At 45.5% G+C, this 61,900-nt stretch overlaps 2 protein-coding genes and 2 pseudogenes across 3 annotated transcripts; all 4 read right to left on the bottom strand.

The window, feature by feature from the left end:
* Positions 1-10,641: 10,641 nt before the first annotated feature.
* Positions 10,642-15,431, bottom strand: LOC123138943 (uncharacterized; annotated as a pseudogene). Its single transcript, XR_006469417.1, has 3 exons — positions 14,576-15,431; positions 12,293-12,302; positions 10,642-11,739 (listed from the first exon to the last, which is right to left on the bottom strand). The product of XR_006469417.1 is annotated as an uncharacterized protein (transcript).
* A 10,143-nt stretch (positions 15,432-25,574) lies between these two features.
* Positions 25,575-26,502, bottom strand: LOC123136080 (chlorophyll a-b binding protein of LHCII type 1-like). The gene has a single exon (XM_044555366.1). The coding sequence runs from the start codon at positions 26,463-26,465 to the stop codon at positions 25,665-25,667; it is 801 nt and encodes a 266-aa protein (XP_044411301.1). The 5' UTR covers positions 26,466-26,502; the 3' UTR covers positions 25,575-25,664.
* An 8,061-nt stretch (positions 26,503-34,563) lies between these two features.
* Positions 34,564-35,539, bottom strand: LOC123136079 (chlorophyll a-b binding protein of LHCII type 1). The gene has a single exon (XM_044555365.1). It carries the CDS (start codon positions 35,479-35,481, stop codon positions 34,681-34,683), a length of 801 nt encoding a protein of 266 aa, XP_044411300.1. The 5' UTR covers positions 35,482-35,539; the 3' UTR covers positions 34,564-34,680.
* Positions 35,540-44,350: 8,811 nt separating this feature from the next.
* On the bottom strand, positions 44,351-45,269 carry LOC123136081 (chlorophyll a-b binding protein of LHCII type 1-like; annotated as a pseudogene).
* Between the last annotated feature and the right edge of the window lie 16,631 nt (positions 45,270-61,900).

Below are 61,900 nucleotides of genomic sequence, written 5' to 3'. Positions count from 1 at the left end.
GCTTTGTGACTTAGAGTCATCCAGATATGTGTTGAAGCTAGCGTCGACATAACCCTTTACGACGAGCTCTTCGTCACCTCCATAAACGAGAAACATATCCTTAGTCCTTTTCAGGTACTTCAAGATATTCTTGACCGCTGTCCAGTGTTGCATGCCGGGATTACTTTGGTACCTTCCTACCAAACTTACGGCAAGGTTTACATAAGGTCTGGTACACAGCATGGCATAGATAATAGACCCTATAGCCGAAGCATAGGGGATGACACTCATCTTTTCTCTATCTTCTGCCATGGTCGGGCATTGAGCCGAGCTCAATTTCACACCTTGCAATACAGGCAAGAACCCCTTCTTAGACTAATCCATATTGAACTTCTTCAATATCTTATCAAGGTATGTGCTTTGTGAAAGACCTATGAGGCGTCTCAATCTATCCCTATAGATCTTGATGCCTAATATGTAAGCAGCTTCTCCAAGGTCCTTCATTGAAAAACACTTATTCAAGTAGGCCTTAATGCTGTCCAAAAGTTCAATATCATTTCCCATCAAAAGTATGTCATCTACATATAATATGAGAAATGCTACAGAGCTCCCACTCACTTTCTTGTAAACGCAGGCTTCTCCATAAGTCTGCATAAACCCAAACGCTTTGATCATCTCATCAAAGCGAATGTTCCAACTCCGAGATGCTTGCACCAACCCATAAATGGATCGCTGGAGCTTGCATACCTTGTTAGCATTCTCAGGATCGACAAAACCTTCCGGCTGCATCATATATAGTTCTTCCTTAAGATAGCCGTTAAGGAATGCGTTTTGACGTCCATTTGCCATATCTCATAATCATAGTATGCGGCAATTGCTAACATGATTCAGACGGACTTCAGCTTCGCTACGGGAGAGAAAGTCTCATTGTAGTCAACCCCTTAAACTTGCCGATAACCCTTAGCGACAAGTCGAGCTTTATAGATGGTAACATTACCATCTGCGTCCGTCTTCTTCTTAAAGATCCATTTGTTTTCTATCGCTTGCTGATCATCGGGCAAGTCTGTCAAAGTCCACATTTGTTTTCATACATGGATCCTATCTCGGATTGCATGGCTTCAAGCCATTTGTTGGAATCTGGGCCCACCATTGCTTCTTCATAGTTCGAAGGTTCACCGTTGTCTAACAACATGATTTACAGGACAGGGTTTCCATACCACTCTGGTGTGGAACGTGTCCTTGTGGACGTACGAAGTTCAGTAGTAACTTGATCCGAAGTACCTTGATCATCATCATTAACTTCCTCTTCAGTCGGTGCTTGGCACCACAAGAACATCTTCCTGAGCTGCGCTACTTACCGGTTCAAGAGGTAGTACTTCATCAAGTTCCACTTTCCTCCCACTTACTTCTTTCGAGAGAAACTCTTTCTCCAGAAAGGACCCGTTCTTGGCAACAAAGATCTTGCCTTCGGATCTAAGGTAGAAGGTATACCCAATGGTTTCCTTAGGGTATCCTATGAAGACGCATTTTTCCGACTTGGGTTCGAGCTTTTCAGGTTGAAGTTTCTTGACATAAGCATCGCATCCCCAAACTTTTAGAAACGACAGCTTAGGTTTCTTCCCAAGCCATAATTCATACGGTGTCGTCTCAACGGATTTAGATGGTGCCCTATTTAAAGTGAATGTAGCTGTCTCTAAAGCGTATCCCCAAAATGATAGCGGTAAATTAGTAAGAGACATCATAGACCGTACCATATCCAATAAAGTGCGATTACGATGTTCGGACACACCGTTACGCTGAGGTGTTCCAGGCGGCGTGAGTTGTGAAACGATTCCACATTTCCTTAAGTGCGTACCAAATTCGTGACTTAAATATTCTCCTCCACGATCTGATCGTAAGAACTTTATTTTTCGGTCACGTTGATTCTCTACCTCATTCTGAAATTCTTTGAACTTTTCAAAGGTCTCATACTTGTGTTTCATCAAGTAAACATACCCATATCTACTTAAGTCATCAGTGAGGGTGAGAACATAACGATAGCCACCGCGAGCCTCAACGCTCATTGGACCGCACACATCAGTATGTATAATTTCCAATAAGTTGGTTGCTCGCTCCATTGTTCCGGAGAACGGAGTCTTGATCATTTTACCCATGAGGCATGGTTCGCACGTGTCAAATGATTCGAAATCAAGAGACTCCAAAAGTCCATTTGTATGGAGCTTCTTCATGCGTTTGACACCAATGTGACCAAGGCGGCAGTGCCACGGATATGTGGGACTATCATTATCAATCTTACATCTTTTGGTATTCACACTATGAATATGTGTAACATCACGTTCGAGATTCATTAAGAATAAACCATTGACCAGCGGGGCATGACCATAAAACATATCTCTCATATAAATAGAATAGCCATTATTCTCAGATTTAAATGAGTACCCATCTCGTATTAAACGAGATCCAGATACAATGTTCATGCTCAAAGCTGGCACTAAATAACAATTATTGAGGTTTAAAACTAATCCCATAGGTAAATGTAGAGGTAGCGTGCCGATGGCGATCACATCGACCTTGGAACCATTCCCGACGCGCATCGTCACCTCGTCCTTCGCCAGTCTCCGCTTATTCCACAGCTCCTGTTTTGAGTTACAAATATGAGCAACCGCACCGGTATCAAATACCAAGGAGCTACTACGAGTACTGGTAAGGTACACATCAATTACATGTATATCACATATACCTTTGGTGTTGCCGGCCTTCTTGTCCGCTAAGTACTTGGGGCAGTTCCGCTTCGAGTGACCCTTCCCTTTGCAATAAAAGCACTCAGTCTTAGGCTTGGGTCCATTCTCTGGCTTCTTCCCGGCAACTGGCTTACCGGGCGCGGCAACTCCCTTGCCGTCTTACTTGAAGTTCTTTTTACCCTTGCCTTTCTTGAAACTAGTGGTTTTATTGACCATCAACACTTGATGTTCCTTTTTGATTTCCACCTCCACTGATTTCAACATTAAAAATACTTCAGGAATGGTTTTCACCATCCCCTGCATATTATAGTTCATCACAAAGCTCTTGTAGCTAGGTGGGAGCGACTGAAGGATTCTGTCAATGACCGGCTCGTCCAGGAGGTTAATGTCCAGCTGGGACAAGCGGTTGTGCAACCCAGACATTTTGAATATGTGCTCAGTGACAGAACTATTTTCCTCCATCTTACAACTGTAGAACTTGTCGGAGACTTCATATCTCTCGACCTAGGCATGAGCTTGGAAAACCATTTTCAGCTCTTCGAACATCTCATATGCTCCGTGTTGCTCAAAACACTTTGGAGCCCCAGTTCTAAGCTGTAAAGCATGCCACACTGAACGAGGGAGTAATCATCAGCACGTGACTGCCAAGTGTTCATAACGTCTTGGTTCTCTGGGATGGGTGCTTCACCTAGCGGTGCTTCTAGGAATATGCTTTCTTGGCAGTTATGAGGACGATCCTCAGGTTCCGGACCCAGTCCGTATAGTTGCTGCCATCATCTTTCAGCTTGGTTTTCTCTAGGAACGCGTTGAAGTTGAGGTTGACATGAGCGTTGGCCATTTGATCTACAAGACATTTTGCAAAGGTTTTTAGACTAAGTTCATAATAATTAAGTTCATATAATCAAATTATTTAATGAACTCCCACTCAGATTAGACATCCCTCTAGTCATCTAAGTGATACATGATCCGACTCAACTAGACCGTGTCCGATCATCACGTGAGACGGACTAGTCATCATCGGTGAACATCTCCATGTTGATCGTATCTTCCATACGACTCATGTTTGACCTTTCGGTCTCTTGTGTTCTGAGGCCATGTCTGTACATGCTAGGCTCGTCAAGTCAATCTAAGTGTTTTGCATGTGTAAATCTGTCTTACACCCGTTGTATGTGGACGTTGGAATCTATCACACCCGATCATCACGTGGTGCTTCAAAACAACGAACTTTCGCAACGGCGCACAGTTAGGGGGAACACTTTCTTGAAATTATTACGAGGGATCATCTTATTTACTACCGTCGTTCTAAGCAAATAAGATGCAAAAACATGATAAACATCACATGCAATCAAATAGTGACATGATATGGCCAATATCATATTGCTCCTTTGATCTCCATCTTCGGGGCGCCATGATCATCTTCGTCGCCGGCATGACACCATGATCTCCATCATCATGATCTCCATCATCATGTCTCCATGAAGTTGTTCGCGAACTATTACTTCTACTACTATGGCTAACGGTTTAGCAATAAAGTAAAGTAATTACATGTCATTTATTCATTGACACGCAGGTCATACAATAATTAAGACAACTCCTATGGCTCCTGCCGGTTGTCATACTCATCGACATGCAAGTCGTGATTCCTATTACAAGAACGTGATCTCATACATCACATATATATCATTCATCACAACCTTTTGGCCATATCACATCACAAGGCATATGCTGCAAAAACAAGTTAGACGTCCTCTAATTGTTGTTGCATGTTTTTACATGGCTGCAATAGGGTTCTAGCAAGAAAGTTTCTTACCTACATAAAAAGCCACAACGTGATATGCCAATTTCTATTTACCCTTCATAAGGACCCTTTTCATCGAATCCGATCCAACTAAAATGGGAGAGACAGACACCCGCTAGCCACCTTATGCAACTAGTGCATGTCAGTCGGTGGAACCTGTCTCACGTAAGCGTACATGTAAGGTCGGTCCGGGCCGCTTCATCCCACAATGCCGCCGAAACAAGATAAGACTAGTAGTGGCAAGAAAATTGACAACATCTACGCCCACAACAAATTTGTGTTCTACTTGTGCAAAGAAACTATGCATAGACCTAGCTCATGATGCCACTGTTGGGGAACGTTGCAGAAAATCAAAATTTTCTACGCTTCACCAAGATCAATCTATGGAGCCATCTAGCAACAAGAGAGAGGAGTGCATCTACATACCCTTGTAGATCGTGAGCGAAAGCATTCAAGAGAACGGGTTTGAGGGAGTCGTACTCGTCGTGATCCAAATTACCGAAGATCCTAGTGCTGAACGGACATCACCTCCGCGTTCAACACACGTACGGTTGGGGAAGACGTCTCCTCCTTCTTGATCCAGCAAGGGGGAAGGAGAGGTTGATGGAGATCCAGTAGCACGACAGCGTGGTGGTGGAAGCAGCAGTGATCTCGGCAGGGCTTCGCCAAGCTCAGCGAGAGGGAGAGGTGGTATAGGGGGAGAGGGAGGCGCCATGGACTAGGGTGCGGCTGCCCTCCCTCCCCCCTATTTATATAGGGGGCCTAGGGGGTGCGCCGGCCCCTAGAGATCCCATCTCAAGGGGGGGGGCTAGGGGAGGGGCACTTGCCCCCCAAGTCAAGTGGAGCGCCCCCCACCCCTAGGGTTTCCAACCCTAGGCGTAGGGGAGGCCCAAGGGGGGCGCACCAGCCCACCAGGGGCTGGTTCCCTTCCCTCTTCAGCCCACGGGGCCCTCCGGGATAGGTGGGCCTACCCCTTGGACCCCCGAGACCCTTACGCTGGTCCCGGTACAATACCGGTGACCCTCGAAACTTTCCCGATGGCCGAAACTGGACTTCCTATATACAATTCTTCACCTCTGGACCATTCCTGAACTCCTCGTGACATCCGGGATCTCATCCGGGACTCCGAACAGCTTTCAAGTTACCGCATACTAATATCTCTACAACCCTAGTGTCACCGAACCTTAAGTGTGTAGACCCTACGAGTTCGGGAATCACGTAGACATGACCGAGACAGCTCTCCGGCCAATAACCAACAGCGGGATCTGGATACCCATGTTGGCTCCCACATGTTCCACGATGATCTCATCGGATGAACCACGATGTCGAGGATTCAAGTAATCCCGTATACAATTCCCTTTGTCAATCGGTACGTTACTTGCCCGAGATTCGATCGTCGGTATCCCAATACCTCATTCAATCTCGTTACCGGCAAGTCACTTTACTCGTACCGTAATGCATGATCCTGTGACCAAACACTTGGTCACATTGAGCTCATTATGATGATGCATTACCGAGTGGGCCCAGAGATACCTCTCCGTCATACGGAGTGACAAATCCTAGTCTCGATCCGTGTCAACCCAACAGATACTTCCGGGGATACCCGTAGTATACCTTTATAGTCACCCAGTTACGTTGTGACGTTTGGTACACCCAAAGCACTCCTACGGTATCCGGGAGTTACACGATCTCATGGTCTAAGGAAAAGATACTTGACATTGGAAAAGCTCTAGCAAACAAACTACACGATCTTGTGCTATGCTTACGATTGGGTCTTGTCCATCACATCATTCTCCCAATGATGTGATCCCGTTATCAATGACATCCAATGTCCATAGTCAGGAAACCATGACTATCAATTGATCAAAGAGCTAGTCAACTAGAGGCTTACTAGGGACATGTTGTGGTCTATGTATTCACACATGTATTACGATTTTCGGATAACACAATTATAGCATGAATAATAGACAATTATCATGAACAAGGAAATATAATAATAATCCTTTTATTATTGCCTCTAGGGCATATTTCCAACATATGTGTCCTTTCCCCTCTCGGTGGCTGCATCAAAGCGGACACCGCTGTTTTTGTTGGTGCTCTTTTGATCTTGGGCGATCGTGTAAAATGTATTCCCATTTATCTCGTATCCTTTCCAAATCATAACAGTCGAAGATGGTCCCCTGGACAACGAGTACAGCTCATCACAAACAGTGTTTTCATCTCTGAGACGTATTTCGAACCAACTGCTGAAAGTCCTGATGTGTTCACATGTAATCCAGTTGTCGCACTGCTCCGGGTGTTTGGAGCGCAGACTGTTCTTGTGTTCATCGACATAAGGGGTCACTAAGGTAGAGTTCTGTAGAACTGTGCAGTGTGCTTGAGACCAAGAATATCCGTCCCTGCATATTATTGTCTCCCCTCCAAGCGTGCCTTTTCCAGTCAGTCTCCCCTCATACCGCGATTTAGAGAGACCTATCTTCTTAAGGTCAGGAATGAAGTCAACACAAAACCCAATGACATCCTCTGTTTGATGGCCCATGGAGATGCTTCCTTCTGGCCTAGTGTGGTTACGGACGTATTTCTTTAGGACTCCCATGAACCTCTCAAAGGGGTACATATTGTGTAGAAATATGGGGCCCAAAATGACAATCTCGTCAACTAGATGAACTAGGACGTGCGTCATGATATTGAAGAAGGATGGTGGGAACACCAGCTCGAAACTGACAAGACATTGCACCACATCACTCCTTAGCGTTGGTATGATTTCTGGATCGATCACCTTCTAAGAGATTGCATTGAGGAATGCACATAGCTTCACAATGGCTAATCGGACGTTTTCCGGTAGAAGCCCCCTCAATGCAACCGGAAGCAGTTGTGTCATAATCACGTGGCAGTCATGAGACTTTAGGTTCTGAAACTTTTTCTCTGCCATATTTATTATTCCCTTTATATTCGACGAGAAGCCAGTCGGGACCTTCATACTAAGCAGGCATTCAAAGAAGATTTTCTTCTCTTCTTTGGTAAGAGCGTAGCTGGCAGGACCTTCATACTGCTTTGGAGGCATGCCATCTTTTTCGTGCAAACATTGCAGGTCCTCCCATGCCTCAGCTGTATCTTTTGTCTTCTCATACACACCCAAGAAGCCTAGCAGGTTGACGCAAAGGTTCTTCGTCACGTGCATCACGTCGATCAAAGAGCGGAACTCTAGGTCTTTCCAGTAGGGTAGGTCCCAAAATATAGATTTCTTCTTCCACATGGGTGCGTGTCCCCCAGCGTCACTCGGAACAGCTAGTCCGTCGGGACTCTTTCCAAAGATTACGTGTAAATCATTGACCATAGCAAGTACGTGATCACCGGTACGCATGGTGGGCTTCTTCCGGTGATCTGCCTCGCCTTTGAAATGCTTGCCTTTCTTTTGACATTGATGGTTGGTCGGAAGAAATCAACGATGGCCCAGGTACACATTCTTCCTGCAGCTTCCCAGGTATATACTTTCGGTGTCAGCTAAACAGTGCGTGTATGCGTGGTATCCCTTGTTTGTCTGTCCTGAAAGGTTACCGAGAGCGGGCCAATCGTTGATGGTTACAAACAGCAATGCGTGCAGGTTAAATTCCTCCTATTTGTGCTCATCCCATGCATGTACACCGTTTCCATTCCACAGCTGTAAAAGTTCTTCAACTAATGGCCTTAGGTAAACATCAATGTCGTTGCCGGGTTGCTTAGGGCCTTGGATGAGAACTGGCATCATAATGAACTTCCGCTTCATGCACATCCAAGGAGGAAGGTTATACATACAGAGTCACGGGCCAGGTGCTGTGATTGATGCTGTGCTCCCCGAAAGGATTAATGGCTTCCGCGCTTAAACCAAACCATACGTTCCTTGGGTCACGTGCAAACTCATCCCAGTACTCTCTCTCGATTTTTCTCCACTGCAACCCGTCAGCGGGTGGTCTTAACTTCCCGTCTTTCTTACGGTCCTCACTGTGCCATCGCATCAACTTGGCATGCTCTTTGTTTCTGAACAGTCGCTTCAACCGTGGTATTATAGGAGCATACCACATCACCTTCGCAGGAACTCTCTTCCTGCGGGGCTCGCTGTCAACATCACCAGGGTCATCTCGTCTGATCTTATACTGCAATGCACCGCATACCGGGCATGCGTTCAAATCCTCGTATGCATCGCGGTAGAGGATACAGTCATTAGGGCATGCATGTATCCTCTGCACCTCCAATCCTAGAGGGCATACTACCTTCTTTGCTGCGTACGTACTGTCGGGCAATTCATTATCCTTTGGAAGCTTCTTCTTCAATATTTTCAGTAGCTTCTCAAATCCTTTGTCAGGCACAACATTATCTGCCTTCCACTGCAGCAATTCTAGTACGGTACCCAACTTTGTGTTGCCATCTTCACAATTGGGGTACAACTTTTTTTTGTGATCCTCTAACATGCGATCGAACTTCAGCTTCTCCTTTTGACTTTCACATTGCGTCCTTGCATCGACAATGACCGGCGGAGATCATCATCAGGCACATCATCTGGTTTCTCTTGATCTTCAGCAGCTTCCCCCGTTGCAGCATCATCGGGCACATCGTCTGGTTCCTCTTGATCTTCAGCAGCTCCCCCCGTTGCAGCATCACCGTATTCAGGGGGCACATAGTTGTCATCGTCCTCTTCTTCTTCGCCGTCTTCCATCATAACCCCTATTTCTTTGTGCCTCGTCCAAACATTATAGTGTGGCATGAAACCCTTGTAAAGCAGGTGGGTGTGAAGGATTTTCCGGTCAGAGTAAGACTTCGTATTCCCACATTTACTGCATGGACAACACATAAAACCATTTTGCTTGTTTGCCTCAGCCACTTCGAGAAAAATATGCACACCCTTAATGTACTTGGAGGTGTGTCTCTCACCATACATCCATTGCCGGTTCATCTGCATGCATTACATACAATTATGTGTGTCAAAACTAAGAAAATCAGACAAATATCTATCTAAAGTAAGAAAATCAGACAAGTATCATAAAGAAGATAAGAACAAGAGGCTCACCACGGTGGTGCCGCCGACGAGATCGGCGCGGGCGATCAACGACGGTGAAAACGGGGATGGGGCGTGACGGAACCCTAAATCTAGACAAATCTCGAAAAAAATGGAGCTCCTAGGTCGAGCTTCGAGAGGAGAAAGCTTAACTAGTGTGGCTCGGGCATTTCATCGAACACCTCATGTGCATAGGAGGTGAACTAGAGCACCCAAATGCCCTCTCCTCGCCGGATTGAAAAAACAGAGCACTGTGGAGTGCTCTGCCACGGCGGTGGGTATATATAGGCAAGTTATTTGTCCCGGTTCGTGGCATGAACCGGGACTAAAGCCACCCCTTCTGTTCCGATTCATGCCATGAACCGGGACCAATGGTTGTGGGCCAGCAGCGAGGACCATTGGTCTCGGTTCGTGGCTCGAACCGAGACAAATGGTTCTATACGAACCGGGACCAATGCCCACGAGGCCCCGGCCGGCCCCCCTGGGCTCATGAACCGGGTCTAATACCCCCCATTGGTCCTGGTTCTTGAAGAACCGGGACTAATGGGCTGGCCAGCAGCGAACGGTAGCCCTGTTTTCTACTAGTGTATGTGGACGCCCACCCATCTCCGCCTCCAATTCTTTGCCATCCACCACAATATCAGCATCGGTGACACCGCCTCTCGCACCCCAATCCTCGACTAAATCGACAATTTCCGACCGTTACACAGTGCCTTCTCACTTTAGACCACACCGGTAAGCTGAATCACTTGGTTGGGCTGGAAGCGAGATATGAAAAATCACTAATGCGGTATAATTGGCCACACTGCTTTTGTCGAAAATTAATAAATGAAAGAAAACCATGCCCCTTGCAATTGAATTGAGATCCTTCCTCATTGTTGTATTGATGGAAGCTTCTATGAAAATGTATATTAGCGTTTCCTTTGCTCCGACCCCGCAAATGCACCAGCGTGACCAGCCTACACAATCATATGAGGCGTCGCTGATCTGCACACATAATGATAATGGATAACTAATTAAGCGCGAGCAGAAATATTTATCTGTTCTCGTGGATTGTGGTCACAACGATCAGATCGATGCAAGTCACAACATTCAAGCTGGACAAACCTTGCATTGCTTTTGCACAAATTCTCATAATTTACATCATGGTAGTACAACTCAGACTGCACAACAACACACTTTATGGCGTGCACAATCTCCAAGACATCTTACTTGCCGGGGACAAAGTTGGTGGCGAACGCCCAGGCGTTGTTGTTGACGGGGTCAGAGATGTGGTCAGTGAGGTTCTCTAGTGGTCCCTTGCCCGTGACGATAGCTTGGACAAAGAAGCCGAACATTGAGAACATGGCGAGGCGACCATTCTTAATCTCCTTCACCTTGAGCTCGACGAATGCCTCGGGATCGTCGGCTAGGCCGAGAGGGTCGAAGCTGCCTCCTGGGTATAGTGGGTCGACGATCTCGCCAAGTGGGCCGCCGGCAACGCGGTACCCCTCGACCGCACCCATGAGCACGACTTGGCATGCCCAAATAGCTAGGATGCTTTGCGCGTGCACAAGGCTGGGATTGCCGAGGTAGTCAAGACCACCCTCACTAAAGATCTGGGAGCCGGCCTTGAACCAAACGGCCTCGCCAAACTTGACGCCATTGCGGGCGAGCAACTCAGGGAAGACACAACCAAGTGCCCCAAGCATGGCCCAACGACAGTGGATCTCCTCCAGCTCCCGGTTCTTGGAGAAGGTCTCCGGGTCAGCCGAAAGTCCAGCAGTATCCCAACCATAATCGCCAGGGAACTCACCGGTGAGGTAGCTTGGGGGCTCACCAGAGAGTGGGCCGAGGTACAACACACGGTCGGCACCGTACCATGGGCTGCCAGAGGAAACCTGCTTCGCCTTCGCTGCAGTCTTGCGCATGGTGACGCGGGCCTCGCGGAAGAGAGCCGATGACGACACGTTCTTCACCGCCTTGCCGGCAAAGGTTGAGGAGGAGAGGGACATGGTGGTGGTCGCCATTGGAAGGCTGATAAAAGTGTCTGCTGTATTGATTCTCCAAGAGATGAGTGAGTGTGGAGATGCCTTGATATGAGAGGGGGAGAGGCTACTTAAGGCATCGATTTTTGTGTGTAAGCTGACAAGATAAAGATGGATAGGGAGAAAAATCTGGAGCTTCGATACCATTGGTGCTGCAGAAATCTGTTGTTCTCAGAACACTTGGCACGTCCTGAGCCAGGAAATGTTATCGCCGTGAGCTTGTGGCTAGAAATAGCTGTGACTAGGATCTCCTTGGAGACAGCTAATTTGATCAAGTGTGCGAGTGAGATCTGCAGGGTTCGCATGCACTAGGATGCATCCCGCATCGTTATACCGCGCGCACTCTGGTGAGATGTTGTCCTCACGTATCTTTTAGCGTTCAGAAAATTCAAAATAGGATGCACCATCTCATCCTAGTAAACGGTCACATTATTGGGCAAATTCCATACATCAAGCTAGATATACCCATTTTTACTCTAATGAAGATTGTAGTTCCATCTTCTTTTTTTGCCCTATGAACGCACACACGCACGCCCTATCCATATGAGCACTTCCGAGAGACTGAGGGCATATTATATTGAGATTTTACAAAGTCACCGTAGGCGCCTCATAGTCAACGGGAATGTCTCCTCCCACTGAACGCGCATCACCGAAAATCCTAAAATAAATCCAGGATAAATACAAGCACCAGGACTTGAACCCTGGTGATGGATACCATTGTCCACCTAACCATCCAACCACAAGTTGGTTCGCTTAATTGTCATTCTACTGATAAGTAAATTAATTTCTTCCCAAATTAAATTTGCATGATCTATATGTTTAGATTAAAGTAGAGACTCATCATACGGCCATAGAAAAAAATTTATGTTTGATAAAAAAACAAGACTACTAATTTTAACCCTCAAAGAAAATGCTTCCCTTTTCGTTGTAAATCTTGAAAACAAATGAAGTGCCTTACATTACCACATAGATTGGGAAAATGAATCGATGGAGACGATTACTCATGAAACTAATGTTAGTTTAAGGTTTCATTTCCCAAATTTATGGGACAACACACATATTTACAACTTCGTTTTTAATCTGAGCCTAGATGACTCCAAATAAATTGCATGCATGTGATTACACGTAATATTATTGTTTCACTATATTGCAAATATATATTCAGATACCTCGAAATCTCAGTGCTTATTAAATTTCATCAACATGCTTATAATTTTCACATATAATTATGTATGTTTGATTTTTATATGTTTAGAACTTCAAGTTCGGCAGGAATCTGATAAACAAGCACAAGTTGTAGTTCTCTATAGGGCAAATCTTAGCGTTTGCGCCCCCCCCCCCCCCCCCCCCCCCCCCCCCCCAAACAAATGGCGTTCATTGTAATGCCACCATATCTTTCTGTTTTGATGATGATCATGCAACAACAGTTATATTGTGCAAAATTTATTTATTTACAATATTTTGGTAGATACCTTTTGTAAAAGTACATTTTAATGTCTATGTACTCCTGTATGCTTTCCGAAGAATAACAATAGTTTTTGATTTGTTTATAATAAAATTACTTCACCACAGTGATGTTGTCTTTTCACTTCAGACAACAACATCCCGGTGGCGAGTCGAACCACATGGCTCTGGGCCATGGTGCGCTTTGGGGAGTTTTTCCTATGAAACTACTACATGGATGACACTGGCTGCCCGAACTCCACATGATGCAAGAATGAACTGTGCTATCTACTTTTGCTCTAATGCATGGACGACTTGATGTGTAGCGTCGTGCGGTGATCGTCCAATATCTGTTGTGTGTGTGTAGCATCGCTTTTTTTTTATGATAGCAAGGAGCGGGTGCTTGAAATATATACTGGAGACAAAGGAGGTTGAAGGCTTTGCTACGGGTGGTTGGGTTTGGGGGAGGGCAATTAGTTGGGGTAGATACCATATTGGACTCTCTCTTATTGATGTTACATGCTATGATTGAGGCAATGTATCGGGTGAAAACGATCAACATTAGTTGTGTGGTGAAATTGGGTATGATAATAACATGATTGGTTCAAGCACTGCATCAACATAAAAACATCTAGGAGTTTGGTAGTTGATTTGCATTTGCTGAAAGAATAGTATGGTAGGTTTAGGGGCAGCAAAACATCAGGCAAAAGTGGTGATCATGACATGTGACATGGGGATGATCATATATGATGCAATGATGTTCTAGCTGTCAGGTTTGGACCGGGCTTAATTTGGCTTCATATACTATAGACCTACTTGCATTCATCTTTGGATTAACTAAGAAAGTAACAATGGGTGCTTTTATGACAGGTTTGATAAATTTGAAGTAATAAAATGAAAACGTGGCGAGACAACCATTATTGATTACTAGATCAATGTGTATGTGTCTTTAAATTGTCCAAATCATAAAGTAAAAAATGCAGACAGTTCCACAAAATCATTGATGCAGTATAATTGGACACACTCTGTTTTGTTGTAAATTATGAAAAGAAAATAAATCATGGCCCTTGCAACTGAGCGAGATGAATAGAGATCACTTCAGATGGTTGCCTTGATCAAAGGCATGGAGAGTAAACACGAAACCGAAATCTTCAATGAAAAATATATATACTAGTGTTTCCCTCGTTCAGGCTCCACAAATTTAAGGACACACACGATCCTATAAGTTGTCACTCATCTGAGCATAATATGATACTTCCTCTATCAGAAATTTACTTGTGGCTCAAACGGATGTATTTTAGTGCCAGACACATCCGTCTGTCCGCCCTTTGAGTGACAAGTAATTCCGAACCCAGGAAGTAATAGTTAATTAAGCACGTGACAAAGTATTTATTTGTTTCAGCGAGGCCGACAAATCTTGCAAGTCACAACAATGAAGGCGGACAAATCTTGCACTGTTTTCGCACAAAATTCTCATAATATACATCGTGGGTAGTACAACTCAAACCACACAACAACATGCTCCGTGGTATGCACAATCTTTAAGACATCTTACTTGCCGGGGACAAAGTTGGTGGCAAACGCCCATGCGTTGTTGTTGACTGGGTCAGCGATGTGGTCAGCGAGGTTCTCAAGTGGGCCCTTGCCCGTGACGATAGCTTGGACAAAGAAGCCGGACATTGAGAACATGGCGAGGCGCCCGTTCTTGATCTCCTTCACCTTGAGCTCGGCGAACGCCTCGGGGTCGTCGGCTAGAACGAGAGGGTCGAAGCTGCCTGCTGGGTATAGTGGGTCGACGATCTCACCGAGTGGGCCGCTGACAATGCAGTACCCCTCGACGGCACCCATGAGCACGACCTGGCATGCCCAAATAGTTAGGATGCTTTGCGCGTGCACAAGGCTGGGGTTGCCGAGGTAGTCGAGACCACCCTCACTAAAGATCTGGGAGCCGGCCTTGAACCAAACGGCCTCGCCAAACTTGACGCCATTGCGGGCCAGGGAAAACGCAACCAAGTGCCCCAAGCATGGCCCAACAACAGTGGATCACCTCTAGCTCCCGGTTCTTGGAGAAGGTCTCCGGGTCAGCTGAAAGTCCGGCAGTGTCCTAACCATAATCACCAGTGAACTCACCCGTGAGGTAGCTCGGGGGCTCACCGGAGAGTGGGCCGAGGTACAACACATGGTCGGCGCCGTACCATGGGCTGCCAGAGGAAATCTGTTTCGCCTTCGCCGCAGTCTTGCTCATGGTGACGCGGGCTTCACCGAAGAGAGCCGATGACGACACGTTCTTCGCCGCCTTGCCGGCAAAGGTCGAGGAGGAGAGGGACATGGTGGTGGTCGCCATTGGAAGGCTGAGCAAAGTGTCGGCTGTATGGGTTCTACAAGAGATGAGTGAGTGTGGAGATGCCTTGATATGAGAGGGAAGGTGGCTACTTATGGCAACGGACGTGGCATAGCGCATCGATTTGGTGTGTAAGCTGACAACACAAAGATGGATAGGGAGAAAAATCTGCAGCTTCGATGCCATTGGTGCTGCACCAATCTCTTGTTCTCAGAACACTTGGCGCAATGGGAGCCAGGAAATGTTATCGCCGTGAGCTTGTGGCTATAAGTAGCTGTGACTAGGATCTCCTTGGAGACAGCTGATTGGATCAAGTGTATGAGTGAGATCTGCAGGTTGGCATGCACGAGAAAGCATCGCGCAACGTTATACCGCGCGCACTCTGGTGAGCTGTTGTCCTCACGAATCTTTTAGCTTTCTGAAAATCAAAATAGGATGTACCATCTCATCCTAGTAAAAGATCACATTATTGGGCAAAGTCCATACATAAAGCTAGGTATACCCATTTTTACTCTAATGAAGATTGTAGGTCCATTTAATTGACATTCTACTGATAAGTAAATTAGTTTATTCCCGAATTAAATTAAAGTAGAGACTCATTATGCTGCCATAGAAACAAAAATATCACGTTTGGTAAAAAAACAAGACTACTAATTTTAACCTTGAAAGAAAATGCTTCTCCTTTCATTGTAATCTCGAAAAGAAAAAATGGAGTGCCTGACATTACCACATAAATTGGGAAAAATGAAATGACGGAGACTATTACTTCTAGGTGAAACTAATGTTAGTTTAAGATTTCATTTTCCCAAATTTATGGGATAACACACACATCTATAACTTCGTTTTTAATCTGAGCCTAGATGACTCCAAATAAATTGCATGCATCTAATTATGCATACTATTATTGTTTCACTATATTGCAATATATATTCACATACTTCGAAATCTGAATGCTTATTCAATTTCATCAACATGCTTATAATTTTGGGTTAATTATCCTTTTGCCCTCAGTCGTGTCCATTTGCTCAGTTTTGCCCTCAATTGCGAATTGTGTTCAGTTTTGCCCCTAGTGTGCCCACACCAACTCGTTCCGTGAAAACTGGCGTCTCCGTCAGGTCAACCTTTTGACTCAGCCCTTACAGGTGGGACCAGGCGGCAGAGACGCGCTAGACGATTAGACCGGTGCACGCGCAGCTTGTGGGACCCAGCAAAGAGCCGTTGAGCAGAGAGCCGTTGCGGGTGTGCTATATAAGCAGGCGACAGAGAGCGGCACGCGGTGACCACGGCGATAGGGAGAGCGGGCGACACACAACACGGTGGTGACCATAGCGATAGAGAGAGAGGCGGTTGGAAGATAGCTGTGGAGGGCGCGGCGGCGTTGAGATCCCCTTCGGCTCCGAGCTCCATGTCTTCTTCAAGCTCCCGCACCACCTCATGGATGCAGAACCCGGCGCGCGTGGAGATGCCTATCTTCGTCTGTCCACGGTGTCGGTGGGCCGTTGATCGGAGGATTTCTCACACACCGAGGAACAAGAATCGTCCGTTCTACGTGTGCAGGGAGAATGGGGTAAGAATCGGGGCATTTGCACCATTTTCTTGATCGGGATCTTTGAGCAATGGGTTCATCTGTTTGGCGTTCATGCAGGTGAAATGTTTCTTCCTTTGAGTCGATGCTTTGGCCAAGACTCTGATGAATGAACTGCAAGAAGAGTATGAAGAATGGTTGCGCATGCTGCCCCGAACGACAGTGGCCGCAACACGAGCTCCGGAAGAAGAGATGGAGGGCGAAGCACACACTGACAGAGAGCTAGCTGTTGCTGTTGAGCTTAGGATGTTGAAGAAGAAGGTTAGGAAGCTTGAAGATCAAGCACAAATACCCATTTACAATTTCTTTTGGGCATTTATAGCTATGGTAATCGCACTGGGTGTAATGTTGAAATTGTATGGAAAGGCATGAATTATGGAAGAATTTATAAGCTTGAAATTGTATGAGAAATTCACCTTTTTTAAATGTTGGTCAAAGTTGTTTAAATGTTGAAAAAGAGAAGAAATGACCAACATTTAAAAATGTTAAAAAAAGGGAGAAGAAATGAGAAATTCAGAAATCAATGAAATTTAGGCAGTAAATCATTTTATTTAATGCTAAAACTTTTTGTGGAAGCTAATTGAATTATTCGAGAGCCAATTAAGTTTAGAATTCTTTTGAAGCTGTTAAATATTTAAGAGCAAAAAATTGGTGCAGCTGGGACTTGAACCCAAGACCGCGTGGGTTTGTGGCGTTTAGGGCTGCGCTGGTAACCGCTAGGGTAGATAGAAAGACTTTGACATGCCTAGGGAAGGAAGCTATAAATAGTGAGACCGTTACTTGGTTTAGGGTTTAAAAACACACGTTTGTACTGAATATTTACACACGCGTGAGAGTGGTTTTCTTTTGTTTTGAACTGAAATTTTGAAGGGTTGGAAACGTATGCTTGCACTGCCACATGATTCTGGTTAGAGTGGCACTTGGTTTAGGATTTAAAGGGAATAAATATGCACGTTACTTCATGACTTGGTTTACGGAAGAAATGCGCATGTTTGGGCACGAACATTTTTGAACATACATAATAACTTGGATAGATAAGATGCAACACACGTACCCTTACATAGATGGGTACCCTACATAGTCCAGGGACACGACACGGCACGCACGACATAGAAAAGCAACAAAATAAAAACGATAAAACTAAAACATGACGAGCTTGACGAACAAACTTCACTCCGGGCTCGCACCCCTTCTTGAACATCTTCATCTTGACCTTTCTTCCACCTTGGTCGCGCGCCCCTTCAACACCGTCTTCAACTTCATTCCTCCTCATCGTCGTAGGGAAGGGAGTGCATCTGGTTTTCAGTGGGGAAGATGCACTCGTAGTTGGTGAAGATGTTGTACATCGTGAAGATGGACTCGCAGCCGCACCAAAACACTTGGCCTAGGAGCTCGCGCGCGTCAAACGGGTTGGTGAAGGTGACTGTGAGCAGTAGGAGGATGCCGGTGTGGTCACGAACCTCGTTGATGGTGTACATCCTAGGCGAGCCCCGTGGGAGGTGGGCATAGCCGACTCCGAGGAAGGCGCGGGTGAGGTCGACGGACCCCCTCCACCTTGATGTCGCCCACACACGGAGCTCCCTCTCCACGAGCACGCCCAGTGGGTAGCGCAGCTCCGACACGACAGGTGGTCGAAGGAAGGTCGGCCCATTGTACTGCATCTTCACTTGGTCGCTTGGAGGGATCGGTCGCTTGGGTGTTTGAAGTTGGAGAGAATGGATCTGACTTTTGGATGGCGAGTGGGAGAGGAAGAGAGACACCCCATATAAATAGGCCTGTGGGAGGGAGATGAAGAAACAAGGGATTAGAACGGTACGTGTGTGAATCCGGACGCGTGTGTGTATCCTTTAAGTTATGAACCCTTAAATTTTGGCACGGAAATGATGCATGGGGCGCGTGCGTGCATCTGAATCACCACATGGAGCTCTTTGACCGGGCGCGTGCATCTGACTCACTGCCGTTATCTGAAACAATGCAATTCTGAATCAATACGTGCATGGCCACGTCGCTCGCCTCGCTCGCATGCATGCACGTCCGCCTCCCGACGTCGCCGCCCTTCCCATGCATGTAGGCTTGGAAAGGCTGAAATGGGCAATTAAATGCGCTCAGGCCCAGACAAAGAGGCAGGCCAACGGTCTATCCAGCGCCCCCGATACGTGTTGAGAAAAAAAATAGCCTAGCCAATCAGATTTCATCTCGTGGATCGCCCCCTCCTCCCCGCAGATATCTTCTAGAAGGTTTAGATCGATGGTCCTTGATCGCCGCTAGGGTTAGATGGACGGTCCCTGTTCAGCGCTAGGGTTAGCGGGGTTTGGGAGGGGTTTGGAGCAGTCAAATATAGGTTTGACCAGATTTCAAATGAGCATAATAAATTAAATGAAAATTAGAAAAATGAAAAATCTGCGCACATAGTCTTCTTATGTCATATACTAGGGATTTATGTTGATAAACAAGGTTTACATACATTTAAAGGAAAAGTTCATGTGTATTATGTGATATCTCAAGTATCTCAAACTCTAATGAAGTGAAGAGAAGTGTTTTGGGGAAATGAACATGAAAATTTCAAAAAAAAAAAACTCACCACAACTTCATTTTGGAGTGACTAAGAAGGATCCAGGCTTAGTTTTTCATTGATATTTTAGAGTTGTTTAAATCTTGGTCAAAGTTAGGTTTGACCAGAATTCAAATGAGCAAAATTTAAAAAAAAATCAAAAAATGGAAAAACCAGCGCACATAGTCTGTATATATAGAATATATGTGTAGGAAAGGTATTTGGCTGATTTAGACAAGGTCGAAAAAAACCTTTCTTAGAAATGAGGCCATTTACCCTACCTTTGGACTCCTCTTTTTTAGCACATTTTTCGTGAAAATTTCAAAAACATCACCACAGCTTCATTTTGGAGTGACTAAGAAGGATCCAGGCTTAGTTTTTCATTTTGATATTTTAGACTTGTTTAAATCTTGGTCAAAGTTAGGTTTGACCAAAATTCAAATGAGCAAAACAAAATAAACAATAAACAATAAAAAAAAGGAAAAACCAGCGCACATTGTTTGTGTATATAGAATATATGTGTAGGATAGTTATTTGGCTCATCTAGACAAGGTCAAAAAAATCTTGCTTAGAAATAAGGCCGTTTACCCAACCTTTGGAGCTCTTTTTAGCACATTTTCCATGAATGTGAGTTTACCAAAGTTTTGAAAGAATTACAACATCCATATAGCATGTCAAATTTGAAGTTCTAACATAGGTCCAACATCATTCAAACATAGTTCTAACATAGGTCCAACATCACTCAACAGAAATACAATATTATTCATAATGTTTAATAATTATTCATAAATAGTGTTGGAGCTTCTGTTTGTTCCTTGAGCTTCTTGACATCACTTTGCTCCTCGTGCATCTTGTGCACACTACTTCTTCTCTTCTCCTCTTGGTTGTCGGTACCTTGCGCGTCTTCTTCAAACCTACTGCAGAGCTGTGCAAAACATAAAGGGTAGTGATATAATGTCAAGTGATAAATGTACAATAGTATTTAAAAGATTTACATACCTAGCAGAACTCACAACAATAGAAGGTTGGTCACCATTTGGAGCCTCACTTGGATCACATTTGGAGCCTCATTTGGATCACCATTTGGAGCCTCACCTGAATCATCATTTGGAGGATATTTTGGATCATCGTCAAAATCATGCGGCTGTTGACCATCATCATTTGGAACCTTGTCAAAATCCTCATCTGATGCAACTGGCTGTTGATCTTCAATTTCATCATCTATTGAGGCAACTGGCTGCTGAGCAACATTTTCATCGAAGCCTTCATCGAAACTCTCTCCGAACGTTGGATCTACTATGTTATCACAATAATTACCGAAATGACCAGACCCACCACACCTTGTGCACTTACGCTTCCTTGCTCCAAGTCCAGCTCTTCGCTGCGAGGTCTGATTCGACTCTTCCTTGGTCTACCTGCTGCTCTCTTCAGAACTGGAGCGCAAAGCTTGAATCCAGGGTCCACAATGTCCCATTGTTGTTTTCCTTCCATAGCAGGCAAGGCATATGCATATGTGGCCTTGAACCTTGCAATAGAGTAGTAATCATGCACATACTGTTTTACGTTCCTTGCTGGACCTGGGAGAGAAGTGATGAAAAACAAGGCATGAATGCATGGCAACCCAGTTATCTGCCATTGCCTACAACTGCAAGTTCTATCTTTTAAATCCACTGGATATCCCCATTCACTCTTCTCTTTATCCAAATATGATATCTCTATTGTGGTACCCGAGCAAAGAGTCATGTTCATTTCCAAGCCTGTTGTTTTCTGCTTCAATTCATTCATCACGGCAGGGATGATAATGTGGCTCATGAATTTTGCCTTGGCTATTCCTGCACGATAATGAAATTTCTGCATGTATTCTATCATTATCCTGTCAAGCAAATCCACCACATAATGACCCTTTAGTTTCCGTATCGTTGAGTTGAAATACTCTGCTAGATTATTGTGCACATAGTCAACTTTGCTTAGTTCACTGAATTGGCTTCTGACCCATAACTTGGAGTGGTGTGTTTCCAAGTATTCTTTCACTTTGGGATTCATGTATAACTGCCTCAAGTGGTAGTTGTGCTTCTTCATACTGCAAGTCAAAGATGCTGGCCATAAATTATCGGTATACACCTTTCCTTTAAATTTCTTCACAAAATTTGCAGCAAGGTGACGCATGCATTCCCTATGCTCTAAACCTTTGCAGGCATCTGTATGAATTACCAACCCATTGGGATGTGCAATAGCCCAGCGCAGATTATGCAAAAACCAAGTCCAGCTCTCCTCAGACTCTGTCTCCAGCACACCGTACGCAACTGGAAATACAAAACTGTGTGCATCAACTGCACAAGTTTCTACTAACTATCCCTTAAACCTCACTGCGAGAAAAGTAGCATCAATAGCCAAATAAGGCCTGCAGCCTGCCAAAAAACCGTGGCGACAAGCCTCAAAGCAGACAAAAACCCTCCTAAAGCATTCCTTCGTCTTTGTCACACCCCTGAATGTGTACTCCACGGTGTGGTGGTCAATATCTAAAATACTACCTGGGCGGGTCCTCTCCACTTCACCTTTGAATGCATACAACAATTGAAAACTTTCCTGCCAGTTACCATAAATAGAATTCGTAGCATGTTGTTTACCATTGAATAACCTTATGTATGGTAAATCTATCTTGAACTTGTCTTTGATGTTCTTCTGCAATTCCTTTGGACCCACTTGCTGGTTTTCTTTCACCCACTTCTTTACTTCTTTTGCCACCCATCTTGACTTGGCTCTACTGATTGTATCCTTCCTAAGGGTTGATTCCTGGCATGTGTGCTTAAAAGGGTTCACTTTGACCTGAACATTCGTGCTATTTCGCATTTTAGATGCGAGCATCCTCCATGGACAACCCTCAGTCGGACAGTGCACTCTGTAACGTACTTGATCGCTCTTGTCAACTTTGAAAGTACGTTCTACCTTGATGCAGTATGTCACAAGTGCATTTCTACACTCAGTCATGGATGCAAAAATGGTACCTTCTTCCATATGAGGGTTCAAAGGGTCCCATTCAACAACTGCAAGGTCTTCGTCCTCACCCACCGCGTCATCATCCACACGGACTGCATTCTGAGCCTCATCTTGGTTTTCAGCCCGAGGTGCCCGTCGTAAATTCTGAATAACATCAGAATATAGCTTCTCTTCATCAACCCCAGAATTGTAGGCATCAGGCTCCACTTCAAGGGGGACCCTACTGCCGGTGCCCACGCTTGTCGAGCCACCACGTTGTCGTGCACTAACTGAACTGTTCTGGCTAGAGCTACCATTACGATGACTTGCTTCTCCCTGAGATGTTGCACCCACCATCCTAGGTCCAAATGCCTGCTCAAGCACATCAATTTGTAGCCTCACATGAAAATTCTCTTTCTCCTTATGCCTAGCAAACATGATAGCCAGCTCTTCATCATTACTAACTGTCACCCATTTCTTTTCCCATCATAGTATTTGTATTCCACTTCATCAAGCAAACCCCAAGGATATTGACTACAAATTACCTCCCCAAATTGTCTGAAACTCCAATTACAAGCCATTGGCAACCGATAATCGAAACCTCCTTGGAATTTCTTCTTAATCTTTGCATTCAACATGTACCTGTCCCTTCTAATGTGCACCAAGAACGCAAACCGCAACTCCATCCTAACCGACGAAAAACAGAGACGCAATCAGCACACTAACCGGGCAAACCAACTCAAATCGACTGCTCAAATGCACAACTAAGCTCAATCTAAATAGGAGGCGTGACTTACCCCTCGTGGACACGGCGTATCTATGGCCTGATGATGCATGCATCGCCAAATACTCCGGGGTCGCCGCTGCTCGCCATTTCGCCCTGGGGTGCACCCTCGTGCTTTAAACAGCTCCACCAGCCCCCCACCTATTAGCGCTCTGGCCGGACGCACGGAAGGAGGCCGCGGCGCGGGTCGAGCAGGTGGCGGGCGCCCCACCCGTGGCGTCGCAGGAAGGTGGCGGGCGCCGCAGGTAGTGGTGGATCAGGACGGCCGCGGCCACGACCGCGGTAGTGCAGCTGGTGGCGGCGTAGGTGCTGGCGGCGGCGCGGGACGGCCATCCGGCGGACGGGACAGAGTGGGCACGTCGAGTTGGCAGGTTATTAGAACCCTAGGATTGATTTGGGGATTTTTTTTGCACGGTCCCACATGTCAGCTCCGAACCCACGTCCACACGGTCCCACGTGTATGCTCCGGACCCACGCTACCACTAACGCCGGCGGACGGAATGGACTAAAATATGGCCGTTTGGCCTCGTCATAGTAGCTGCGCATGGACTAGGGGCAAAACTGAGCACAATTCGCAACTGAGGGCAAAACTGAGCACATGGACACCACTGAGGGCAAAAGGATAATTAACCCTATAATTTTCACTTATAATTATGTATGTTTGATTTTTGTATATTTAGATCTTAAAGTTGGACAGGAATCTGATAAATAAATACAAGTTGTAGTTCTCTAAAAGGCAAATCTTGGCGTGTGGTTGATTCTAATGCCGCCCTATCTTTCTGTTTTGATGATGATCATGCAACAACATTTATATTGTGCAAAATTTATGATAGCTATCTTTTGTAAAAGTACATTTTAATGTCTATGTACTCCTATATGATTTCCGAAGAATAACAATAGTTCTTATTTTGTTTGAAATTAAATGAGCACAAAATAGAGATTGCCGTGTTGATCTATAGGTGGATGTCCACCCATCGCCGGCTCCAATAATTTGCCACCCACCACAATTTCATAGCATCGATGCCTGCCTTCTCGCATCCCGCTCCTCAACTAAATCGATTACCTCCCCACAGTGACACTGTCTTCTCAATTTAGGCAACAACATCCGGTGGTGAGTCGAACCACATGGCTCTGGGCCATGGTGGGCTTTGGGGAGGGTTTTCCTGTGATAGCAAGGAGGGGTGCTTGAAATATATAATGGAGACAAAGGAGGGTGAAGGATTTGCTATGGGTGGTTGAGTTTGGGGGAGATCAATTAGTTGGGGTGGATACCATATTGGACTCTCTCTTATTGATGGCACATGCTATGATTGAGGCAATGTATCGGGTGAAAACGATCAATATTAGTTGTGTGGTGAAATTGGGTAAGAAAATAACATGATTGGTTTAAGAACCGCATCACACATCTAGGAGTTCGGTAGTTCTTAGTTGATTTGCATTTGCTGAAAGAATAGCCTAGTAGGTTTAGGGGCAGCGAAACAACAGCCGAAAGTGGTGATTATGACATGGGACATGGGGATGATCGTATAGGATGCAGTGATGTTGTAGCTGTCAGGTTTGGACCGGGCTTAATTTGGCTTCATATACAATAGACCAACTTGCATTCATCTTTGGATTAACTAAGAAAGAAACAATGGGTGCTTTTATGACAGGTTTGATAAATTTGAAGTAATAGCACGGAGGTACTTCTTCGATGGAGAAATCTAACAATGCTTTCCCGTGTGACGATGGCATGTGCGCATAGAAGCCAAACGTGGCGAGACAACCATTATTGTTTACTACATCAATGTGTATGTGTCTCTAAATTGTCCAAATCATAAAGTAAAAAATGCAGATAGATCCAAAAAATCATTGATGCAATATAATTGGACACACTCTGTTTTGTTGCAAATTATGAAATGAAAATAAATCATGGCCCTTGCAACTGAGCGAGATGAATAGAGATCACTTCAGATGGTTGCCTTGATCAAAGGCGTGGAGAGTAAACACGAAACCGAAATCTTCAATGAAAAATATATATACTAGTGTTTTCCTCGTTCAGGCTCCACAAATTTAACGACACACACGATCCTATAAGTTGTCAATCATCTGAGAACAATATGATACTTCCTCTATCAAAAATTACTTGGGGCTTAAACGGATGTATTTTAGTGTCAGACACATCCGTCCGTCCGGAATTATCCATTTGAGTGACAAGTAATTCCGAAGCCAGGAAGTAATAGTTAATTAAGCGCATGACAAAGTACTTATTTGTTTCAGCGAGGCCGACAAATCTTGCAAGTCACAACATTGAAAGCGGACAAATTTTGCATTGTTTTCGCACAAAATTCTCGTAATATACATCATGGTAGTACAACTTAAACCGCACAACAACATGCTTTGTGGTGTGCACAATCTCTAAGACATCTTACTTGCCAGGGACAAAGTTGGTGGCAAACGCCCATGCGTTGTTGTTGACTGGGTCAGCGATGTGGTCAGCGAGGTTCTCAAGTGGGCCCTTGCCCGTGACGATAGCTTGGACAAAGAAGCCGAACATTGAGAACATGGCGAGGCGACCGTTCTTGATCTCCTTCACCTTGAGCTCGGCGAATGCCTCGGGGTCGTCGGCTAGGCCGAGAGGGTCGAAGCTGCCTCCTGGGTATATTGGGTCGACGATCTCATCGAGTGGGCCATCGGCAACGCGGTACCCCTCGACGGCACCCATGAGCACGACCTGGCATGCCCAAATAGCTAGGATGTTTTGCGTGTGCACAAGGCTAGGGTTGCCGAGGTAGTCGAGACCACCCTCACTAAAGATCTGGGAGCCGGCCTTGAACCAAAGGGCCTCACCAAACTTGATGCCATTGCGGGCGAGCAACTCAGGGAAGACGCAACCAAGTGCCCCAAGCATGGCCCAACGATAGTGGATCACTTCTAGCTCCTGATTCTTGGAGAAGGTCTCGGGGTCAGCCGAAAGTCCGGCTGTGTCCCAACCATAATCGCCTGGGAACTCACCGGTGAGGTAGCTGGGGGGCTCACCAGAGAGTTGGCCGAGGTAGAGCACGCGGTCGGCACCGTAGCATGGGCTGCCAGAGGAAACCTGTTTCGCCTTCGCTGCAGTCTTGCTCATGGTGACGCGGGCCTCACCGAAGAGAGCTGGCGATGGTATGTTCTTCACCATCTTACCGGCAAAGGACGAGGAGGAAAGGGACATGGTGGTCGTCCCCATTGGGGAGCTATGTCTGGAGTCTGCTGTATGGGTTCTCCAAGAGAGGCGTGAGTGTGAATATGACTTGATAGGAGGGGATGTGTAAGCTTTACAATATAAACATGGATAGGGAGAAAAATCTTGAGCTTTGATGCAATTGGTGCTGCAGAGATCTCTTCTTGTCAGAACACTTGGAGCAGCGAGAACCAGGAAATGATGTTGCTGTGAGCTTGTGGCTAGAAGTGGCTGTGACTAGTATCTCCTTGGAGACTGCTGATTGGATCAAGTGTGAGTGAGACCTACACTACGAAGCATCGCGTAGCGTCACACCGCTAGCTGTTGTCCTCATGTATCCTTTCGGCCCTGTTTGGTTCAGCTTTTATCGATGGATTCCGTTGCCGTGCAGCAGAATCTGAACCAAAGGGTGAACCCAGCAGAATCCGATTCCAGAAATCCGCTGCCAAAATCTGAACCAAAAGCGAAAGCAGCCCAGGACATGCTTTCCAAAATCCGATTCCGCTACGGGCCAAAATCTAAAAAAGCTGTATCAGCTGGTTTGCCAAATGATCTACATCTTTTTCACGTCAGATTTTCCATAGTTGTTTTTCCACAAGAGATTTTTCACAGCTGCTTTTCGAAATCAACAGCCGAACCAAACAGGGCCTCAGCGTTCAGAAAATCAGAATAGGATGTACCATTAGGCCGTGGTAAAAGATCACATTTTTTAGCCAAATTCCATACATAAAACTAGATATATTCATTTTTTCTTGAAAAATGTAGGTACACCTTAATTTGCCATTCAACTAACAAGTAAATTTATTTATTTAATTTATATCTGCACATTTTAGATTAAAGTAAATGACTCACAGATGCGGATCTTTAGAACCTGGATCTAGGCGCTATGACTCACGGTGCTTCTAGGACATATGCTTTCTTGGCAGCTATGAGGATGATCCTCAGGTTCCGGACCCAGTCCATATAGTTGCTGCCACATCTTTCAGCTTGGTTTTCTCTAGGAACGCGTTGAAGTTGAGGTTGACATAAGCGTTGGCCATTTGATCTACAAGACATTTTGCAAAAGTTTTTAGACTAAGTTCATGATAATTAAGTTCATCTAATCAAATTATTTAATGAACTCCCACTCAGATTAGACATCCCTCTAGTCATCTAAGTGATACATGATCCGACTCAACTAGACCGTGTCCGATCATCACGTGAGACGGACTAGTCATCATCGGTGAACATCTCCATGTTGATCGTATCTTCCATACGACTCATGTTCGACCTTTCGGTCTCTTATGTTCCGAGGCCATGTCTGTACATGCTAGGCTCGTCAAGTCAACCTAAGTATTTTGCATGTGTAAATCTGTCTTACACCCGTTGTATGTGGACGTTGAAATCTATCACACCCGATCATCACGTGGTGCTTCGAAACAACGAACTTTCGCAACGGCGCACAGTTAGGGGGAACACTTTCTTGAAATTATTACGAGGGATCATCTTATTTACTACCGTCGTTCTAAGCAAATAAGATGCAAAAACATGATAAACATCACATGCAATCAAATAGTGACATGATATGGCCAATATCATATTACTCCTTTGATCTCCATCTTCGGGGCGCCATGAGCATCTTCGTCGCCGGCATGACACCATGATCTCCATCATCGTGTCTCCATGAAGTTGTTTGCCAACTATTACTTCTACTACCATGGCTAACGGTTTAGCAATAAAGTAAAGTAATTACATGGCGTTTATTCATTGACACGCAGGTCATACAATAATTAAGACAACTCCTATGGCTCCTGCCGGTTGTCATACTCATCAACATGCAAGTCGTGATTCCTATTACAAGAACGTGATCTCATACATCACATATATATCATTCATCACAACCTTTTGGCCATATCACATCACAAGGCATATGCTGCAAAAACAAGTTAGACGTCCTCTAATTGTTGTTGCATGTTTTTGCATGGCTGCAATAGGGTTCTAGCAAGAACGTTTCTTACCTACGTAAAAAGCCACAACGTGATATGCCAATTTCTATTTACCCTTCATAAGGACCCTTTTCATCGAATCCGATCCGACTAAAGTGGGAGAGACAGACATCCGCTAGCCACCTTATGCAACTAGTGCATGTCAGTCGGTGGAACCTGTCTCACGTAAGCGTACATGTAAGGTCGGTCCGGGCCACTTCATCCAACGATGCCGCCGAAACAAGATAAGACTAGTAGTGGCAAGAAAATTGACAACATCTACGCCCACAACAAATTTGTGTTCTACTCGTGCAAAGAAACTACGCATAGACCTAGCTCATGATGCCACTGTTGGGGAACGTTGCAGAAAATAAAAAATTTCTACGCTTCACCAAGATCAATCTATGGTGTCATCTAGCAACGAGAGAGAGGAGTGCATCTACATACCCTTGTAGATCGCGAGCGGAAGCGTTCAAGAGAACGGGGTTGAGGGAGTCGTACTCGTCGTGATCCAAATCACCGAAGATCCTAGTGTTGAACGGACATCACCTCCGCGTTCAACACACGTACGGTTGGGGAAGACATCTCCTCCTTCTTGATCCAGCAAGGGGGAAGGAGAGGTTGATGGATATCCAGTAGCATGACGGCGTGGTGGTGGAAGCAGCGGTGATCTCGGCAGGGCTTCGCCAAGCTCAGCGAGAGGGAGAGGTGGTATAGGGGAAGAGGGAGGCGCCAGGGACTAGGGTGCGGCTGCCCTCCCTCCCCCTATTTATATAGGGGGCCTAGGGGGTGCGCCGGCCCCTAGAGATCCCATCTAAAGGGGGGGCGGCGGCCTAGGGGAGGGGGACTTGCCCCCCAAGTCAAGTGGGGCGCCCCCCACCCCTAGGGTTTCCAACCCTAGGCGCAGGGGAGGCCCAAGGGGGGCGCACCAGCCCACCAGGGGCTGGTTCCCTTCCCTATTCAGCCAACGGGGCCCTTCGGGATAGGTGGCCCTACCCGGTGGACCCCCGAGACCCTTCTGGTGGTCCCGGTACAATACCGGTGATCCCCGAAACTTTCCCGATGGCCGAAACTGGACTTTCTATATACAATTCTTCACCTCCGGACCATTCCGAAACTCCTCATGACGTCCGGGATCTCATCCGGGACTCCAAACAACTTTTGGGTTACTGCATACTAATATCTCTACAACCCTAGCATCACCGAACCTTAAGTGTGTAGACCCTACAGGTTCGGGAATCACGTAGACATGACCGAGACAGCTCTCCGGCCAATAACCAACAGCGGGATCTGGATACCCATGTTGGCTCCCACATGTTCCATGATGATCTCATCGGATGAACCACGATGTCGAGGATTCAAGTAATCCCGTATACAATTCCCTTTGTCAATCGATACGTTACTTGCCCGAGATTCGATCGTCGGTATCCCAATACCTCGTTCAATCTCATTACCGGCAAGTCACTTTACTCATACCGTAATGCATGATCCTGTGACCAAACACTTGGTCACATTGAGCTCATTTTGATGATGCATTACCGAGTGGGCCCAGAGATACCTCTCCGTGATACGGAGTGACAAATCCTAGTCTCGATCCGTGTCAACCCAACAGATACTTTCGGGGATATCCGTAGTATACTTTTATAGTCACCCAGTTACGTTGTGACGTTTGGTACACCCAAAGCACTCCTACAGTATCCGGAAGTTACACGATCTCATGGTCTAAGGAAAAGATACTTGACATTGGAAAAGCTCTAGCAAACGAACTACACGATCTTGTGCTATGCTTACGATTGGGTCTTGTCCATCACATCATTCTCCCAATGATGTGATCCCGTTATCAATGACATCCAATGTCCATAGTCTGGAAACCATGACTATCAATTGATCAACGAGCTAGTCAACTAGAGGCTTACTAGGGACATGTTGTGGTCTATGTATTCACACATGTATTACGATTTCCGGATAACACAATTATAGCATGAATAATAGACAATTATCATGAACAAGGAAATACAATAATAATCCTTTTATTATTGCCTCTAGGGCATATTTCCAACATATGTGTCCTTTCCCCTCTCGGTGGCTGCATCAAAGCGGACACCGCTGTATTGGTTGGTGCTATTTTGATCTTGGGCGATCGTGTAAAATGTATTCCCATTTATCTCGTATCCTTTCCAAATCATAACAGTCGAAGATGGTCCCCTGGACAACGAGTACAGCTCATCACAAACAGTGTTTTCATCTCTGAGACGTATTTCCAACCAACTGCTGAAAGTCATGACGTGTTCGCATGTAATCCAGTCGTCGCACTTCTCCGGGTGTTTGGAGCGCAAACTGTTCTTGTGTTCATCGACATAAGGGGTCACCAAGGTAGAGTTCTGTAGAACTGTGCAGTGTGCTTGAGACCAAGAATATCCGTCCCTGCATATTATTGTCTCCCCTCCAAGCGTGCCTTTTCCAGTCAGTCTTCCCTCATACCGCGATTTAGAGAGACCTATCTTCTTAAGGTCAGGAATGAAGTCAACACAAAACCCAATGACATCCTCTGTTCGATGGCCCATGGAGATGCTTCCTTCTGGCCTAGCGCGGTTACGGACGTATTTCTTTAGGACTCCCATGAACCTCTCAAAGGGGTACATATTGTGTAGAAATACGGGGCCCAAAATGACAATCTCGTCAACTAGATGTACTAGGACGTGCGTCATGATATTAAAGAAGGATGGTGGGAACACCAGCTCGAAACTGACAAGACATTGCACCACATCACTCCTTAGCGTTGGTATGATTTCTGGATCGATCACCTTCTGAGAGATTGCATTGAGGAATGCACATAGCTTCACAATGGCTGATCGGACGTTTTCCGGTAGAAGCCCCTTCAATGCAACCGGAAGCAGTTCCATCATAATCACGTGGCAGTCATGAGACTTTAGGTTCTGAAACTTTTTCTCTGCCATATTTATTATTCCCTTTATATTCGATGAGAAGCCAGTCAGGACCTTCATACTAAGCAGGCATTCAAAGAAGATTTTCTTCTCTTCTTTGGTAAGAGCATAGCTGGCAGGACCTTCATACTGCTTTGGAGGCATCCCGTCTTTTTCGTGCAAACATTGCAGGTCCTCCCATGCCTCAGCTGTATCTTTTGTCTTTTCATACACGCCCAAGAAGCCTAGCAAGTTGACGCAAAGGTTCTTCGTCACGTGCATCACGTCGATCGAAGAGCGGAACTCTAGGTCTTTCCAGTAGGGTAGGTCCCAAAATATAGATTTCTTCTTCCACATGGGTGCGTGTCCCCCTGCGTCACTCGGAACAGCTAGTCCGTCGGGACCCTTTCCAAAGATTACGTGTAAATCATTGACCATAGCAAGTACGTGATCACCGGTATGCATGGCGGGCTTCTTCCGGTGATCTGCCTCGCCTTTGAAATGCTTGCCTTTCTTTCAACATTGATGGTTGGTCGGAAGAAATCAACGATGGCCCAGGTACACATTCTTCCTGCAGCTTCCCAGGTATATACTTTCGGTGTCAGCTAAACAGTGCGTGCATGCGTGGTATCCCTTGTTTGTCTGTCCTGAAAGGTTACTGAGAGCGGGCCAATCGTTGATGGTTACAAACAGCAACGCGTGCAGGTTAAATTCCTCCTGTTTGTGCTCATCCGACGCACGTACACCGTTTCCATTCCACAGCTGTAAAAGTTCTTCAACTAATGGCCTTAGGTAAACATCAATGTCGTTGCCGGGTTGCTTAGGGCCTTGGATGAGAACTGACATCATAATAAAGTCCCGCTTCATGCACATCCAAGGAGGAAGGTTATACATATATAGAGTCACGGGCCAGGTGCTGTGATTGCTGCTCTGCTCCCCGAAAGGATTAATGGCTTCCGCGCTTAAACCAAATCATACGTTCCTTGGGTCACATGCAAACTCATCCCAGTACTCTCTCGATTTTTCTCCACTACAACCCGTCAGCGGGTGCTCTCAACTTCCCGTCTTTCTTACGATCCTCACTGTGCCATCAACTTGGCATGCTCTTTGTTTCTGAACAGTCGTTTCAACCGTGGTATAGGAGCATACCACATTACCTTCGCAGGAACTCTCTTCCTGCGGGGCTGGCTGTCAACATCACCAGGGTCATCTCGTCTGATCTTATACTGCAATGCACCGCATACCGGGCATGCGTTCAAATCCTCGTACGCACCGCGGTAGAGGATACAGTCATTAGGGCATGCATGTATCTTCTGCACCTCCAATCCTAGAGGGCATACTACCTTCTTTGCTGCGTATGTACTATCGCGCAATTCATTATCCTTTGGAAGCTTCTTCTTCAATATTTTCAGTAGCTTCTCAAATCCTTTGTCAGGCACATCATTATCTGCCTTCCACTGCAGCAATTCCAGTACGGTACCCAACTTTGTGTTGCCATCTTCACAATTGGGGTACAACTTTTTTTTGTGATCCTCTAACATGTGATCGAACTTCAACTTCTCCTTTTGACTTTCACATTGCGTCCTTACATCGACAATGACCCTACGGAGATCATCATCGGGCACATCGTCTGGTTTCTCTTGATCTTCAGCAGCTTCCCCCGTTGCAGCATCATCGGGCACATTGTCTGGTTCCTCTTGATCTTCAGCAGCTCCCCCCGTTGCAGCATCACCGTATTCAGGGGGCACATAGTTGTCATCGTCCTCTTCTTCTTCGCCGTCTTCCATCATAAACCCTATTTCTTTGTGCCTCGTCCAAACATTATAGTGTGGCATGAAACCCTTGTAAAGCAGGTGGGTGTGAAGGATTTTCCGGTCAGAGTAAGACTTCGCATTCCCACATTTACTGCATGGACAACACATAAAACCATTTTGCTTGTTTGCCTCAGCCACTTCGAGAAAAATATGCACGCCCTTAATGTACTCGGAGGTGTGTCTCTCACCATACATCCATTGCCGGTTCATCTGCGTGCATTACATACAATTATGTGTGTCAAAATTAAGAAAATCAGACAAATATCTATCTAAAGTAAGAAAATCAGACAAGTATCATAAAGAAGATAAGAACAAGAGGCTCACCACGGTGGTGCCGGCGACGAGATCGGCGCGAGCGATCAACGACGGTGAAAACGGGGATAGGGCGTGACGGAACCCTAAATCTAGACAAATCTCGGAAAAAATGAAGCTCCTAGGTCGAGCTTCGAGAGGAGAAAGCTTAACTAGTGTGGCTCAGGCATTTCATCGAACACCTCATGTGCATAGGAGGTGAACTAGAGCACCCAAATGCCCTCTCCTCGCCGGATTGAAAAAACAGAGCACTGTGGAGTGCTCTGCCACGGCGGTGGGTATATATAGGCAAGTTATTTGTCCCGGTTCATGGCATGAACCGGGACTAAAGCCACCCCTTCTATCCCGATTCATGCCATGAACCGGGACAAATGGTTGTGGGCCAGCAGCGAGGACCATTGATCTCGGTTCGTGGCTCGAACCGGGACAAATGGTTCTATACGAACCGGGACCAATGCCCACGAGGCCCCGGCCGGCCCCCTGGGCTCACGAACCGGGTCTAATACCCCCCATTGGTCCAGGTTCTTGAAGAACCGGGACTAATGGGCTGGCCAGCAGCGAACGGTAGCCCTGTTTTCTACTAGTGTATGTGGACGCCCACCCATCTCCGCCTCCAATTCTTTGCCATCCACCACAATATCAGCATCGGCGACACCGCCTCTCGCACCCCAATCCTCGACTAAATCGACAATTTCCGACCGTTACACAGTGCCTTCTCACTTTAGACCACACCGGTAAGCCGAATCACTTGGTTGGGCTGGAAGCGAGATATGAAAAATCACTAATGCGGTATAATTGGCCACACTGCTTTTGTCAAAAATTAATAAATGAAAGAAAACCATGCCCCTTGCAATTGAATTGAGATCCTTCCTCATTGTTGTATTGATGGAAGCTTCTATGAAAATGTATATTAGCGTTTCCTTTGCTCCGACCCCGCAAATGCACCAGCGTGACCAGCCTACACAATCATATGAGGCGTCGTTGATCTGCACACATAATGATAATGGATAACTAGTTAAGCGCGAGCAGAAATATTTATCTGTTCTCGTGGATTGTGGTCACAACGATCAGATCGATGCAAGTCACAACATTCAAGCTGGACAAACCTAGCATTGCTTTTGCACACATTCTCATAATTTACATCATGGTAGTACAACTCAGACTGCACAACAACACACTTTATGGCGTGCACAATCTCCAAGACATCTTACTTGCTGGGGACAAAGTTGGTGGCGAATGCCCAGGCGTTGTTGTTGATGGGGTCAGAGATGTGGTCAGCGAGGTTCTCTAGTGGTCCCTTGCCCGTGACGATAGCTTGGACAAAGAAGCCGAACATTGAGAACATGGCGAGGCGACCATTCTTAATCTCCTTCACCTTGAGCTCGGCGAATGCCTCGGGATCGTCGGCTAGGCCGAGAGGGTTGAAGCTGCCTCCTGGGTATAGTGGGTCGACGATCTCGCCAAGTGGGCCGCCGGCAACGCGGTACCCCTCGACCGCACCCATGAGCACGACTTGGCATGCCCAAACAGCTAGGATGCTTTGCGCGTGCACAAGGCTGGGATTGCCGAGGTAGTCAAGACCACCCTCACTAAAGATCTGGGAGCCGGCCTTGAACCAAACGGCCTCGCCAAACTTAACGCCATTGCGGGCGAGCAACTCAGGGAAGACACAACCAAGTGCCCCAAGCATGGCCCAACGACAGTGGATCACCTCCAGCTCCCGGTTCTTGGAGAAGGTCTCCAGGTCAGCCGAAAGTCCAGCAGTGTCCCAACCATAATTGCCAGGGAACTCACTGGTGAGGTAGCTCGGGGGCTCACCAGAGAGTGGGCCGAGGTACAACACACGGTCGGCACCGTACCATGGGCTGCCAGAGGAAAGCCGCTTCGCCTTCGCTGCAGTCTTGCGCATGCTGACGCGGGCCTCACCGAAGAGAGCCGATGACGACACGTTCTTCACCGCCTTGCCGGCAAAGGTTGAGGAGGAGAGGGACATGGTGGTGGTCGCCATTGGAAGGCTGATGAAAGTGTCTGCTGTATGAATTCTCCAATAGACGAGTGAGTGTGGAGATGCCTTGATATGAGAGGGGGAGAGGCTACTTAAGGCATCGAATTGTGTGTGTAAGCTGACAAGATAAAGATGGATAGGGACAAAAATCTGGAGCTTCGATACCATTGGTGCTGCAGAAATCTCTTGTTTCCAGAACACTTGGCGCGTCCTGAGCCAGGAAATGTTATCGCCGTGAGCTTGTGGCTAGAAGTAGCTGTGACTAGCATCTCCTTAGAGACGGCTAATTGGATCAAGTGTGCGAGTGAGATCTGCAGGGTTCGCATGCACTAGGATGCATCCCGCATCGTTATACCGCGCGCACTCTGGTGAGCTGTTGTCCTCATGTATCTTTTAGCGTTCAGAAAATCAAAATAGGATGCACCATCTCATCCTAGTAAACGATCACATTATTGGGCAAATTCCATACATCAAGCTAGATATACCCATTCTTACTCTAATGAAGATTGTAGTTCCATCTTCTTTTTTTGCCCTATGAACGCACACAGCACGCCCTACCCATATGAGCATTTTTGAGAGACTAGGCCGGTATATCATTTTGAGATTTTACGAACTTATCGTAGGTGCCTCGTAGTCAACGGGAATGTCTCCTCCCACTGAACGCGCATCGCCGGAAGTCCTAAAATAAATCCAGGATAAATGCGAGCACCAGGACTTGAACCCTGGTGAGGGGATACCATTGTCCATCTAACCATCCAACCACAAGTTGGTTCGCTTAATTGTCATTCTACTGATAAGTAAATTAATTTATTCCCAAATTAAATTTGCATGATCTATATGTTTAGATTAAAGTAGAGACTCATTATACGGCCATCGAAAAATAAATATGTTTGATAAATAAACAAGAGTACTTATTTTAACCCTGAAATAAAATGCTTCTCTTTTCGTTGAAATCTTGAAAACAAATGAAGTGTCTTACATTACCACATAGACTGGGAAAATGAAACGATGGAGACGATTACTCATGAAACTAATGTTAGTTTAAGATTTCATTTTCCCAAATTTATGGGACAACACACATATTTACAACTTCATTTTTAATCTGAGCCTAGATGACTCCAAATAAATTGCATGCATGTGATTACGCGTAATATTATTGTTTCGTTATATTGCAATATATATTCGGAGAGAACCGCTTCGGTACACCCCCCTTATCTCTACTTCTAATGGAGCAGTTGGTAGTCTCGCTTCCAGGTTTTTTTTCGTCCCACCACTTTCATCCGTTTTTTTTCGTAGGTTAACCGTCGTAGATTTTTTCGTTGCCTCCCCCACTTCATCGGTTTATTTTCACTTCACCCTCTCACACAACGAAAAAAACTGAACGGATCAGAACTTTCCATACTGACGCAAATTATTTAGTAATGTCTTTATGTAAAAGAATCAATCACAATCAATCTCTAAAGATCAAATCTAAATTAATTAATCTTCATAACGTTTGTTTCCTTCCGAATCATGTCCATAACTTTCCTTCCTTGTTTGGGCAGAAACTGTTTGGTAGCAGAGATTAGGAAGCTTCCTATGAGTGTAGTAATAGGAAGTATTCTTTTTCTTGATGATTCGTTTCCATACTGACGCAAATTATTTAGTAATGTCTTTATGTAAAAGAATCAATCACAATCAATCTCTAAAGATCAAATCTAAATTAATTAATCTTCATAACGTTTGTTTCCTTCCGAATCACGTCCATAACTTTCCTTCCTTGTTTGGGCAGAAACTGTTTGGTAGTAGAGATTAGGAAGCTTCCTATGAGTGTAGTAATAGGAAGTATTCTTTTTCTTGATGATTCATTTCCATGCATGATGATAGTAAATTAGGCCAACATTCACCACTATTTATCAACGTCATCAATCGTATCCATTCCTACCAGTTTTAAGGGAATCTGCTCGCTATGTCTTTTTTAAGGGGATTCGCTCGCTAAGTCATCGTCGCACGTTATTTTCACAAGCAATTCCCCTAAAAAAGGCGTGGGTATTGGTAGTTGAACGCCCGCTAGGTTTTCCGCATGTCCCATCCTTGCGCTGTGCCGCCGCCACCCGCCGAATTTCCAGCCGTCCGAGCCCGTTAACTTCGCCAGCCATCGGGTCGACTGCCCCTGCCCCAAACCCTCATCCCCGAGCACTAGCTATCGCCGCGTTGCCGCCCCAAGCTCCACGCCACCAGGAACGAATCAAGCGCCGTCCCGACACCGCCGTCGCCGGCCCAGCACCTCCAGCCTTGCATGGACAGCTTCAATGTGCAGTCTCCTTTGCTGCCTGACCTTCTGCCAGCGCATGCAGCGGCGGGGTTGGACGCGTGCGTGCTTGCTAGCTTGCTCTCCGTGCGTACGTACTTGCTCTGCGTGCGTCGCACCGGCCAATGCGCATGATGCGTGTGTGCCTGCTTTTCTGTATGTGTATGCCAGCGTGATGCGTGTGTGCGTTGCTGTGTGTGTATGATATAGATGGCCCGAGTGTGTGCATGCTGTGCTCTGCTCTCTGCTGATCTATGTGTTGGTGCTCCTGCTATATGTTCATGCCATACAAATGAAATTTCTGTTAATCTTCTGACATGTTGAGTTGGTTCTCTCTGTCTTCTGAGGGGGTGAATGCAAAGCAGTCTATTAAGCTAGGCACTATTGCTGAGCTAAATTGACAAAAAAATATTGATAGCCATAGTTGTAGTTTAAGTAGTAGCGAGTTGTCTGATATGTATAAAGAGCCCGTTGCAACTGAGCCCGTTGCTAAATTGACAAAAAAGGTCGCCAGTGTCACTTGATATGTATGAGAATATTAAATGTATTATTAACATGATTAATATTGAACTCTTAAAGTTAATGTGGCCCCGTTGCAACGCACGGGCGTTCTTCTAGTAAAATATATAAAGGGTAGTATGGACCTTTCATAATTGTACGCACTTTCCTATGTAGGTAGTAGAACGTATACGGTGTATGGTTTGTACAGTTCCCGTCGCACAACACTCACTCATGGGCTCAGCCTGTTTAGCTTTTCTTTGGTTTTAAGCTTCAAAAAATTAAATGTCATACCTGTGATTCGAACTGAAGAACACGCACTATGCTTAAGTGCGCTAACCAGCTGGGATACCTAATGCGATGTCCTTACTCACCTTGTTTCAGAATTCTTGTCCGAGACAGATAACGCTAAGGCTCTGTTTGGATGTCTGTATTGTTGGGCTCTATATTGAATTGACTGGAATACCAATTCGACAAGGAAATTGAAATGACATGAATACGAATTCGCTTGTTTGGTTGTTTGCTGAATTAGCTATTGGAATTTCATGAGGTTTCATTACCAAGTCCTGTTTGGATGACAAAGTCTGGAATTGCATGTTCACATGAGTATGAAGATTCTGAAGATGGAATGTGACAAATTTCAGCGCCTTTTTGTTTGTATTTGCAACAAAAACATTACCAAAGTACGCTCACAAGCATAAAAAAAAAAATACTTCGGGGAGCCATGCTTGCTAGCTCTGCACGCTAATACTTGCTGCCGCTCCCGACCGCTGCTTGTCCTCTGTTGCTCGCCAATCCTGCTCGACACTGCTTGTTGCCGCTGCTCGCCACTCCTTGTCTATTCTGCTTCCCGCCCTGCAGAAGATCCACCGCCGCCGCTACGCCGCTCTCCGTCGGAGATGGGCCAACAAGGATTCAGTCTTGCCGAGATGAGGCTGCCTCCGCCAAGAAAGCACTGCGGGAGGGAGGGATAGGGTCGTGGTCGTGAGGGAGGAATCTGTCGCCACCACAGGATGGGGATGGGGACGCCCGAGATACAGGATGAGGTTGTGGTGGGCGCGCAGGCGGAGGAGGCAGGGACGGAATGGGGACGCGGAGGAGCTCCCTGCCAATTTCACTTTGGAGGCCAGCGAGTGCGAGGAACGAGGCGGCGGCGGAGCTCCCTGCTCCTCTCCTCCATGGACGGCGGGGGGCTCCTGGAGGCCGGCGAGCGCAAGGGGCGAGGGCGGCGGCGGAGCTCCCTGCTTCTCTCCTCCATGGACGGCGGGGGGCTCCTGGAGGCCGGCGAGAGCAAGGGGCGAGGGCGGCGGCGGAGCTCCCTGCTCCTCTCTCCATGGGCTTCTTTTTTCTTATCAAGACGAACCGGTACGTTTTGCGGGGGCGAGCGTTTCCGAGCAAATCAGAGGGTTCGGGCTCGGTATTCAGGAGGGACGTGCACAAGCGAGAGGATTCAAGCTCTGTATTGATATTCATTTCCATCGGCCAATACAGAGGACATCCAACCAGCTGAATTGGAGGCTGCCAATACCAATTCCCAATTCAGAGGCTGAATACAGACATCCAAACGCAAATATGCACCAACTCTTTGGTTTTACTTTGTTTATTTATTTTCTTCAAGGTTTTTCAGTTTTCTTTTTTGTTTATAAAAAACAAATATTCGAATTTTAGAAAATTGCACTGAAATTTTAAGAAAATATTTATGTCTTTCAAACTTGCTCAGAATTTCAAAACACAAACATTTAAATGAGTGAACAAAATTTTGAAACACGTATTTTTAAAGAAAAACAGTAAAAATATTGGAATTTAAAAAAATCAGAAAATATGAACAAAATTTGAATTCTAGAAATTTTGAATTTATAAGAAATAGAAACAATAAACAAAAAAAATGAAAAGTCAAAGAAAACGAAAATGGAAAAGAAGAAACAGAATAAACGTGGTTCACGACCTCCGAGAAGGTTCCCAAAACCAGAAAAAAAATGGCTGGGAAGCAGAGGTTCCCAAAACCGAGAACCTTTTTTTTTACATTTTTTCTTAGTGAACATTGTTTTTGAAATTTTGTTAAATTTTTTTTATCCATGAATATTTTGTCAAAAATTGATAATTTTTTTTCAAATCCGCGAGCTCTTTGGCCGGTCCAACATGCGTCCGACGGGAGCGATATCGTCGCCTAGAATTATTTCATTTCTATATCTTCCATTGTTTGTTAATTCAGTTTCACCTTTTTAATACCAAAATACAAGTTTTAAGTAACTGTTTCAAATAATGATTTCAGTTATTATTTTTCTGTAAAATACTTATTAAATGCTTTTTAAAAACACCACTTACTATTTTCAGTTTTATCGCTTCGTATTTATTTTATGTTTAAAATTCAAAATAACAATTTTAAGTACCCATTCAAATTGTTATTTTAAATACCTTTTTCCTTCAAAAATACCATGGATGTCTATGATGGGCATGCCCACCGGCTGGCAAAAGTTGAAATCATTTCAAGAATGTCCAAAAAATATCATGTTCATTGTTGGGTGTCTGGGTAGGCCAGAAAGCTCAGTTTGAGAGCATGTTGTTTCTTGAAATCCCTCAAAAAAGGGCGATAAATGGTCGGACGTTTGACAACTTACATACAGTGTAGAAAATGGTTCAAGCTTAGCAGGAATGCCTAGCATGGGCATGCCCATCTGCATGCAAAAGTTTGGGTCATTTCAAGAATGTCCACGATAATTCATGTTCAACAAAGATTGTTCGAGTAAGGTGAGAAGGTTCGTCTCAGGGCATATTGTTTTTCAACATCCTTGAAATGGTCTCAATTTTTTCTATGGCCTTTCAGGACCAGTTCCAGGCACGATGCCAAGTTGATTTGGTTTTCAATAATTTTTGCATTTTCTAGATTTTTCTCAATAAAAGAAGACCAATAAAATGCCTGGGTGTGTGGCAACTTGCATACGGTGTCGGAAATCGTTCAACCCTAGCATGGATCCTTACCATGGGCGAGCCCACCTGCCTGCAAAAGTTGTGGTCATTTTTAAATGTTCAAAACTAGACCATGTTCAACGGAGTGCACCCGTATGGGCATGCCCATGGTAGGTAAGCTTGAACAATTTCCAACACCATATGCAAGCTGCAACACTTCCGGCCATTTTATTTGCCTTTTATAGCTGAGAAAATTCCAGAAAATGCCATATTTGTCAAAAACCAACACAACAAGACATGGTGACTTTAATTGGTCATATAAGATCATGGAAAATTTTGTGGTCAGTTGAAAAAATAAATCACGAATGTTAAAAAGTTCACACATTTAACAAAGAAAAAGGAAACAAAAAAGAAAAGGAAAAAAGCAAACTAAAAATATTGCGCTTTTCCAGTGTTCTATTTTAAGTCTAAGAAAACATACTTAACACTTGAGGTCTGATTGTCCAGTTGGACAGTGCGGAAAATGTTGTTGCATGATCATCATCAAAAAAGGATGAATGGGCTGAATAGGCCAGCCCAGCGCGCGTACTTATATGGCGGGCATTTCTAAAGAAAAACGTATATGACAGACCAAGAGTTTATAAAATATGACTATCATGCCCTTACTTATGAAGAGGTATGGGCTAATCTGAGCCGTCCTTGTGTTTAGGGGTGTACCGAAGCAGAAGTGCTCGAAATCTCAATGCTTATTAAATTTCATCAACATGCTTATAATGTTCACATAAAATTATGTATGTTTGATTTTTATATGTTTAGAACTTTAAGTTGGGCAGGAATCTGATAAACAAACACAAGTTGTAGTTCTCTAAGGCAAATCTTAGCGTCTGCACCCCCCCCCCCCCCCCCCCCCAATGTCGTTCATTGTAATGCCGCCCTATCTTTCTGTTTTGATGATGATCATGCAACAACAGTTATATTGTGCAAAATTTATTTATTTACAATATTTTGGTAGCTACCTTTTGTAAAAGTACATTTTAATGTCTATGTACTCCTATATGCCTTCCGAAGAATAACAATAGTTTTTTATTTGTTTATAATAAAATTAGCACAAAACAGAGACACCCGTGTTGATCTATAGGTGGATGCCCACCCATCGTTGGCTCCAATAATTTGCCATCCACCGCAATTTCATAAGCGTAGACGTCTGCGCTCTGGGGAGTTTTTTCTATGAAACTACTACATGATGAAAGAATGAATTGTGCTATCTACTTTTGCTCTAACGCATGGACGGCTTGATGTGTAGCGTCGTGCGGTGATCGTCCTATATCTGTTGTGTGTGTAGCAGCGCTTTTTTTTTTTGTTATGATAGCAAGGAGCGGGTGCTTGTAATATATACTGGAGACAAAGGAGGTTGAAGGATTTGCTATGGCTGGTTGGGTCTGGAGGAGGGCAATTAGTTGAGGTAGATACCATATTGGACTCTCTCTTATTGATGTTACATGCTATGATTGAGGCAATGTATCGGGTGAAAATGATCAAAATTAGTTGTGTGGTGAAATTGGGTATGATAATAACATGATTGGTCAAGCACTGCATCAACATGAAAACATCTAGCGCAACTAAGACACAACTCTCCTCCTCCAAGAAAGAAAGCTAGGGTTTCTGCCTCTCGCCGGCGCCGCCGCAGGTCCGCCTCGTCTCCGGCGGCCCTAGGGCCATGGGGGCGCGGTGGATCCTACCAAGGGCCGGCGGGAGGGCTCCGTTGTCAGTCGTTTTTTCCTGTCTTGTTAGGGTTTGTGTCATGCTCAGGAAGGCGAGACGGTGGCGGCTCCCTGAAGATGGAATAAAGGTCTCCCCGCCTAGCCCCCGTTCCGGCGATGCATCTAGCATTGTTGGTGGGCGTGTGGAGGTGTGTCTCCGGCGGATCTATCTTTGGTGGATTTGCTCGGATCTCGTCGTTGTTCGTTTACGTTCGTGTGTCTTCGGGTTGAATCCTTCCAACCTACGTTATTGTTCATCGGCGGCGGTTGCTGTTCTGGTGTGCTGGTCCTATGGGGCCTTAGCACGACGACTTCCTGACTATCTACTACAACAAGTTGTGCCCGACTCCGGCGATGGAGGGGTGTTGACGGCGGCGTGCCTTCGGCTCGCTTCAGTGCTTGTAGTCGTCGCTGGGTGGTCTACGGATCTGGATGTAATTTTTATTTCTGGTGTTCGTTGTACTGCCATGATTGAAGATGAATAGATTGAAAGTTTTTCGCAAAAAAAAAAAAACAAACATGAAAACATCTAGGAGTTTGGTACTTCTTAGTTGATTTGCATTTGCTGAAAGAATAGTCTGGTAGGTTTAGGGGCAGCAAAACATCAGGCAAAAGTGGTGATCATGACATGGGACATGGGGATGATCATATATGATGCAATAATGTTCTAGCTGTCAGGTTTGGACCGGACTTAATTTGGCTTCATATACTATAGACCTACTTGCATTCATCTTTGGATTAACTAAGAAAGTAACAATGGGTGCTTTTATGACAGGTTTGATAAATTTCAAGTAATAGCACGGAGGTACTTCTTCGATGGAGAAATCTAACAATACTTTCCCCTATGACGATGGCATGTGCGCATAGAAGCCAAACATGAAAACGTGGCGAGACAACCATTATTGGTTACAAGATCAATGTGTATGTGTCTCTAACTTGTCCAAATCATAAAGTAAAAATGCAGATAGATCCAAAAAATCATTGATGCTGTATAATTGGACACCCTCTGTTTTGTTGCAAATTATGAAATGAAAATAAATCATGGCCCTTGCAACTGAGCGAGATGAATAGAGATCACTTCAGATGGTTGCCTTGATCAAAGGTGTGGAGAGTAAACACAAAACCGAAATCTTCAATGAAAAAAAAATACTAGTATTTCCCTCGTTCAGGCTCCACAAATTTAACGACACACACGATTCTATAAGTTGTCACTCATCTGAGCACAATATGATACTTCCTCTATCAGAAATTACTTGTGGCTCAAATGGATGTATTTTAGTGCCAGACACATCCGTTCGTCCGAAATTATCCATTTGAGTGACAAGTAATTCCGAACCCACGAAGTAATAGTTAATTAAGCGCATGACAAAGTATTTATTTGTTTCAGCGAGGCCGACAAATCTTGCAAGTCACAACATTGAAGGCGGACAAATCTTGCATTGTTTTCGCACAAAATTCTCGTAATATACATTATGGTAGTACAACTCAAACCGCACAACAACATGCTTCGTGGTGTGCATAATCTTTAAGACATCTTACTTGCCGGGGACAAAGTTGGTGGCAAACGCCCATGCGTTGTTGTTGACTGGGTCAGCGATGTGGTCAGCGAGGTTCTCAAGTGGGCCCTTGCCCATGACGATAGCTTGGACAAAGAAGCCGAACATTGAGAACATGGCGAGGCGACCGTTCTTGATCTCCTTCACCTTGAGCTCGGCGAATGCCTCGGGGTCGTCAGCTAGGCCGAGAGGGTCAAAGCTGCCTCCTGGGTATAGTAGGTCAACAATCTCGCCAAGTGGGCCCCCGGCAACGCGGTACCCCTCGACCGCACCCATGAGCACGACTTGGCATGCCCAAATAGCTAGGATGCTTTGCGCGGCACAAGGTTGGGGTTGCCGAGGTAGTCGGGACCACCCTCACTAAAGATCTGGGAGCCGGCCTTGAACCAAACGGCCTCACCAAACTTGACGCTGTTGCGGGCGAGCAACTCAGGGAAGACACAACCAAGTGCCCCAAGCATGGCCCAACGGCAGTGGATCACCTCCAACTCCCGGTTCTTGGAGAAGGTCTCTGGGTCAGCTGAAAGTCCGGCAGTGTCCCAACCATAATCGCCAGGGAACTCACCGGTGAGGTAGCTCGGGGGCTCACCGGAGAGTGGGCCAAGGTACAACACACGGTCGGCACCATACCATGGGCTGGCAGAGGAAACCTGCTTCGCCTTGGCTGCAGTCTTGCGCATGGTGACAGCGAGCCTCGCCGAAGAGAGCCGGTGACGACATGTTCTTCACCGCCTTGCCGGCAAAGGTGGAGGAGGAGAGGGACATGGTGGTGATCGCCATTGGAAGGCTGAGCAAAGTGTCGGCTGTATGGGTTCTACAAGAGATGAGTGAGTGTGGAGATGCCTTGAAATGAGAGGGAAGGTAGCTACTTATGGCAACGGAGGTGGCATAGGGCATCGATTTGGTGTGTAAGCTGACAACATAAAGATGGATAGGGAGAAAAATCTGCAGCTTCGATGCCATTGGTGCTGCACCAATCTCTTGTTCTCAGAACACTTGACGCAATGGGAGCCAGGAAATGTTATCGCCGTGAGCTTGTGGCTAGAAGTAGCTGTGACTAGGATCTCCTTGGAGACAGCTGATTGGATCAAGTGTATGAGTGAGATCTGCAGGTTGGCATGCACAAGAAAGCATCGCGCAACGTTATACCGCGCGCACTCTGGTGAGCTGTTGTCCTCACGAATCTTTTAGCGTTCTGAAAATCAAAATAGGATGTACCATCTCATCCTAGTAAAAGATCACATTATTGGGCAAAGTCCATACATAAAGCTAGGTATACCCATTTTTACTCTAATGAAGATTGTAGGTCCATTTAATTGACATTCTACTGATAAGTAAATTAGTTTATTCCCGAATTAAATTAAAGTAGAGACTCATTATGCTGCCATAGAAACAAAAATATCACGTTTGGTAAAAAAACAAGACTACTAATTTTAACCCTGAAAGAAAATGCTTCTCCTTTCATTGTAAATCTCGAAAAGAAAAAACGGAGTGCCTGACATTACCACATAAATTGGGAAAAATGAAATGATGGAGACTATTACTTCTACGTGAAACTAATGTTAGTTTAAGATTTCATTTTCCCAAATTTATGGGATAACACACACATCTATAACTTCGTTTTTAATCCGAGCCTAGATGACTCCAAATAAATTGCATGCATCTAATTATGCATAATATTATTGTTTCACTATATTGCAATATATATTCATATACTTCGAAATCTGAATGCTTATTCAATTTCACCAACATGCTTATAATTTTGGGTTAATTATCCTTTTGCCCTCAGTCGTGTCCACTTGCTCAGTTTTGCCCCTAGTGTGCCCACACCAACTCGTTCCGTGAAAACTGGCGTCTCCGTCAGGTCAACCTTTTGACTCAGCCCTTACAGGTGGGACCAGGCGGCAGAGACGCGCTAGACGATCAGACCGGTGCACGCGTGGCTTGTGGAACCCAGCAAAGAGCCGTTGAGCAGAGAGCCGTTGCGGGTGTGCTATATAAGCGGGCGACAGAGAGCGGCACGCGGTGACCACGGCGACAGGGAGAGCGGGCGACACACAACACGGTGGTGACCACGGCGATAGAGAGAGAGAGGCGGTTGGAAGATAGCTGTGGAGGGCGCGGCGGCGTTGAGATCCCCTTCGGCTCCGAGCTCCATGTCTTCTTCAAGCTCCCGCGCCACCTCACGGATGCAGATCCCGACGCGCGTGGAGATGCCTATCTTCGTCTGTCCACGGTGTTGGTGGGCCGTTGATCGGAGGATTTCTCACACACCGAGGAACAAGAATCGTCCGTTCTACGTGTGCAGGGAGAATGGGGTAAGAATCGGGGCATTTGCACCATTTTCATGATCGGGATCTTTGAGCGATGGGTTCATCTGTTTGGCGTTCATGCAGGTGAAATGTTTCTTCCTCTGGGTCGATGCTTTGGCCAAGACTCTGATGAATGAACTGCAAGAAGAGTATGAAAAATGGTTGCGCATGCTGCCCCGAACGACAGTGGCGGCAGCACGAGCTCCGGAAGAAGAGATGGAGGGCGAAGCACGCACTGACAGAGAGCTAGCTGTTGCTGTTGAGCTTAGGATGTTGAAGAAGAAGGTTAGGAAGCTTGAAGATCAAGCATAAATACCCATTTGCAATTACTTTTGGGCATTTGTAGCTACGGTAATCGCACTGGGTGTAATGTTGAAATTGTATGGAAAGGCATGAATTATGGAGGAATTTGTAAGCTTGAAATTGTATGAGAAATTCACCTTGTTTAAATGTTGGTCAAAGTTGTTTAAATGTTGAAAAAAGAGAAGAAATGACCAATATTTAAAAATGTTAAAAAAAGGGAGAAGAAATGAGAAATTCAGAAATCAATGAAATGCAGCTCTCTGCTCTGCCTTTCTGTCAAAAAAAGGTTCCTTTTTGGGCCAAATTCAGAGCGGAGAGCCAAGTGCCGGCTAGACTAATGGGCCAACTGCATCCAAATAGGCCCATTCGAGGGTGGGCAAATGAGATCTCTTGCGTGTTTTTCTGTTTTTTGTTCTGATTTAATTTAGGCAGTAAATCATTTTATTTAATGCTGAAACTTTTTGTGGAAGCTAATTGAATTATTTTAGAGCCAATTAAGTTTAGAATTTTTTTGAAGCTGTTAAATATTTAAGAGCAAAAAATTGGTGCAGCTGGGACTCGAACCCAAGACCGCGTGGGTTTGTGGCATCTAGGGCTGCGCTGGTAACCGCTAGGGCAGATGGAAAGACTTTGACATGCCTAGGGAAGGAAGCTATAAATAGTGAGACCGTTACTTGGTTTAGGATTTAAAAACACATGTTTGTACTGAATATTTGCACGCGCTGAGAGTGGTTTTCTTTTGTTTTGAACTGAAATTTTGAAGGGTTGGAAACGTATGCTTGCACTGCCACATGATTCTGATTAGAGTGGCACTTGGTTTAGGATTTAAAGGGCATAAATATGCACATTAATTCATGACTTGGTTTAGGGAAGAAATGTGCATGTTTGGGCACAAACATTTTTGAACACACATAATAACTTGGATAGATAAGATGCAACACACGTACCCTTACATAGATGGGTACCCTACATAGTCCAAGGACACGACACGGCACACACGACATAGAAAAGCAACAAAATAAAAACGGTAAAGCTAAAATATGACGAGCTTGACGAACAAACTTCACTCCGGGCTCGCACCCCTTCTTGAACATCTTCATCTTGACCTTTCTTCCACCTTGGCCGCACGCCCCTTCAACACCGTCTTCAACTTCATTCCTCCTCATCGTTGTAGGGAAGGGAGTGCATCTGGTTTTCAGTGGGGAAGATGCACTCGTAGTTGGTGAAGATGTTGTACACCGTGAAGATGGACTCGCAGCCGCACCAAAACACTTGGCCCAGGAGCTCGCGCGCGTCAAATGGGTTGGTGAAGGTGACCGTAAGCAGTAGGAGGATGCCGATGCGGTCACGAACCTCGTTGATGGTGTACATCCTAGGCGAGCCCCGTGGGAGGTGGGCATAGCCGACTCCGAGGAAGGCGCGGGTGAGGTCGACAGACCCCCTCCACCTTGAAGTCGCCCACACACGGAGCTGCCTCTCCACGAGCACGCCCAGTGGATAGCGCAGCTCCGGCACGACAGGTGGTCGAAGGAGGGCTCGGTCGCTTGGGTGTTTGAAGTTGGAGAGAATGGATCTAGCTTTTGGATGGTGAGTGGGAGAGGAAGAGAGACACCCCATATAAATAGGCCCGTGGGAGGGAGATGAAGAAACAAGGGATTATAATGGTACGTGTGTGAATCCGGACGCGTATGTGTATCCTTTAAGTTATGAACCCTTAAATTTTGGCACGGAAATGATGCATGGGGCGCGTGCGTGCATCTGAATCACCGCATGGAGCTCTTTGACCGGGCGCGTGCATCTAACTCACTGCCGTTATCTGAAACAATGCAATTCTGAATCAATACGTGTATGGCCACATCGCTCGCCTCGCTCGCATGCATGCACGTCCGCCTCCTCACGTCGCCGCCCTTCCCATGCATGCAGGCTTGGAAAGGCTGAAATGGGCAATTAACTGCGCTTAGGTCCAGACAAAGAGGCGGGCCAACGGTCTATCCAGCGTGCCTGATACCTATTGAGAAAAAAAAAGCCTAGCCAATCAGATTGCATCTCGTGGATCGCCCCCTTCTCCCCGTAGATATCTTCTAGAAGGTTTAGATCGATGGTCCTTGATCGCTGCTAGGGTTAGATGGACGGTCCCTGTTCAGCGCTAGGGTTAGCGGGGTTTGGGAGGGGTTTGGAGCAGTCAAATATAGGTTTGACCAGATTTCAAATGAGCATAATAAATTAAATAAAAAATAGAAAAATGAAAAAATCTGCGCACATAGTCTTCTTATGTCATATACTAGCGATTTATGTTGATAAACAAGGTTTACATACATTTAAAGGAAAAGTTCATGTGTATCATGTGATATCTCAAGTATCTCAAACTCTCATGAAGTGAAGAGAAGTGTTTTGGGGAAATGAACATGAAAATTTCAAAAAAAAACTCACCACAACTTCATTTTGGAGTGACTAAGAAGGATCCAGGCTTAGTTTTTCATTTTGATGTTTTAGAGTTGTTTAAATCTTGGTCAAAGTTAGGTTTGACCAGAATTCAAATGAGCAAAATTAAAAAAAATCAAAAATTGGAAAAACCAGCGCATATAGTCTGTATATATAGAATATATGTGTAGGAAAATTATTTGGCTGATTTAGACAAGGTCGAAAAAAACCTTTCTTAGAAATGAGGACATTTACCCTACCTTTGGATTCTTTTTTTAGCACATTTTTTGTGAAAATTTCAAAAACCTCACCACAGCTTTATTTTGGAGTGACTAAGAAGGATCCAGGCTTAGTTTTTTATTTTGATATTTTAGACTTGTTTAAATCTTGGTCAAAGTTAGGTTTGACCAGAATTCAAATGAGCAAAACAAAATTTAAAAAAAATCAAAAAAAGGAAAAACCAGCGCACATAGTTTGTGTATATAGAATATATGTGTAGGATAGTTATTTGGCTCATCTAGACAAGGTCAAAAAAAATCTTGCTTAGAAATGAGGCCGTTTACCCTACCTTTGGAGCTCTTTCTAGCACATTTTTCGTGAATGTGAGTTTACCAAAGTTTTGAAAGAATTACAACATCCATATAGCATGTCAAATTTGAAGTTCTAACATAGGTCCAACATCGTTCAAACGTAGTTCTAACATAGGTCCAACATCACTCAACAGAAACACAACATTATTCATAATGTTTAATAATTATTCATAAATAGTGTTAGGGCTTCTGTCTGTTCTTTGAGCTTCTTGCCATCACTTTGCTCCTCGTGTATCTTGTGCACACTGCTTCTTCTCTTCTCCTCTTGGTTGTCGGTACCTTGCGCGTCTTCTTCAAACCTACTCACTACAACAAGAACCCCCACTCACCAACGCATCGATGTGTTGCCGAATGTCCATATAAGTGTTGCAGAGGCCTACACCAACGGATTAATATGCGTTGCCATTGGCGGCGTTGCAAGGGTCTACAACAACGTATATACATGCGTTGGTAAACGGGGTCAAGAAGCGTTGGTAGATAGCAACATATGGAGTTAGGGCCTAACAACACGTCATATGCGTTGCTATCTACCCTGTACAAAAGAATTTTCGGATTCACATATATGTATGTCATCCGGCCCAGTATTGGTTGGATCAAGCCCAAATTTTTATTGGGTTGTGACCATTTCTGCCATACTGCTTGAATTATTTTTCTCAACAATTGTTAGTTGGCCTGATTCTATAGGGACTAATTTTCCATTGACCAAGTCAACTGCCCAACAGAATATATTTTCAGTAAACATCAATGCTAATTCCATATCACGATTCATAGTACACATTCCACATAGCATCCTGATGCAACATGTAGCATCAATAGAGAAATAAATTAACAAATGAGTGTTTTCTTGAGTCTTGACCCCCGAACATAATTGTATAGCTCTCCTCTTTATTGAGGGTACATTTGCTGAAGGCCTCGTATCCTGACTTCTTGAAGGCAGCTAGAGTCTTCGTGGTCCTTATTTGTCCATCCTAACTTCTTGAAATATGACTTGCATATCATCCTGTCACAATAATAGGGGTAGAATTTGCAGCAAAGACGTAAACATATTGGTAGGCATGAGTCACAATTTAGTATTAACTGTTCTCCTTAACTGTAGCTGATGTAAATATTACCTAAAATTTTACATTTTACAATACACTACTTTATAATATTCACCATGTTATTTTAACTATGCTGATAAGAAAACCATATCAAGTGAGTGACAAACAAATTAAGTGCCTCCGAGGTATCACCTTATAAGCTTACCAGAATAGAAGTCAGATCTTCCTGACACAAACCAAGATCATTACCATCAGAGATGTGCTTGTCAAATAGGACTCCAATTTTTTAACAATCCATTTTCTTCAAAAACAAGCATTACTCTGCCTCGATGACCATACTTGGGGCCCCTAAAGACCAACCAAGAGCATTATCAAGATGTATATGGAAATAATATGGTCACAATCATGACAAAAAGATATTTGTTTATTTTTTGCTTGAACTCCAATACACACATATATAGTGAGAACAACAGATTCATTGGTTTTGCAAGTCAGCTGAAAATAAATCTTAATTAGATATCTAAGATCATTGTTGAGTTTATTGATAAAGTCATTACCGTCATCCTCGTCTTCATTGTAATCGACTCTTCCCTTTGCATTTGCACCATACTCCACACTGTGTGATTTATTATGTTATCTTGTCATAAGCTTTCTTTGCTGTCTCTGGAGATAACAACCCATGCTCCAATAACCTGCACTTGTATCAATGGTATGATTATCATGTATAATGTAGTGTTGTTACTGCAAACTAGGTAGTTCTATAACGAATCATCTCTGAATGATGATCCAAAGCTACTACTTGAAATATGCTAAACTGGGCCAAAATAGATTTAGAAATCAATGAGAGTAGCTGAGAATTCTCTCGTGGGCAGTACTGTTAGAATAGCTGGGAGAATCAAACCTATTTCAACACATGGCACATAGCATTGAGAAATCAATCAGATTGGTGTGCACTGTGTGACGAGCTAGGATTTGAGACACAAAAATAAATCAGACAGACTAGCTGGGGACTACACCATAAATTTGTGTCCACGTACTATACTTACTAGTACCTGGTGAATACGTAACTGGTGGTTATTAAGGAGACGAGGTGGCATACCTACAAGAATTCAGCCATCTCATTGGAGGGGAACTGGTGGACAGTAATTCATTAAACTAGGTGATACCCCGCGCGTTGCTGCGGAAAGGAATATAAATATACCTATTTATAGAATTACACGCAGAAAGGTCTAGAAAAAGTAGTTACATGGAATGAATATTTAAAAAAATTGCTAGTTGGCCGGTGGATTGTCGTGGCGCAAAATGATTCTCATGTGTAAAGTCTCTAATATAAAGGAAATAACACTGAAGCATCTAGATCAAAAGGTGGTTCGAATACTCATAAAATTTGGCTCAATGTTACAATTTGTCTTGATCCCTAGCAGTCTATATGAAAATCATCCTCATTACTGGGAGAAAAAAACATTACATATTAGAGAGCAAACTTTCCAATTAGAATTTTGGAATTAATACAACCGATCACCACAATTAATTTGTAACTATTAACCACAAAATGGCTATGTTTACATTTACAACTATCATATTACAAAAAAAGTGGACCAACAATAATATATTTTATGTAAAAGTGGTATAACAAAACTAAGTGAAACACTATATACTAAAACATTGAGAGGTTGCACTGAACACTAAAATTCCATAGAGCATCTTCCAAAATAATAGTGGAACAAAGTCTCCATATGTCCATTGAGCAGTCCAACAAATTAGTGGGAAACAAAATTCTCACCTGAAATATGGAGTCTCACAAACAAATAATGAATGGGTCACCTTTGCGACAAAAGACATGATAAATGACTTTTTCCATAAATGTTAATTATGTCTGCTTGTGAAATATGCCCTCTTCATGGATGCAAACTAATCTTATATTCAACAACCAATAGCATATTTAAGTATTATAAGGTGCAAACAATAAACTTAAACCTCAATATAAAGATGAAACAATTTATTTTTAATTCAAAACACTGACCTCAGCTTCTTGATCTGAGCAACAAAACAGTGTATGTATTGATATTTTTGCCACACTCCGCTATGAACAAATAACAGTAAGAAAAAACTGCAGGGAAAAACAGGGTGCATTGTGCCAATGCATGAAGTGAGCAAAGAAATCAAAATCACATAGAGAAAAGGTCACAACATAGATGTGCGCGATAATAATTTAGCATCCATTAAAATTTCAGTTGGTATATAATGACCTATTGAGAAGAGTACATGTATCTAAGAACATATATACTCCAAGTTAGGGAATCTCCAGCCGCGCCCCCAGGAAGGCCTCCCCAGACGTTTTTTTCGCGCCGGCGCTAAAAAAACGGCCAAGTCGCGCCCCCAGGAGCCCGATTTTCGCCGGCTTGGGCCGAAAACAGCGCCGGTGGACCCAGCCCGAACCCGGCGCGCTGGGGGGCGCCCGGGGGCGCCGGGCGAACTGTTTTGGCGCGAAAAAGCCGCGGGCCCGCTGCGTCAGCGACACGGCTCTCTTCTCGGCCCTTCGTCGTCCTCATCGCCTCGTTTCCCGCGGCGAATCAATGCCAAAGCTGCCGCGCTGCCGCGCCGGTCAGCCTGCACCATTGATGCCTCACGGGCAGCGCAGTGAAGACCGGACGACGCGCGTCCCTCGCCCTCCCTCGCCCGCCACGCGTACACACGGTGACACGCGCGCCTTGGCCTATATATGAAGCGCCCCGGCGCACTCGGCGACTCACACTCTCCCGCCGCCGTCGTTTCCTCCCTCTCCTCTCCTCTCTTTCGCCGTCCCCAGTTCACACCCATGGCCGAGCGCTTCCCAGGCGACGGCGCGGCGGCGAACGGCTTCGGCCGCCGCCATCTTCACGAAGACGAGGCTCGCCTCCTTTACGAGGCCGAGTACCCGGTCCCGCCGGACATGCGGGTGCCCGGGACGTGGAGGATCAGCGCGGGCGGCGTGCCGGTGCACCCGGTACCGACCGGCGCGGCGCGGCGTGCGGAGATCGCACGCATCCGCTCGAACCTGCCGCGTGCGGCGAGGGAGGCGCCACGGTACGCCCCCGACAGCCCGCTCTGGGAACCTTACTTCCGCCGCCGTCAGTCCGAGCAGCTCGAGGCCACCAACGGCGTCGTGCCCTCCGGCAGGCTCAACGCCGCCGGCCGGCGTCTGTGGTTGGGTGTGCCCGGGCGCACGTTGGAGGCCGTCCTCGAGTACATCGAGGGCGGCAACACGCCGCGCCTGGAGTACCCCGCTCCCCCTTCCTTCTCACGCCGCCGGGGAAGCTCCTGGACCCCGAGGCGCATGGAGACCGGGGGGTCTTCCTCCTCGTCCGGCGGCTCGCCCTGCCTCCGCCCTGTCAAGCCGGAGCCCCAGGACACGCCGGTCAGCGCGCGCACCCGCAGCTCCGGCGGCGCCAACGCCTCTTCACCAACCGGCCGCTTCGTCCTCGCCGAGGCCAAGCCGGAGCCCGTCCTCCCCGCGGAGTACGAGGAGATAGCCCGATGCGGCTTCTCCGACGAGGACGCCATGCGGTGGGCGCGGGACGACTACCTCCGCGACGAGATGGTCCGACAGCGCCGGGCCCTGGAGGAGCTCGCCGCCCGCAAGCGTGGGCGTGAGGACGAGCACAGCGTCGTGGTCCTCGACAGCGACGACGACGACGACGCCCCCGGACCGTCCAACCCGCCGCTCCAACCGGGGGAGGGATGCAGCAAGGACGGCGGAGGCGGCGGCGACGACGACGACGATGACGACAACTACACGCGGTTCTACCGCCTCCTCGGCATGTAGAACCGCGTGGGCAGGCGGCGAGGGAGACGGCGGGGGTAGCCCGCGGTAGTTTTTTTTCTTTTTTGTAAAATATGTTTAAGTTTGAATGAACTCGCCAATGTTTGCGTTAAATTTGAGTCGTTTTTGCGCCGTATTTGACTTTTTTGACTAACCGTGGGCGCCGCGACTGGGGGCATCACGCCCCCAGTGCGCGGTTTAACGGCCGGAGATGCCCTTAAAAGGTAACCTGGTGAAGTGCATGCACGCACCTGGACCGGGGAGTATTGAGGCGTGCAACGTGGTAGCATCAGATGGTGCAGACTGCCGTGTGGGTAGTGGGAAGTAACTCCAAAGGCCGAATCTAAACGATAGGCCACACAGAAGCATGTCAAAGAGTGTTATTCATCATCTCATAGATGAACGTAAGCGCAGGGATGCTCACCTTATAAGCTGATGTGGCCGTCCCAAAGGTGGACTCTCTTAAGTCCCTATGGAATTCGCCTTTGATGATTTAGTCGGGCTTCTCGCTGCCCCCGACAGCTTCGGAGCGGAGCAACGACATGCAAAGGACTCAACGACTGTGCCTTGCTTGACGATCTAGGATCTCCGGCCAAGGATCGGCTGTCCAGCCCGCGTCCCAACACTCATAGAAACATTAAGGGGCAATACGTAGTGGCAATCATGGCGGAGGAGGTTCGAAGGAGAGCAGGGGCAGTTGGTCGGCACGACGGACCAGCAGCAAACCTCCCATTAATCAGAAAAAAATTGGGGGTGAGGCGGACTGGTGGGCGTGGCAGAGGAGGTCTGGAGGAGAGCAACGACGGGCGCAGGTTGTCTCGGCAATGTCTTCCTCGAAGATCTGGGTGCTCGGCGATTGTACCGCGGCCCGACCTGTGACCCATTAATCGACGGTCTTGGAGGAGGATTTGTAGCACTGAAACACAAAGGCGTTGTTTGCTCAGTTAAATCTAGCGATTCTTCAGCTGTTCTAGGGTAACGGAGGGATGGTAATGTGGTTGATTAATGCTGCAGTTTCATCTGCATTTTTAGCTATATTTGTGGTGGCGGAAGAGATAACGACGGGGATGAGATTGGCAACGTGGGGAAGATGACCGTACTCATGGGAACCTAGCACGCATGGGCTACAGCCCATGTACCATATGTTGGCTTCCAGAGCCAGCCCAGAAGCGACAGGTCCAGCTCTAGCCTAGTACGAAAACTTTTTGATATGAGCCCAGTACGAAAACTTGAGCGGACAGTGCGATCGAAGAATAAGAGGGGCGCTGTGGTAAATCGACCAATCGTTATTTTCCACTTAGCGGTGGCAAGTCTCGGTAAATTGCATCCAAACATGATCAGACGGCTGCAGGATGTTGAACTATACTGCATCAACGGCTATGAGAATTCGGATGACGTGGCTTCATGAGGATTCAGGAAAATCAGATAGTGGGGTGCCCCTATTTAGATACAGAAGTTATCCTGGGCTGTTCCTTCGGCCGAGTTTGGAGGATCTTGGATGAAGCTAGCATTATGGACAGCACATTAGATCACATAATATGGTTAGATTGAACTGCAAGCTTGCTTGAAATCGACACTAGTTAGCAATTGAGTTGGGAATCAATCAGATTCATAAAGCTAGCAAAAATCTGAGGACGCTATGTGTGGAAGATGAAATAGCAGATGCAGTGTGCGAAAATTAACCAGATAGATATACCTGAGGCGAACGTATGAGCCATTGGCGGGGGCAGAGACAACTGGTGATGCGATGCGGAGGGAGGCCGAATCTAATGACGTCCCACATCGGCCTCGGTGCTGCCACATGATCCAGAAGAACAGAGCGAGGACGTCGGTGGATGGGAATGATTGACGTACATGGGGAAAGGTTGTGACCGGATTCCCCACCGTGCTCGACTTCGTCCCCGTCGGCGGCGGGTAGGAGAGCAGCGAGTCAACGTCGACGGGGGCGGGGGTAGCCGGTACGAGAGGAAAGGCGCCATAGAGGCTACATCCGGCGACTCGGCGAGGAGGGGGCCGTGGAGGCGCGAGCGGTGGTTGGCCAGACGAGAGCGGCGGCGCTATTACAGAGGGCGGTTGCAGGGAGAGGTCCGGCGTTGCGGTGGTGGGGTTTGAGGGATATGAAAATCAGGGTTTCTTTAGATCTATAGTAAAAATATATGGTGGCCGGAAATTTCCAGATCCCGCCACGCGTGTCCGCAATTTTCAACGTCGCGCACTTTTTCTTTTGCATGATAGTAGTATGTACTCCCTCCATTCTTAAATATTTGTTTTTTTAGAGATTTCAAAAAGTGATTACATACAAAGCAAGATGAGTGAATCTACACTCTAAAATATGTCTATATACATCTGTATGTGTAGCTCATTTAAAATCTCTAAAAAAACAAATATTTATGAACGGATGAAGTACTATATTGTTAGTTTTGATTTGATTGATGGGTTCGAAAATTCCTAGATGAACCACTCTATAGTGTTCATCTCAACAAGTTGAACAAAAATACGTGTTTATATGTTGCCAGTTCAAAAATATAAACCACTTGTATTCCACAGACGCAGATCTTTGGAACATGGGGCCAATGCACCGAAATGAAAAAAACAATTTTAGTGAAAAATACCAAAAGGAGAAAAATTCTGAAACTTTATTTGTAACAAACGTGGTCTGGTGTAATACTCGTGTGAAAAGTTTCATGGATTAACAACTCTAGTCGTATTCTCGACAAAGAAAAACAGAATCGCACTATATAAAAGTTACTATTCACACTTTGTATCTCAACATTGTTTTCTTGGCTTCCGAATCGATGGAAGCAATTCATTTGCGAAACAATTCACATGAGTGTAATACATGCATGTTTGATTCCAATAAATTAAAGATTTTTGTCTGTTCTTGAATTTTAAAAAATCGGGTGCAATGGGACCCGAGACCCATTGTCTATTTCTGGATTTCCACTGTCTAATAATAGTGAAACCTAAATCATGTCCTTTGTGGGACACATGTCATTGTGGATATATCCACCGCTTCCCCTCTAGCTTTCTCTCTTCGCACGAACATCTCTCCTTCACGCGTTCTTCGTTGTTCGCCTCCTTCCCCTTCCCATCTATCGTTCATCACACTCAAGAGGAGAGGGCTTCCATGACGACGACAACCACCCGCCCATCGCTGCTACGAATCGGGAGGAATGACGGCGATCACCACCTGCTGCTCCATCCGCACCGCAAACAGTTGTTCTTACTGCAAACGAAGGAAGACGCGACCACCGGTTGTTGCATCTTCACCATGGCGCACCACCGTTGTTGCAAACAGGAAGGGGCAATGGTTGCGACCCGCATCACTACATTCTTACGTGGTGAAGCTCTCGCCTGCACTGTCAGGGGTGCTGTAAACCCACGACTGTAGTGGCACAATTGCTGCAAGTGGGGGCGGCATACGTAGCACCCAGGGGGTTGCTAAAGGCGGGGGCGACGCCCGCCGCACAGTTGCAATGCAAAACACAGGCGAAGGACGGGTTGCTTGCCGCACTGATGCGATGCAACATGCAGGAGGAGGCACTGCTCACCACACTACTACGACCCAACATGCGTGACGCAAGGGAAGGCTGTAGCCGCTGACGGCCGGTGCTGCAACGTAGAACGGAAGGGGAGAATGGAAGCCGACAATGCTTACCTCACAATTATGGGCAACATGCAAGAGGAGGAGGGGTTGCTCGTCACACTGTTGCGACAACACACGTGATGAAAGAGGAGGCGGGTACCGCATGATCAGGGAGGCCGGAAGCGGGCATCGCTTGCCACACAACTGCAACACAACACATAAGGGGAGGGGAGGCACGACACTAGAGGAGCCAACAATGCTACGATGCAACTCGACGACACACTGTTCTTGTGATGCAGCACTCCCGACGTTGCTATGACGGCTTACTGATGATGCTGCGTGGCGAATGTGACCCAAGACTGAGGGGAAATCAAGGACATACCATAACTAAGAACAAAAACGGAGAGGTTCACTACTCCTTTAACAGTTGGCGAGGTAGCGGGACCAAAGAGACGAAGGGGGTCGATGCTGCAATGTCGAACCCTAGGCTTTTCTATGTTTTTTCATGCTTCCTTTTTTGCTATTAACTATTTTTTATATGAAAACTTTTAAATATACGATGAACCTTTTTTAAGTGCACAATACACATATTTACATATATTACAAAGAATTTTAAAACAAATTGTAAATATTTTAATATATAACACTGTTAAATATCTCTTTGAACATTTTGAAATACACGATGAACTCCTTTTTTCCCAAAAAAACATTTAAAAGGTACTCCCTTCTTCCCAAATTAAGTGACGCGACTTTGCACTAACATTGTAGGGAGTATGATTTTAAAAAATACATGATATCTTTTACTTAAATATACGGTGAAATTTTATTAAATACGTTACAAATATTTAACAAAGACACAGTGAATATTTACCAAAAACAATTTTTTTATATGCGTGAACACTTTTGAAACTTTAATGTTTTTTCAAGAAGCATGAACACACTTTAAATTTACAACAAAATGTACTTACACGAAAAAAATTGTCTTATTATTTTTACCAAATTATATAAATTTAGTAAAATATCTTTTTTACATAAATGGGCTCTTCATTTCTTTAAAGTTGGATTTCAAATTATCATACCCGTACAACTGTACAAGTAGCATATTGTTTTTTAGTGTAATACACAAGTAGCAGGGATCAACTACTTCGTACAAGGAACAACTTTTCTTTACTGAGAATACGTACACATAGGACCTTTTTAATTAAGAAATAATAAAAGTACAAGTAGCAGAGCTGATCGATATTAAAAAGCAGTATCCTAAAAAAATATTAAAAAGCAGCATCGGCCCGATTGGCATTTTTTTTAGAAACATCGGCCCGATCGGCTAGCCCCCTGCGCACGTCCTATGGGCCCCAACTTGCGAAGGGGCATCTGAGTTGGCATTGTATTTATCTAAGTGAAATCAATTTACTAATCACGTTGTCAACATAGGTGAGGCGGTTTGTCTCTCTCTTTGTAGCCGAGAGGTTGCTGGTTCAAGTCTCTTCCCCTTTTTTTTTTGTGTGTGCAGAAATAATATCTGCAGCTTGTTCGAGTCTTATTTTCTCCTTCCACTTCTTGTATAGAAGCAAAGTATTCGTTGTTCCTCACAGCAATAGCAACATACATGTTTCCAACACATATACGCGTAACTATGGCGGAGAGGTTACAACACATTCCTAGATCATTGCAACTCATCCGTTGCTATATGAGGGTTGTTGTTGTAGTGACTGCAGAGCTGTGCAAAACATAAAGGATAGTGAGATAATGTCAAGTGATAAATGTACAGTAGTATTTGAAAGATTTACATACCTAGCAGAACTCACAACAATAGAAGGTTGGTCACCATTTGGAGCCTCACTTGGATCACATTTGGAGCCTCATTTGGATCACCATTTGGAGCCTCACTTGAATCATCATTTGGAGGATATTTTGGATCATCATCAAAATCATGCGGCTGTTGACCATCATCATTTGGAACCTCGTCAAAATCCTCATCTGATGCAACTGGCTGTTGATCTTCAATTTCATCATCTATTGAGGCAACTGGCTGCTGACCAACATTTTCATCGAAGCCTTCATCGAAACTCTCTCCGACGCTGGATCTACTATGTTATCACAATACTTACCAAAATGACCAGACCCACCACACCTTGTGCACTTACGCTTCCTTGCTCCAAGTCCAGCTCCTTCGCTGCGAGGTCTGATTCGACTGTTCCTTGGTCTACCTGCTGCTCTCTTCAGAACTGGAGCGCAAAGCTTGAATCCAGGGTCCACAATGTCCCATTGTTGTTTTCCTTCCATAGCAGGCAAGGCATACACATATGTGGCCTTGAACCTTGCAATAGAGTAGTAATCATGCACATACTGTTGTATGTTCCTTCCTGGACCTGGGAGAGAAGTGATGAAAAACAAGGCATGAATGCATGGCAACCCAGTTATCTGCCATTGCCTACAACTGCAAGTTCTATCTTTTAAATTCACTGGATATCTCCATTCACTCTTCTCTTTATCCAAATATGATATCTCTGTTGTGGTACCCGAGCAAAGAGTCATGTTCATTTCCAAGCCTGTTGTTTTCTGCTTCAATTCATTCATCACGGCAGGGATGATAATGTGGCCCATGAATTTTGCCTCGGCTATTCCTGCACGATAATGAAATTTCTGCATGTATTCTACCATTATCCTATCAAGCAAATCCACCACATAATGACCCTTTAGTTTGCGGATCGTTGAGTTGAAATACTCTACTAGATTATTGTGCACATAGTCAACTTTGCTTAGTTCGCTGAATTGGCTTCCGGCCCATAACTTGGAGTGGTGTGTTTCCAAGTATTCTTTCACTTTGGGATTCATGTATAACTGTCTCAAGTGGTAGTTTTGCTTCTTCACACTGCAAGTCAAAGATGCTGGCCATAAATTGTCGGTGTACACCTTTCTTTTGAATTTCTTCACAAAATTTGCAGCAAGGTGACACATGCATTCCCGATGCTCTACTCTAGGGAACAGATTGTCAACGACCACTTCTAAACCTTTGCAGGCATCTGTATGAATTACCAACCCATTGGGATGTGCAATAGCCCAGCGCAGATTATGCAAAAACCAAGTCCAGCTCTCCTCAGACTCTGTCTCCAGCACACCGTACGCAACTGGAAATACAAAACTGTGTGCATCAACTGCACAAGCTGCTACTAACTATTCTTTAAACCTCACTGTGAGAAAAGTAGCATCAATAGCCAAATAAGGCCTGCAGCCTGCCAAAAAACCGCGGTGACAAGCCTCAAAGCAGACAAAAACCCTCCTAAAGTATTCCTTCGTCTTTGTCACACCCCTGAATGTGTACTCCATGGTGTGGTGGTCAATATCTAAAATACTACC

This window comes from Triticum aestivum, chromosome 6B, assembly GCF_018294505.1.
Source record: "Triticum aestivum cultivar Chinese Spring chromosome 6B, IWGSC CS RefSeq v2.1, whole genome shotgun sequence".
NCBI classification, from domain to species: Eukaryota; Viridiplantae; Streptophyta; class Magnoliopsida; order Poales; family Poaceae; genus Triticum; species Triticum aestivum.
Note: the sequence above shows the minus strand (reverse complement) of the source record. Positions and strands in the feature narration are given on the sequence as shown.

What these genes read in the sequence shown, in the direction of transcription:
- LOC123136080 (XM_044555366.1), bottom strand. Translation starts at nt 26,465, where the DNA reads ATGGGGACGACCACCATGTCCCTTTCCTCCTCGTCCTTTGCCGGTAAG.
- LOC123136079 (XM_044555365.1), bottom strand. Translation starts at nt 35,481, where the DNA reads ATGGCGACCACCACCATGTCCCTCTCCTCCTCAACCTTTGCCGGCAAG.